The sequence below is a fragment of the Hippichthys cyanospilos genome, chromosome 6 (assembly GCF_059441005.1).
Source record: "Hippichthys cyanospilos isolate Australia breed blue-spotted pipefish chromosome 6, RoL_Hcya_1.0, whole genome shotgun sequence".
NCBI lineage: Eukaryota > Metazoa > Chordata > Actinopteri > Syngnathiformes > Syngnathidae > Hippichthys > Hippichthys cyanospilos.
Window position 1 is genome coordinate 25,037,124 of NC_142374.1, and position 70,825 is coordinate 25,107,948.

Consider the following 70,825-nt stretch of genomic DNA (forward strand, 5'->3'; position numbering starts at 1 on the left):
CCCACTTCCAACGTCATCACCCCCCATCCCACCCCCCCATCCCCACCCCCACTCCTTTTTTTTTTGAGCAATGGGGAATGGCTATGCCGGCAAACATTTGCGTCTGGGAGTCAACCAGGAGAGGATGCATCGGCACTGGAGTGACCTGATTCCTGCAACCCCCCCCCCCCCCCCCGCCCCCCCCCGTCCCCCCCCCCCCCCTTTTTTAAAATTTGATATTTACTCACCCCTCCAAAACCCCTTCACAGTTTTAAGTGTATGTGCTTCCATGCAGTCCAGAAAGTTTGCGTCGATCTTTTTTTTTTTTTTCCCATTGTACCCCCCCCCCCCCTCCCCCTCCCCTCCCCCCTCCCCTCCTCCATTTTCCATCCGGGCATTTTCAGGACAAACTTGACGTGGTTGCCGAGTGGATTTAGGTGAACGTGTCGATCCATCCTGGCGGAGAGGGTTTGGGGGAAGGGGGGGGGGGGGGTGATAAGGGATCTTTGCGTGATTTTGCAGACGACTCCACAAGAGAGAGCGGACGCGTGAGGCTGCAGCGATGCGTAGGAGTGCCTTTGACATGCCGGGGGATCCTCCGCCGCGCTGCAACAACAAGCAAGAAACACACAGAGCAGGTTAGCAAATAATAATAATAATAATAATAATAATGATTATGATACATTAGGTTGGGGCATCGTTTGTCCGTTTTGCCCAACTTTGTGCTTCGCTTGGGAAAAATGCACTAGCCTCGCCTTCAAAATCAATCAATGGATCGAGCCTAGCAAAAAGTCAGCAGGCAAGTGAGAAAGTCAGCAGCAGGTAGCCGGGGAACATTGAGTACCGCGTGGGCCTGCCTGCCTGCCTGCCTGCCTGCACCACCCATCTCGCTTCCTCCACGTCATTGTTTCGGAAGTTCGCCCAGTAAGTCGCCTTATTATCCAGAAGGTAGAACAAATTACTTTGGATTCACCTGGACGCGATGTCCACCCCACAAAAGCAAGTAACACTTACTTACTTACTTACTTATATATATATATATATATATATATATATATATATATATATATATATATATATATATATATATATATATATATATATATATATATATATATATATATATATATTAGTATTTTTTTATTCTTTCTTGAATTGGTAAGTCATTATTGAAACATTGATATTCTATTTAAAAAAATATTTTAGTGAAATGTTTCTTCCAATATTTTTACTTTCTCTACTTATTTTAAAAAAGTCTCTTCCTTTGTATTGCTACCCTACACAAAGGCTGAAGGAAGTAATTAAAGACAACAAAAGTAATTTTAGAAATCTTCTCTATTTTTCCTATTTTATGATTTAAATGAAATGTTTATTTGTTTTATCTGTATTTTAGTGAAAGTCTGTAGATGTTATTGTCACCCCCAAATCCGTAATGCGATTCTTATATCTAAGTAATTTGTTTTTGGACAGTTTTGTGATTCTGCCCATTACCTTTAAGTATAGTATTATGAATTTTTTAACTGTACTGTCTCACTATTGCAATAATAATTTTGTAAATCTTATTTGGAACAACAATATTGATATTATTCTATAGGTTCCCCCCTTGTTTTTAAATCTATGGATAGGTTTAAAAAAGAAAAAGAAAAGTTTCCATTTCTGTCAATTGGTGGCTTGATCTCTGACTCGAGTTTGTCGACATCATGCGGTCAAAACCGGCACTGCGCCTTTGCCCTCTGGGCTGCAAGTCCCATTGAGAAGCGTGTTCCCTTTTTGATTGAGGGCAATTTTTTTCCCCCTCCCTCAAAGTGTCACGCGTGTGTCCACGGTGACGTCACACACACTTACCCCATTGGCTCTTGTATTCCTGTGTGTGGTGTGTGTGTGTGTGTGGGGGGGGGGGGTAAACCAAAGGAAAGCAAGTCTAAGACTGACGTGTATTTTTCATGATGTGCGCGTGCGCGTGTACAGTTGGCCCACAGGCAGAGCTAAAAATAGCAGCAAGCGATGCGACGGGCGCAGCCCTTTTGCTACCCTCCTTTCACTTGCATTTTTCTCGGAACCACCTTTTGTGGGGTCACCCCCCTCCTCCCCCCACACACACACACACAAACACACACAAGGATACAGTCATGCGCTTCCACGCGTTGTGTTTTGATATTTATACACAAATTCTAATCGCTATTTTATTTTGAAAAATATATAAAGCGAGCTAACTATCACAATCCACATATTTTTTTTTTCACACACGCAGGAGGGCAGCAGCAGCAAAGCAGAATCTTTCCAAGCAGGCTCGACGGGGCGGAGGGAGAAAAAAAAAGTGAGAGAATCTGAACGTGACGTCAATGCCTAGTAACTGACGCAGCCCTTCACCCCCCCCCCCCCCAGCCCCCCTCAAAAAAAGAAAAACTGTTTTTTATTTATTTCTTTTTTTGCAGAGGGCTTACTTCGAGTCTCGTCAGCAACGCAGCTTTCCGTTATGTGCTCGAATATGCGCGAGAGCTTTTTGTTTATGTCGAAACATTTATAATAAAAAAAAAACGAGGGACTGTTGCACTTGTGGATGAGCGTCGTGCCAGGTAGAACGTGTCTTCATCATCGTCATCGTCATCATCGTCATGTTTGGAGTTGCTTTTTGGAGAGTGGACATTTGAAGAAAAGAATAACAACAGAAAAAAACATGGCGGTTTGGGGGGGCTCATTTGCATGGGGCTTCACGTAACATGCATGTCTTCTGCTAAAAATAGATCGTAGTTGTGCATGCTCCACAAATAGCGATGTAAAAAAAAAAAGGGCGGGGGGGTGAGGTGATCCCAGGGAAAACTTGCAGATGTTTTCTTCAAGGTTTTAGAAACGAAAAAAAAATGATGACCAAATGTTTGTTTTTTTTAGGAGGTGGCCAGAAAAGCTTGCAGGTGAGTGAAATCGACGTGCATGCTCTTTGGTTTCCCCTCCTTTCAGTCTGTCGACTGCACTTCCTGCAAGCTTGGAATCCCCCCTCGCTCTTTTCTGTTTTTATTCAATGTTTGTGTGTGTGTGTGTGAGTGTGAGATAGAAGGGGTGTAAAAGGGTGGGGGTTCCCCGGTTTCTTCTTTTTAAAGAGGAGGTGCACATGCACGGAGATGGGGAAGGAAAAGGAGCCGCAGAGGGAGGGAGGGAGGGAGGGAGGGAGGGAGGGGGAGCTGTCCATCGTGAGTGGTGCTGATCGCACGCCGAGTGGCGCTAGTGAGCTTGTTTTCAAACATGGATGCGTGTGCCAGAGCCACGTCCACTATTCAAGTTGACGTCAAAAGTTTAAAGTCTTATTCGTTCGTAGTGCGTTAAATTATTAAGGATGGGAGCGAGGGGAGTGGGTGTCCTTTATTTTTCCGAATCACCCGCGCCGAACTCTCCATCTCGAGCTCGGCAAGCTGCCCTCGCTGTGACTCTTCCCGCATGTGACCGGCAGGGGGTGCAAAAGAGAGGGTCTGTCGTGTTTTGCTATTTTCGCTAAGCGACTTCATTGTGAATGAGCGCGCCAAGTCAATTGAATGGTTGGAGAAAGCGGCTGAGGGACACCCGACACTCTACCCCGTCTCTTGTTTGGTTTATTGTGCATCGAGCAAAAGCGCGCGGAAGCTAAGTGGACGGGAGCAGAAATAATTAAAAAAATGAGGGGTGGGGGGTGCAGATCCCATCCCGCCTGGTCGTGACGTGGGTAGCGTGCGCGCTGGCTGGCTGGCTGCGTCAGGAGAGGCAGTCACTGTGCAGCCTAGACGGCAGGGGGAGAATCGTGACTGAGTGCCTTGCAAATTCAAAGACCCCCCCCCCCCCAACACAGAAATCCAAAACGAACCCCAAACTAACTTCGACTTAAATACTTTCCTTAGTAAGTTTATTAACTTCCTCCTCTCCACACGAATTGTTTGGATGCTGCGTGGACACTTTGCATCGCAGCCTTTTGATTGGTTTAGCTGCCCCCCCCCTCACTTTGCTCCTAATTTAATTTGCATGTGTAAAAAAAAAAAAAAAAAACTCAAGGAAATAGCCCGATGCCTCTATCATTGCTATTGATCACAAATCCCCCCTCCCTCCCCTCCAGCCGTCATTTTATTATTATTTTTTTTTTTTCAAAAAGGGGGGTCCCTATGCGAGCCGGGCTGCGATTGGCTGATGACGATCTCGCCCGCGCACCAATCGCACGCCTCCTCCGCTCTCTATTTATTGCCAGCAGTCTACAGCTTGGCTCCCTCCTCGCACGGAGCTGCAGCAGCAGCAGCAGCAGCAGCAGCAGCAGCCTCCCCCCCAAAAAGAAGAAAAAATAGCAGCAGCATCTTCTATACAGAGGGAAGACAGGAGGAAAGAAAAAAAGGGGGTGCATGCATGCAAACATCTTCCAGGAGATGAAAAAAAAAGAACCACGGACAGCTCTCACATTGCGGAGATTCCCCTTGCCTCATTCCCGCTCTTTCCGAGTGTGTGTGCGAGTGTGTGTGATGCCGACGATACACTCGAGTGGGGTGCACGAGAGCGACAAGTCACGGAGGAGACTCCCCGACAAATAAAAAGGAAAGAAATTGCCCTTGGCGAATCTTTTTGCGGTCTGGGCTTGCTGTTCTGAGCTAATCATCTGGGAAGCCCTTACCCCAAAAAGCATTCGAGGGGGGCGCGCTCGCCGCCGACAACATCGACGATGGACGATGGATTTCATCGCAAGACACTCGTGGAATTTCCCCTCATGTGCTCTCTTTCTTTTTCTCATTCCGTCTTTTTTTTTTTTTTGCTCCGTTTTTTTTTCATTCCGCATGTTTTCGTCTTCGTTTGCTCGTCTTGTTTGCACGGAAGTGGAATCCCTGCAACTTGTGCTTATTTTATTGTGAATGACACCCCCTGTCACACACTTTGTTTTCAAAATTCCTCTTGGCTTGTTTTTCAACTCGTGCATGATTTTTTTTTTTGTTTTATTTTAGTTTGATCAAAAAAAACACATCAACTTCTCTCCAAAGTCACTTTTTCGGAGCTCTCGTTAATTTGTAAAGTTTAGAAATCTTCTTCAATGCCTGTTATTCTTTTACCTTGCATTTATTTTTCAAAAATGACACTTTTCACACGACTTCCGTTTCTGTAACATCATAACCAGAGGTTAAAAAAAGGTGTGTAATAATAAGACCACCCCACTCTCAACCATCTTTTATGAATAGAAGTGAACGCCCCTCAAGCACCCCCCCACACACACACACATTGAAGTACACGTGTGCCCCCCACGACCACCACCTGACCCATTCAAAAAAAAAAACCAAGTGCACCGTTTAAAGTGCACAATAATAGTCAAAGATTGCCCTTTTAACGACGTGCACGCAAACGCACCCCACCCCCGACCGATCATGCAGACAAACAAAAAAGTCAGAACAGCGGTGTGATTGGACGGTCGCTGACGTCATCTGTCCCGTCAACGCGTCATTATCACCATTGGTGATCACGTGATTAAGGTGTTCAACAGAAAGGTAAATAAAAAGAAGTAAACCAAAGCTTCACGTTGAACATTCAGAACTTTTGCGATATTTTGACGTGGGCAGACGTTTCTTTGCCAAAATAGTTTTTGGCAAAAAAAAGAACATACACAAAGTTTCATGATGATGCGAAATGATGAGAGAAAAAAAGCTTTACCCTGCAGTACATGATGAAAACGCAGAAATGTCATTATTATGTTTACTAACCTAAAATGAAAACAAAGACGTCGAAGAAGACACGTAAAAAGTGTATAGAAACGTCATCTCCAAGTGAAGTATTTACCTGGAAAATAGCTCGTACACCCCCCCCTCCCAAATATCTTAAACCGCAGTGCATGATAAAAATGCAGAAATATAATTACGAGGAGGGCTAAACTCCCATGTACAAACAAGCGCAGCCGCAAATTGGACGTATGAAAAGAAAAACAGTTCAAAGCAACACGTTGAAGAAGACACGTGACACCCTATAGAAAAAATTGTGTACGTATATGTTGACGTCATCCACCACCGAGGTAAATAACTGGATTGTACCCCCCTCCAAAGCTCAATAAGGAAAATAATATAGCACGTAGGTCACTTCAAATAAGACAAAAGTGCAGTACACGATATAAATGCAGAAATAAAATTATAATCAACACTATTGGATACTAAACATATGAAAATAAAGACGCTTACGTTGCAGAGGACACGTGACAACGTATAAAAAACTTTGTGAAAATATATGCTCACGTCATCTACCACTAAGGTCATTAACTGGATTGTACCCCCGCACACAAATGCTCAATAAGGAAAAACAAAAAGCCAAAACTGCAGTACGTGATAAAAATGCCGAAATTTAATTAGGAGAGCTATTAGATACTATATGAAAACTAAGACAGTTCAAACTGGACACGTGACAACGTGTAGAAAACTTTGTGAAACTATACGTAGACGTCAACGTTCACTGAGGTAATTCACTGGATTGTACACCCCCAAAAAGCTCAATAGGGAAAATAAGAGCAGACGGTCGCCCCCAAAAGCTGAAATTGCAGTACTTGATAAAAATGCAAAAATATAATTATGAGGAGAGCTATTAGATACGAAACACATCCAAACTCAAGTAGTTACGTTGCAGACCATGTACAGAAAACTTTGTGAAAATATTTGTTGACGTCATCGACTGCTGAGTTATTCAACTGCATTGTACCCCCCAAAAAATCTCAACGAGGAAAATAAGGCGTGCGTCATCACTTCAAGTACATTGAGAATAAACGTCTCGTGACAAAAACGCGAGAAAATTTGGCAGGATGTTTCTCTTAGTTCCGATTAAAAAAGGGTACAAAAAACGAAGCTTATTTTGTCCCGCGAGTGACCTCTTGCAATACTTTGCCATCAAAACAAAACAAAAACATATTCGCCCGTGCGTCCGCCGCTGCCTTCTCTCCATGTGACGTCACAGGCAAAGCGGGCGTGCAACAACTTCTCACCGGGCGTTTTGTGTCTCGCAGGTGAGGAGGAAACGCGAAGCCCCAAGATGACGAGCAAGGGGCCCCGCAGGTGAGCCCCACCGTGCCACGCGTCCTTCTCTCTCCCCGAATGACGTCATCGCTTCGCCAAATTGCCTTGACGTCATCACGTCCTCAGATCCATTTCAATCGACACGTGTAGTTCGACGAACATCCCCGAAGTCGTCTCCGCACACTTTTATCATTACAAAAAAGGAAAGTCAAAAAATACTAACAGAAACGAGGAGCGCTGTGGCCTTGTCACGTGACTAACGTAACGCTCAAAAGACACGCAAGGAATTTTGACACGTGCCGGGATTGGTTTAGAAAACAAACAGGCAATTGTGCTCGAGGGGAATCTCGAAATTACTTTTCTCTATACTCTAAATGCATCATCACTATATGTATTGTTTAATTGATGGATTTGATGAAAAAAACGTGCTGAAAATGTTCGTTAAAATTGAACAAAACGTGAAAGAAAATCGGGAAAATACTAACAATTCAGTCCTAAACATGTTGTCAATGATTGTGCTTCAGTTTATATCTGCAACGAAAATGTCATTTCTATTAAAATGAAGAAAAAAAAGCGACCTTGGAATAACTTTCATCTCACTTCCGTACTTTTAATTTGGGTTTTCGGGATTTAGGGTGGAAAATGATCGTTAGACCTGTTAAAAAAAAGTCCATCCAACATTCAGAAGGACAAACCAATGATCAATGAACATGCGCTGTAAAAGACGGTTGGGGAAAGCAGAACAAAACAAAACAATTCTTAGCTGAAAAAAAAAACTGAGCTGCCACCCAACATTTGTAGAAAATGAGGATTTTATTGTAGAAAATGAGGATTTTATGTGGTTGTTTTGCAAAACATCCCAGAAAGTTGGGTCGAATGGACTCAAATATTGGATGTCTCCCTTTTGGACCCACAATTGGGTTATTTGTCACAAATATTTTTCAAACGTGAACTTGTGGGTTCATTTGAGCCAACTTTCTGTGTCACAACCCAATTTTGAGGCTGTCTTCAACAACCTAACAACTTTTTGGGATTCTTTTTTTTGCAAAACAACCCAGAAAGTGGAGTCGGATTTATCCAACATGTTTTTGAGCCAGTACTGGGTTATTTTTGAGCCAGGTGTTTTCCGAGTGTAAAGGCATGGGTGGATTTGACCCAACTTTCGGAGTTGAAACCATTTGTTACATGCAAAACAAGCCCATTGTGAGGATGACTTGAACAAAGTAACTCGTTTTTGGGGTTCTTTTTTTTTTTTTTTGCAAAATAACTCAGAAAGTTGGGTCGGATTGGTCCAAAAAGTTTTTGATCCATAATTGGGTTATCATTACCCCAAGTGTTTTCAGAGTGTGAACATTTGGGTGAATTTGACTCAACTTTCTGATTTGAAACTCGTTTTTGGTGTTGTTTTTGTTTTTTGCAAAACAGCCTGGAAAGTTAGCTCGGATTGATCAAAATAGTTTTGACCCATAGCTGGGTTATTTATTGTAAGTAGTCAATTTAACCCAACACTCTGAGTTGAAAACTCATGTTGTTGTTGTTTTTTTTTTCCAAAACAACCCAGTAAATTTGGTCATATTGATCAAAAACTTTTTTGAACCGTATTTGGGTTATTTTCAACCCAGGTGTGCTTAGGGTGTGAAGTTTTGGGTCAATTTGACTTAACCTTCTAAATCATAACCCAATTTTTTTTTTTTTATAGTGCAAAGCCATACACTTTGGGGGTTCTTTTTTGCAAAACAACTTGGAAAATTGGTTCAGCTTGATCCAAAACGTTTTTGACCCATAATTGGGTTATTTTCCACCCAAATGTGAAGTTTGTGGTAAATTTTAACCCAACTTTTTAAATCGCAACTCAATTTTTGAAGTTGCCTTGTACAAAGCTGCACCTTTTTGTGTGTTTTTTTTTTTTTTTTGGAACACGACCCAGGGGGATGGGTCAAATTGATCCAAAACGTTTTTGACTCACAACTGGGTTATTTTTAAGCAAATTGTTTTCAAAGTGTGAACGTTTGGGTTGATTTGACCCATTCTCTTGTGTTGTTTCCCAGTTTTGGCCTTCTTTTATCCAAAACAACCCAGTAAGTGTGGTGATCATTTTTGAGGTTGTCTATTACAAAGCCGCACATTTTTTTGATTCTTTTTTGCAAAATAACCCCGAAAAGTTGGGTCAGAATCATCCAAAACGTTTTGGACCCGCAATTAAATTATTTTGAACCCAAGTGTTTTCAGCGTGTGAAGGTTTTTTTTTTTTTTTTTGCAACACAACCCAGTAAGTTTTTTTTGACACCTAATGATTTGCTTTTTGACTTTGGAATTTGAAGGTTTGGATGAATTGAACCCGTTCTCAGGTGTAACCCAATTTTTGAGGTAACACATTTTTTGTGGTTCTTTTTTTTTTCTCAAAACAAACAAGAAGGATTGGTCGGATTGATCCAAAATGTTTTAGATTCATAATTGATCCACGCAAGATGTAGCCCATCTTGTCATTACCAAAATATTCCAAAACAATAAAACAGTAAAATGCTCTTTGCTTGTGTGCACTACACGCCGATTCAAATTTGATTCTTGATCATATCTTGTGTATTTAATATTCATTGTCATCAGGATTTTGATGGAAATCATACAAAATGTTTCACACCGTCTTTTACACAACATGGTCATCACTGTTTTGTTTTTTCCTGCTTGTGTTGAGCTGTACATCCAAATTTAATTATGACTTATAATTTAAGATTGAAATGTTAGTACGTAACTGCATTCATTTTGGCCATCTTGATAATAATGTGAATGTGAATTCACATATTGTAATGGATTTCATATATATAATGATATTCTCTACAGTATATGATATTTTATATATATATACTGTATATGTTTATATATATATATATATATATATATATATATATATATATATATATATATATATATATATATATATATATATATATATATATATATATATATATACACACACATATATGTAATAACATTATTACATAATATATGTTATAATAATTATTACACACGTTTGACATTTGATTGCATGCTATGTACAAGCCATTCAAAAATATTATATGATGATTTATAAAAAAACCTGTGTCTGTAGACCATGTTCATAAAAAAAATAGTTATAACCCTGTAAAATTTGCTACTTAACTAACATTCATGAATAGAAAGGTGTGCGTGTGTGCGTGTGTGTGTGTGCGTGTGTGTGTGTGTGCGTGTGTGCATGCATGATTTACTTGCTATAACATGTAATAGAAAACTATTTCAAATGTTTTGTCGACCGTATGAGCTCCACATGAAACATCATTCCTCCGCATGGAAAAAAAAAAAAACCTAACAAGTGGCGTCACATCACGCTGCGATGCAAAAGCAAATAACGACGATGCAAAGCAATATTAGCATGCAGTTATTAATCTATTATTGTATTATTATGTATCATTGTAAATATGAATTAGGAGCAACGTTTTTATGTGTTCACACCATTGCTGTAAGCAGGCAATTCAAAAGTTTAATAACAAAATGTATAAAACATCCGTTTTACCGTCTTGCGTCGTGCGTAAATATCTAATGTTATCTAAGATTTTGATGTTGCTCATTTGTACTTTTGTCTTTATTATTTTTTGATGCCCAAAATGCTCCCAGAGGATAGAACATACGAGAAAACATCATCTCATCATTAACGCGCCACAACATTAATACTTCTATCATATCTGTTTTTTTTTAATTTACAAACGAGCCACATAAAACATTTGGCAGCATGACAAATTATTATTATTATAATTTTTTTTTTTTTGCAGGATAGGATATGTTGACAAAAAATATGGGGCTTTTTTTTTTTAACTGACAGAATAATAATTTGGAGTAACGATTGCTCAACACTTTTATTTGATTTTCATCCAAATTAAAACAAATCTTGAGTGCATGAATACGTTTGATGTTCTTTGTTTTCTTTTCTCTTGTTTTCTTTTTTATGTGTGTGTGTGTGTGTGTGTGTGTGTGTGTGTGTGTGTGTGTGTGAGAGAGAGTGTGTGTAGGATTTAAACCTCTCTGGTTGTCCTGTAAAGACACAGTAGGTGACACCAAATTTGCAAATCATCACATGCAGCGTTTACGCATTTGCTTATGGACTTTATTTGAATTTCTTGCATCAAAGAAATGAGTTTGGAATCATACGCGGAGTTTAGTCGTGTGACTTTGCTATTTTACACTCATGGAAGTCTCAGTTGATTGATCTTTTTTTGGTTGATTTTTGTGCGCTGTTTGACCAATCAGAATATGACTGATGGTGACAGTAATGCGTTTTGACAAGAATTTAGCTGGGAAACAAACAAACAAAAAATTGACAGGGCGCTTTACTTTGCAATATGTCCTTTGTTGTATTATATTCATGTCAGAGTACTTTGTACAGGCCAGATATTCAAACGGGGTTTCTGCAGCTATCAGCTCGTTTCATTTCATGTCGTGACAGGAGAAGTTGTTTGCTTTTCAAATTAAGAGCTAATGAACTGGAACATGAAGCACGTTTTTGCTAAATTGTGTTAAAGCGACTCCTTTGCAAAAAGCGGCGTGCCTCCGTTTTGTTCAGTTTCACACAAATGCACATTATGTATTTGTGATGCAATTTTTCGGCAAATGAGACAAAAATATCACTGATGATATTTTGCTCAGTTTGTTTTCTGGTTTTGCTGAATTAAAATAATACAATACCTTTCTTGAAGGCATTTTAGTGGATAGGTGAGATTTTTCCGCAGCTATCCGCAAATTTAATTGCATGGCGTGACTGGAAGAGTATATTTTTTCAATCAAGAGCAAATCAATTGGAACATGAAGCAATTTTTTTGCTAAGTTGTGTTAAAGTGATTCCTTTGCAAAAACAGATGTGCTTTTTTTAAACAAGCTTCATAAGTACGCGCAATGTGCATTTGTGATAATTTTTGGGGGGGGGGGCAGACGTGTCAAAAATATAAGAGATGATGTTGCATAGTCTATTTTCTGGTGTTGCTGAATAAAATACATTCAATACATTTTGTGAAAGTATTTTAAGGGATATGTGAGATTTGAACAGGGTTTCTGCCGCTATCGGCACATTTCATGGCGTGACAGGAAGCATACAGTTTTTCTTTTCAAATTAAGACTAAATGAATTGGAACGTGAAGCAACTTTTTGCCTCAATTATGTCTAAGTAATTCCTTTGCAAAACGTGGTATGCCTTTATTTTGCTAAGGTTTATATGGATACACATTGTGCATTAGTGATGCAATTTTTCAACTGACGGGTCAAAACTCTAACAGATGATGTTGCAGAATTTATTTTCTGTGGCGCGCGGTGCTCTCGTTGGCCAATTTTTAAATTCGGTGCAATGTTTGCTTTTCTTTGCATCGGACTGCTCTTGTTTGACACTTGGCTGACGCTTAAGGATGACGATATGCGATGTATAAAAAGTTTGGCAGGATTGTGACTTTTATCGCAGAATAGCTAGCTAGAAAGTCATTGTATCTATCTTATTTTGCTTTTCTTTTCTCGATAGCGAGTTAAAAAACTAGCTACAAAGCTATCTTATCTAGATGACATATTTTATCTTGCTCAATTGGATATCTCGCTATAAAGCTATCTTATGGTGCTGATCTTATCTGGATAGTGAGTTAGATGGCTAGCTAGAAAACCATTTTAAAAGCCGCTCTATCTTTTCGAGATAGCTAGTTAGCGATCTAGCTAGGAAGCTATTTTACCTAGCTTATCTACATTATCGAGATAGCAAGTTAGTAATCTAGCGAGGAAGCTATTCTTCCTAGCTGACCTAGCTTATCGACATAGCTAGTTAGTAATCTAGCTAGGAAGCGATTTTACCCAGCTGATCCAGGGATAGCTAGTTAGATATCTAGCTAGAATGTTATCTGATCTGATTTAGCTTATCTTCTCTAGATAGTGCGTTAGACGACTAGATACAAAGATGCAAGCTTATCTAGCTTCTATAGCTTATCTTACTCAGTTAGACAGCTAGCTAAAAACAAGCCATCTAGCTAGTTATCTCGAATCCAGTTGTTCTATTTAGTTTGTTCTCGTCTTTTGTCCGCGTTAGCGCCAACCAGAGGGAAACGGTTTGAAACTTGATGAGCAGGACGATCTGTGTCTCAGTCAACGTGACAGACAGCTAGCCGGAAAGCTAGCTTATTCGACTCATCCTTTCTACAGTAGAGAGCTGGTTTATCGAGCTAGCTAACTTGCCACGGTATTATCCCTCCGTCTATTCATCTGCCCGTCAAACGTTATCTATGTGTAATTACGTATAAAAATGTATAATTTGCTTGTGTCGGATGTATGCTGGGCTGCAGTAATAGCGCAAGGACTATCGCACTTCAAAAAATGACCATATTGTTGTGGGTCCGCGCCTGGCAAAGACGTTTATGGTACGTCGCAGTTATTCACGGCGCCGCCCGAGTACAAAAGTCTTTTCTTGGAAGCGATCGGCGCTTCCTTGCAAGCGGGTCAGCGCTAAATGATGACTGAGCTTCAACAACAAGGTTAATGGACGTCGTCCAATGGCCGGCACAATCGCGCGCTTATTCAATTGTACGCCGGTAAGTGCAGTTACAGGTGGGGGGGGGGGGGGGGGGGGGGGGGGGGTTTGGCCGCCAAAATTGCCGGGAGTGTGCCAAGGACAGCCCCCCCGCACAAGATCTAAAATGGCTGCTTCAACTCAAAATGGCTGACCTCGTTGTCAGTTTTCATTTTTTTAGAGACCTTTCTCTGGGCGCGTTTCATGATCGTCACGGTATCATGTTCTCCTTTTTTTCCGGTCATCTAGCCCTTGTGAAATATCGATTTTAGCCAAGTAAGTCCCCGGGCAGTGCCAAATCATTTTAGGTGGAAAGAAACCGCAAAGGATTTGTTATGATGCAACTTAGCAGCAAGTTGCTTTACGTTCCAATCAATTTGCTCTCAATTTGAAAAGAGAAACACACCGTTCCTGTGAGGGTAGTAAAAAAAAAAGCTTGGGATTGGCCGATACCCTCGGTATCGCCTCGAGCGCCATCACAATCAAAGACGCAATCGCAAAAACGATACCTCAAAAAATAGGTTGCGTTTATTGGAGGATTTTCCCCAAGCATATTCAAAGAAAAAATTGAAATTGCACAAGCGTGCGTGTGCGTGTGTGTGTGTGTGTGGTGTTTCCTTATGTACTGACGATGCTGCAGGTCGGCCATCTTGTGTGAGGTGCCTTGAAAAACTTTTAGCAAATTTTTTGATGTGTCGGTTGTGAAACTTTTGAAAAATTTGGTCCAAATGGCAATACTGTATATATATCTATATACAGTATATTTATTTTAGATAGACTGGTAGTGACAACTAAGCAGAACAAAAAAAACGTGAGCAAACATTTGGAAGGAAAACTAATTGAGATGATTTCCGTTTTCTTAAATGTACCTTTCGCTCCTAATAAATATCCAAATTTTAGTGAGAAAATGATCAATTTCCCTGTCGGGTTTGTATTGGTTTTGTTCAAAAAATATTATTTTAAAAAAGGGATTTTCAATGGATTTTCCACAAATCACAAATTTAAAAAATGATTCTGGCATGTGTGTTTTACAAAGAAATTGAATTACAATGATTTTTTTCATCAGTTAAAGTACATATAACATTGAAGAATGAGCTGAATTCAGTACATGTTGCTATTGTGAGCTTTAGCGTAAACTTGATGGAACATTAAAAAAAATTCTAGTCTAGGAATAGCGTTAGTTAAAAATAAAGTTCAAAATACTCTTTTGAACAGAAATCACTAAGAATAGACGTTTGAGTCTGCCAACATGAATTTGGTTTAAAAAAAAATAGAAAAAGTGACTCTCAGGGTTAGCTAGCATTTTTCACAAATGTCTTCCTTGAAGCACAAATTGGAAAAAATAAAGAATCTTGCTTGTGCTGTTCTAATGCAATTGAATAACAAGGATTTTGAATAGATTCAATTACGTATAAAATGGGAACATTAATTGATGACACTACAAGGGCTTGTGGCTTACATTTGATGGAATTTAAAGAAAATAAAAGCCAACGTTTGACACAAAAATAATCGGAACCAACAATGGAGTTGAAATGTGTTTAATTTTGTTCGAATGACGACAAAAAAAGAGACTTTCAGGCTTTGCCACAAGTCGCCGGCGTTTTGGGGCTGTCTTTCTTCAAACGTCTTCTTTCTGAACAAATCAAACGGAACTTGAAAGATGAATTGAACACACGTTGCGGGTTTCAATTTGACGGAGATTAAAATAAGACCGAAAGCAAATTGAACATAATCCACCGACAATAGAATTGATGCACGTGTGTGTTCTCATTAGAAATGGATGTGGAATCGAGTGTGGCATTTGAGGAATTGGAATCAATTTAACACGCACAAAATGAATGAAAGGACTGATTTTGTTTTTCTTCTGTTTATCCTCAAAGGGAAAACGGCCATGTTGGAAGGGCGTGAGACCCATTCCCCCCAAGCGGCGCGCCCCACACACTTTTGTTCTCAGCACGGCAAGGTCAACTCTTTATTTCTTTCTTACTCTTGATTTCTAAACCTTCAGATTTATACGATACAAAATGTGAGGTTGAATCGACCCAAATGATTGGGTATTGGCATCTTCCTATTGCACCGGAGCGGACTGTGATTTTGACTTGCCGCTGAATTTTTCTAGTGCCAAAGATGATACGCTTGTCTTGAAGTTCAGCGATCGTTTGTTTGTGTCAAAATAATATATTGGATTCTTCCTCCACAGTAGTCAGAAGTCTTTGACTCTCAGTACAACGTTGTATCGGTAGCAAAGAAATACTTTCTTAAAATTCTTCATAATGCAAAATATGTCATTAATATATCATATACACAGTTTGGGACCAAGCACAGAGCCTTGAGGGATCCCTTTTTTCATTTGATCGAGATTGGGGATGTTTCCGTGAAATTGTGAAATTGTGTGGTTTAACTTACAAATTGAAGCCCGTTTTTCATGTTTTTCCACCTGTGTGTGTGCGCGTGTGTTTGTGAGTGTGTGTGTCTCTTATGTGAAAAAAACACATTTAGATGATCCTATACAACATTCTAAAATCTGAAATGAAATAAAAACTTTGTTTGGGTGACAAAAAGCAGCATCTGTCTGCAGCATACAATACATTTAGAATTTCATCATTTCATTTCTTATGATTTCATGTACTTGTATTTGAAGGCAAAACGTTTTTTAAAAAATGTATTTTATTCATTTTCCTTTTTTCTTGATTAGTTTAACTGAGTCTGCTTTGTCTTGAGTCAAACAATTAGTGTGAGAATCTTTCAACTTCTCAGAGTTGGTGTGTGCTTTGCAACGGAATGATGTGATTGTTTCTCTGTGCTTGTCTGCCATTTTGATATATTTATATCTACGTTGGGTCTATGTTTTTACACGTCTTACATGATAAATCTTAATGAAGCGAACACTGTTTTTTGTTGCAGGGAGAACATGAGTGCAGCTGAAAACACACACACACACACGCACACACAAGGTGAGTGCTTGGCTTTTCGTCTATATCACCACTGGTTAATATGAACGGTAATAATAGTGAATTTTTGCATCAAATAACCATTTTTAAATGGCTGTTTCGATTTAAATGAGTTCATATATCCAAAAATTGCAACACACACACACAAACACACAGAGAGAGTACAAATTATTCCAGAGAAGAGGAAAAAAAAATCCCAACTACAAAATTGGGAACTACATATTTCATAATGTGTCAATAATATGGATAAATATAGAATGACGTCATTCGTCTTTTAGAAAAAACAGTAAATTACCGTTTTATACTTTTCATCTTCGGCGCGTGTGTGCGTGGGTGTGTTTATACGTGCAGGTGTCCACTATAAAGCCACAAATGGTATGTTACGATGCATTATTAATATTGTCATTAAATGGAAAGGAAAAAGTGCTATTGTGATATTCTACTCAGTGTGTGTGCGCGCTTCGTCTTTGTCGTCACTTTGCACACTTCTGTCGTACTCCTTGTCGAGATTATTACAAGAGTGAGGTCGTCGGGTTAAAAAAAATCATCATAATGATGATAACGTTGAGGAAGCTCGGTCCCCATTTGCTCCTATATGTGCGAATGCGTGTGTGTAAGAGTAAGTGGCGCTGTCCACTCCGATGGTGCTGAAATCACAACTCGAGCGTGTTTCAAACAAAATTGAAAAAAAAAAAACATGAAGATTGTGTTGAAATGGGTCGAAAAAGTACGATAGCGATGTCATTCGTGAATTCACTTAAAAAGTGTTCGAACAATACATCTTTTAAGTTGGTGTGTATACGATACACTCACAGATAATACGTGTCACATACTTCATAAATATGGAACATGTGTGTGCATATGTGTGTATGTAAGTAGAAAAACTAGTCTGGGAGAGATTTTGTGTGTTATATTTTTATACGCTTGTGTCGGTACAGCTCCATATTGTATGAAAAGTATGAATATAAAAAAATGTGCTCAAACTCACAATAGCAATAAAGTCATATTGCAAAAATGAATTGAACTCAAATGGGTGACATGAAAAAATTGCGATTGAAGGAGTGTGTGTGTGTGTGTGTGTTTGCTTGAGGGAGTAAAATGTTAAATGAAGCAAACAAATCCTGATGTTGGAATATAAAACGTTTTAGAATGAGCAAATGTTTTGTAAGTCTTCCAATCGCACTTTTACATCTTTCAGGATGAACCACGTGTCAAGTGGGACTTTTCATTGATCTTTTTTTTTAAACCAAAATTACAGTATACTTCTTTTGTCTGTTATTTTTGTGTTATACTTCTATTTCATTGTACAATGTGTAAAAGTTGCAAATGTTGTAATGATGACGTCACTTGTCAAATTTATCATGACGTGACATAACTTGTTTCGGTGTGTGTGTGTGTGCGCGTGTGTGGTTCTGAGCTGGGGAAGAGTCGCGCGCACGCGCATTGGCCAGCACTTGTGTCGCGGATTGTGAGCCGAAGCGCGCGCACGCCGGCCGTGCACGCACATTTTTGTAGTCTCGCAAGCTTGCAGACTACGCGGCAGGTTTCACGTGACGTCTTCACGGCTCATATCGTGCGCATTTGACGTCTGGTTTGTGCGCGTGCGTGTGAGTATATGCGCGCGGGAAGCGAGAGTATGGCGACTGCGTCTGTGTGTGTGTGTGTGTGTGTGTGTGTGTGTGTGAGACGGTGAAGAAATTGTACAGAAGAGGTGAAAACGTGCTTGTATGTCAAGTCAAATATTGTAAAAATAAAGCGATGTATATGTGCAAGCGTCTTGTCACTGTCTTGTTTATGTAACATCGCATTCCCCTTCTCGAAACTTGACTCGTTCATGATGACAATGAGTACAATCTCGCGAGAGTGAGAGCAGACGGGAGTTGTAGTTTTTACAGTGAGTAACCGAAAGGCAGCCTGTTCTGCAACTGCTGGGTGGATTGCAGTAGCTAGCTGGCTTGCTAGCTAGTTGGATGTGGGATGGGTGGATGGATGGATGGATGGATGGATGGATAGATAGATAGATAGATAGATAGATAGATAGATAGATAGATAGATAGATAGATAGATAGATAGATAGATAGATAGATGTATTGCGTCCTATACAGGATCCGAGCAGGTGTGCTCTGGTTTCCATGCAGACCCCCAGCAGATACCTGAAATAGCCGACTGAGTGACTCATGTCCGAAGAGTCACGCCATGACGTCACGGAGCGACGTGGCCGCGCGGCTAATCGGCGCTCTCGGACGCCGAGGTGGGGCGGAGGCGGGACCGCGCGCTTCCGACCAATAGTACGCGCCTTTCATTCATAAAGCGGCGTGGGCACTCCGGCGGGGGTTTCGTAACGCACCCCGAAACCGACAAACCTGTCCGTCCCGCCAGCCAATGGCGGGGCTCCCCGGTCTCCTTGTGTCGCGGCGTGAGCCAATGGTAGGCGGGGTTGCGCTTGAGCGGCGGCGCGCTTAGCCAATTCGAGGCGAGGTAGGCGGGGCGCGGTCAAATCTGGCTCGGCGAGTGTTCAGGGGGGGAGGAAGCGAAGGAGCGTGATGCTACAAGCTCCCTTATAAAGCCACTCTCTCACCGTGCAAATTTGAGCCTTCAAATTCACTCGGCAACTCGCGAACACGCTTTTGGACCGAACACTCCCGCCGCCATGACGTGGACCGACGTTGAGGACATGCTTCGGGGGGCCGAGACGCCTCTCTTCTGGGTCGGCGCCTTGGCGGTGGCCTCGCTGCTAGTGTGGATCTTCTACCGTCTCTTGACCGGCTTCAGGGTGTGGGTTCTGGGCAACGGGCGGCTCATCTCCCCCCGGCTGGGCAAGTGGGCAGGTGAGTACCCCCCCCCCCCCCCCCCCCCCCACTTACTCCTTACACACACGCACACACACGCGCCGCTTCAAGTGAAGCCAGGTGAGCGCAAACTTCACTTTTTTTTTTTTTTTTTAATTTCTTTATCTTGTAAGCAGCTGATTGCTAGGCCAAATGACGTCCGTCAAGCGAGGTTCATTTGCCGGGTTTTCACCTACATTTTGGCTGCCCCGCTTTTTTCTTGTCTTTTTCTTTTTTTGTGCGGCTATGGCGCACTTTTGAGCCCCATTAACTCCTCACAAGTCAAATGCTCCCATTTTTGAATGGCTTGACCTACATTCATAAATGTCCCACGCGTTTATTTGGAAGGCGTGACTTGAACGTTAGGAGTGTTTTGTGATTTTTGGTGTGATTTTTTTTGCAAGGACGGTCTCGCTGGGATCTCCCCTGCCAGGGTTTGACCCACTTCTGCATGGATGAAAAAACTGCGCAGTGTGCCAGTAACACCCCACCTCCCTTTGCAGTACCCCCCCCCCCTTTTTTTTCTGCCAAGAAATCCTAATGTAATATGCTAAAAATGAGGGTGCTAAGGACGAATTGTGCCTTCAGGGATGACTAATGCCCCCCCCCCCCCCGCCCCCATGTTACTGATGTTGCGCACATACCGGTGCACATCGATGAGTCATGCACTCGTTCAGCGCTTAGTCATCCGTTGACCATATAGGAATAGTGATCACACCCCTTTGCATCTGTACCTTTTCCGCGCATTGAGAAATCCAGTGGTGCTTGAATGCATCACCTTCATTGACAATGATGACATCATACCTTTTACTAATTAGATTATTACCCCATGATGCGCCGTTTTTAAACAATGAAGCGGATTCATTGGTGAACACCTTTAAATAGTTGTGGCGTCGATGAATGTAAAATGTGACAAAGCAATTCAAAGTGCTGAGTCAGCAGTGTCACATAATCGCTCCGGAATTTGGTCTCAATTTGCGCATCCAGTGTGAACGCAGCCGGTGATTCACTTTGGTTTGCTTTGTGTTGTGTCAAATAATCGAAACGGAATGGAGCCAGAGCTGCATCCCTAAATTTGCAAAAACTAGCCCCCCTTTTTTGCGTCAATGAATCGATCTAGTTTAAAGTGAAGCAATACAAAACTGGACTCGCTTCGGTTTACACTGACATTCAAACCTGCACCTGGGTCTTCTTCCCATCCAGTTTTGATTGACTTTGTATTCTCATTGCGCATTCTTAGTGATATTGATTTGGTTTTGCTTCAGAAGTGCCAACCATATTTGCTTGGACTGGAACATGTTTCAAATCTTCTTGCAATGCGGACCCCAAAATTGAACTCATTTGATTTTGCTTCAAAAGTAATGCCCGGATTCTATTGGACTTGGACTGACATTGTCAAATGGGGACAATAATCGGAACAGCATATCATTTCAAAGCAACACAATAAGGGATTCATTTCATTTGGCATTCCCGTTGTCATTTAAATCTGGATCCAGGTGTCCTACTGATCCAGGTTGGTGATGTGTCCTCGTTTTCACATCGCTCATCCTTTAGATCGGCAGAGTTTGGCTTCGGAATGTCAATCACACTCACATGGCCTTTTATTAACATCGGAGAAGAACCGTATTCTTCTTTTAAATGAGATTGCAATATGAACTCAAAAACAACTAAGGCAATTATTCTTATGCTGGATTCACTGTCTCTTTTTTTGATTGATGCTGGATGTGGTCTGATTGCTTTTGTTTGACTTGACCTTGCAGTCAAATGAGGAAAGTAGACCAGAACTGGATTTGTTTTTCATATCAGTTCTGAATGTGAATGCAAAATGTCTCTTTTTTTTTATTATACTTTGTGGCCATTTTCAAAAACAATTTGAGCTTGTTTACAGTGAACCAAGAGTAAAAATGAATTTGATTCAATTTGATTTTGCTTTGGGAGCCCATTTAAAAGCTTAGAATCAGATCTCTTTCTGTTCACATTGCACATCATTAAGCCCGAGGTTATCTGCATTTTGTTTCACCCAGGTGTCATCTATATCGTGTTGCATTCAGTATAATGAGGAAAGTGAACCTGAAGTGGCTCATGCTCATAATCAGTGTGCAGTGTGAATGCCAAAAGTCCTTTTTCCTTCGCACCTTGCGCTCACATTGGCATTTAAACCTGCACCCTGGTCTCTTTCTGATCCCGTTTATATTCGCATTGCACATCATTAAGCCAGAGGTGATTTGCATTTGGTTTCACCCAGGCGTCATTTCTGGTATTGGTGTTTAATGAGGAAAGTGAAGTGGAAGTGGATGGTGTTTGTAACCAATATGCAGTGTAAACGCTAGAGGTCCTTTTTCCTGATTGATTTTGCGTTGACATTGTCGTTGAAACGGGCACCGGGGCTCTTTCCACTCCGCTTCAGTTGCGTACTGCCACTTTGTGTTCACGTTTCATCACACCGCCACTGGGAAAACCCAATAAAGGCTCCGGTGGTGGTCGTTACCCTTCCCCCTCTCTCTTTTTCTTTCTTTCTTTTTCTTATGTAAATATTTTTTTGTCAAAGATGTGGACTCCGTATTGAGAGCTCTCCCCGAAACGGGTTGGGCGTCGCGCGGCAGGCGGTTGAGACCTGGACGGGGAAGTGAGTTTCACAAAGACTTAGCTGCAGCGAGCAGCGCTCTCGCCCGGGCTGGTCGGACCAGATCCGCCGGTCCGTCTTGTTGACTGGCTGGATGGCGTGATTTTTCGTTGTCGTCTTCCACCTATAGGCCTCCTTCCTTATCTTCTTCTTCAAATCCTATAGTTGAGACTTTTGTGTTTTTTGCAAGGTGGGGCTAGCCGGTCATCTGAATGCACTTGTTCCAAGTCAAAGTTTGAACGACGCCTCCAATAAAGCAGCGGTCCTTACAAACTACTTCCGAACACATCTTGAAAAATTCAGCTTACGAAACGCCCGGGCGGAAAAATATCGTTTCCGGTAACGAGAGTAAATTCAAGATACGAAAGGCGACATCGCTGACGCTCGCACCAACAGGACCGGAATCGAATACCTTATCACAACCGGTGATGTCTACCGTATTCGTTACATTTTGTGATGCGTTTTTCTCATTTATTATAAAGCCGGATTGCTCTCAAACGAGACAACAGTTTTTATTTTAGCCAAACGTAACTGGCCTCGAAGTAAAATATCTCTTTGTCTTAAAGAAGGATTTAAACTACTTCTATTTTTATGAATATGTTCTACTTTGCAGCAAATGCACCTAAAAGCTCAAATTAAGAATAAACAACTAAAAATTGACCTTCAACTAAATCCCAATACAGCTTTTTTTTTTTTAAGGTCATCCAATGCCAAGGACGCATTTTCAAGTTTTTTTTAGGGTTAGGGTAGAGTCCTGACATGTATTGATTGAATACTTAAGTATTTGGAAATTAATGTACTTAAGTATCTGGGATTTAGTGTCCAGACTCTTAAAAACTGGAAAATACTTCCCTGGCATTGAAAGAGTTGATATTTTTCACTAAATTGTAATACTCTACACCAATGTTCTCAATCTTTTTTCATTGATGTACCCCAATAATTCAGAGTACTCTGAGAAAACTCACATGGGCATGGGGAGAACATGCAAGCTCCTCACAGGAAGCCTCAGAACTGTGAGATGGCGGTGGTAACCACTCTTCCTCCACCACCAGCACAAAGCATTTTGGGGTTAAAAAAAACAACAACAAAAAGTGTTGTGCCATCTGATTGGCTAAACTTTCAAACTTCTTTCATAGCCGTATCTCCGGGCAACTTTCGAAGATGGGCCATCTATTTTAGTTCTGGTTGGCCTGCCCAAAAATTCCGTCACGAATGATGATTCGTATGCAACAAATCAAAAACACTGTAAGACTATTTAGTAATAAGCTGCTTCATGTCTCAGTTCATTTGCTCTTAATTTGAAAAGAAAATCATGTTAAACTCGCACGTACCCCTAAGTGCTTTCTCCTACCTCCTAGGTTTCTTTACTGCATATTGAGAACCGCTGCTCTAAAACAGGTAGTACTTAACCCCCCCCTCGCCCCCCCCAAAAAAAATTCCTTAGAAAAAAAAGAAAGGCTCGCACACAGACAACACGGTATGGCGTGATGTCACCCCAAAGTCGGCGGGGCTGCGAAACCGCATTCTCACCTGCGGCCCGAGGCGTTCACCTTGAGCTCTCGCCGTGTCATTTGCTCCCAAGCAATGTTCCGAGCTGCATTCCGCATGTGTCTTCTCTAAATTTATACAAATGTGATGTCAGCCATGCCGACGTGTGCGTGCGTGCGTGCGTGCGTGCGCGCTTCTTGTTGTCTCACCACAGCGACGACGGGCGGCGTGCCGGTCCAGCCGGTTTGCCAGCACGTGCTCACTCTTAGGCTACAGTCCACTAGGCCAGGATTTTTCTTCAAGGGAACTTCCATCACGTGTTTTCTGAGTTACAAGTCAAAATTTTTAAGTAGTGATGACCTTAATTCCTCAAATACAAGACGCTTCTGTGTGGGGTGTTTTCTATGTTACTGTGTAAAAGACGCACCTACAGTTTGACTTTTTTTTTTTTTCTGGTCCGTCATTCGTCAGGCACTGGTCTACCTCTGTCCGCACTCATTAATTCTTTTTCGGCTTTTATTATTTACACTTAAAGTCAACACCGTGTCCGTGGTTCTACAGTTACAGTGCAATTGAAACACAATCCATCACGGTTCAGCTTCTGAACACCACAATACCAAACATGTGAGCCAGGTCGGAATTTTCAGGTGACAATCCCCTATTTTTTTCTTCCTTTTTTTTCCCTTTAGTGAGAAATCTGACTTTAAAGTGAGAATTTGATCTTTTTTTTTCTTTATTGACCCTAATGCTCTTCCACAAATACATATTATATATTTGTAATGTCTTTGGCAGAATTGATCATAATAATTTGAATTCATTTGTATGGAAAAAAAAAAATCACTTTGTTGGATTTTTACTTGCATAATGACGGATTCGTATGTTTTGGATTATTGTGCCTTTTCCCATCCAAAACAGCACAATCAGAGTTCTGTTCTCTTCAAAAAATGATTCGGGCAAGAAAAAAAAAAGTCAATGCATTTCAAGGAAATGCATTTTTTTTTTACTTTTTATTGGGAATCCACTCAGCAGCTGTGCTTCGAGCAGCAGGGATTTTCCCTGGTCTTCCCTTGCTTCCTCTCGGTGTAGAGCAGGCGCCTCCTAGCGGCAAGATTGCGTTAGTGCATGCAGTGTGAGTCAAGGAAAAGCGGCTTCCCCCATTCACTTTCTGGATGCATGCACAAACTCTTTCTATAGGAGTGTTTAGTTTTTTAAAAATGCAAATATTACTCCCCATAATGCTTGCGTGTAGTGCAGCATGCGCGTGTGCAAAACTCTGTTCCAGTCTAGGCAGCGTCCCTCTTGGAACTTGATTGAGAAAATGCTCGGATTATATAAGAAGCATGTCTCCATTCATGTCCTCCAAAGCGTGTGTGCATATATGTCAATGATGGGTGTGTGTGTGTGTTATCAGAATCCTTAATCCTTGTGAATGTGCTCACCCCCCCAACTGCTGTGAGTGCGCGTGCACACTTTTGAGTAGCTGCGCGCGTGTGTGGGCGGAGAGCGAGAACACCGCTGTTCATGTGCTGAACACGCTCAGCGACACGTGCCGCAGACGGGGATGCTGGGTAAAAAAAAAAAAAAAAAAAAAAAACTTCTGCTGAAGCTTCCCTTTCAAGCTCCTCGGCAACACGCGCACGCGCACATGCGCAGAGCGGGATGGGGGTAGCTTCTCATTCATTTTTCCTCGCTCTTCCGCATTGTTTTATTCCTCGTTTCTTGCCAATTTTTCGGACTATAAGACCCATTTGTATATAAACTGCAGCGGCAATAATTGATTAAAAAAATGTTGCCACAGATATAAGCTGCAGGTCATAACAGATATTTACGCAGAAAGGTAGTATATGCGTTTATGTTTTTAAAAAAAATTGAAACTCTTTTTTTGTTGCCTGCTCACAGCTAAATCTGGTATTCAACAGTAATCCCTCGTTTTCACCATTAATGGGGATTTGTTTTTAATGTGGAAAGTATTTATACTTTACATATTTAAGACAAATATTTCTGCAGTACACATAATTACTTACATTATTTAACCTTATACAGTAACTGTACTGTTATCCCTTCCCAGCCCTTTGGCTTTAGTCTCACGGAGAGCCGTGGTGCGTGGAAGTCTAATCTGAGTGAAGCCTGCAACTGACCAAATATGATAACAATCAACAATCAAATGTCTATTTTTTTGCCCCTTTTTAAAACAAGCAGTGTATAAACAAGGCTTCAAGCTTTAGCATATCGGCGTCTTAGTGACACCGTGACGCCGGCCAATAGCAGATCAGCATTTTAGTGTCGTACGCAGTGACACATGTAGTGAAGTATGAGCGTGCTTCGACTCGCAGAGTCATAAATTTGAATTTTGTAAGTGTTGTCGATGGCGTAAAGCGAAAAAATGCCGTAAAGTGGGGACGAAAAAACTTGGTATTCCACTTTGTGACGTGAAAAAAACGTAAGCCAGGGACGCCGTAACACGGGGCTCAAATGTATTACGGTGAGAAAAGCAGAGGCTTTTGTCATGCAAACATGTGGGAAACATCGCCCCCTGGCGGTAGGATGACAACGTGCTCGATTCGACAGGCTTTTTAAACGTTAACATCGCCCAGGATCAGCTTCATTAATCGTGGCAGCCGATATCGTGATCGCGATCAAAATTCGATTAATTGTGCAGCCCGAATATGATGTGATCTTCATTTTGTAAGTAGAGGTACCACTGTATGTGGTGGTAAAAATAATATCAACTAGTTGAAAGAAATGATTTACTTTTGCTGTTTTTTTGTTTTGGTGTTTTTTTTTTTTTCTTTTCTTTTCTTTTCTTTCAAGCTATTTTTTGCAGCAGATCCAAATATAGATGCGGGATCTATCTTGGTTGGTTGGCTCTGAAGTACAAGTCCTCAAGCCCCCCCTTCCCCATCAAGCTTTATTTTTGTCGACTTTTGTATTACCCATGTGACTTTCTCCCTCGCTATTTAAAGAAATATCCACGTTTGTGTGTGTTTGTGCAGGCAGCCCCCCCCCCCCCCCCCCCGCCCCCCTCCCTTCCTGTGTGTAACGTAGGAGGCCTCTGCCGCTTGATAGGAGAGTTTGGGGTGCGACAGATTACATAACAAGAGCAGGGCATACAAGGATCGCAGTCTCTCCTTCCCGAGAATCTTAATTGAGGATTTGCCGGACGCTCGCTTTTACTACTGCGTCTTTAAGACGCTGAAGGCAGCCTTTTTATTTCAAACTTTTAATTTACATTCTCGAATATGCTATGTTTTTTTTTTCCCCTTTTAAAACTCTGTTTGCTAGTTTTGCCAGTCTTTATGGCCCGTGATGCGTTCACTGAGCCTTACATTCGGTTGGCAGGGACAGATGAAACGTTCACAGAAATACGTCAATTCTGAAATGATTTTTGACAAATAATGCCATTATACAAATGCTTTATTTATTTACTCACTTCATTCTGGAAGATTACAATTAGAAAACTTGATGTATTAAAATAAAATCCTTTGCAAAATTAATCGATTAATCACAAACTCATGGTGAATCAAATCAATTGATTCTTTTTGCTGATTAATTCTTCAGAAGGCTAAATTAGTCCGATCCTCAGAATTTCAGAATTTGTCAAAGTAGACTGAATATCATTTCGTTAAATCCAAATACGCCACTTAAAAAAGGTTTGCTTTTACCCTGAAAAGCTGTGAGATATTTTCGCTCATTTTGTGGCATGATACTGACCAAACCAGTGAGCAAATCTGAAAAAAAAATACACATCTTTTTACCCCCCAAATTAACAGTTCAGAAAATTCAGTAAGTTCTTTTTCAATGAAGAAATAAAAACAAAATTCTATCTAAAATCCGATTTGTCAATTTTAATCTGATTTAACGAATGAATAAATAAGAAATGCTTAGTTGCGGCCCTAGTTCCGATGCCAACGTATAGATTTTAAACTTTTTTTTTTTTTTTAAACAAACAGTTGTCCACTTGCTTCAATGCCACTGTCAAGTATTTGGTAAATACACAACCTATTTATTTGATTTTCTCCTCTTCCCCATGATGATTCCAAGGCTGTGTGTGTTCGGTGTTTCCCAGCATGCAGTGTGGATGCTGCAGCCCCGGTTGTCGTGGCGATGATGCTGACGGTGACGCTGGTGAAGTTGTTTGGTATTCAGGTGCATGCGGCAGGCAAGCATGCAAGGCGGGAGGCGATGGATGGGGATGTGGGGGGCGGGGGGGGGTTCAGCTCCCAGACGAGGCAGTCGCTGCTATTTTTACTCCTCCTGCTGCTTTTTTTAGAGGCACGCCGTAGCGAGAAAGCAGCGGCCGCTCTTCAGCCCAGGGAGGGAGGATGGAGGGAGGGGGGGGGGGGGGGGGGGGGGACAAAAGGCTGAGGGATGTCAGTAGCTGGAGGTGACGAGCAGCGTCGGTGGTGCCAAAGCGCCCTCATCAGGCGGCGTCAGGAACTGGAGGACTTGGCCACATCTGCAAAATCCAATGAGATGTGTTTGGAGACGTTCATTCTTTTTGACACGTTTCAACTCAATTCCAATTCATCCGATTCACGCCGTTCCAATTTCAGCATGTTTCAAATTTTCATGTGGGGGGCGCTTGTACTTTTGGTGTTCCAAATATTTACCCTTTTCCTACAATTCCCCATTTTGCACCCCAAAAAGTACCATTCGTTTCAAATGGGAGATTTGGCATCTCACGAGTTTTTGAAATCACATCATTCACCTCATTCGTCTTGACTCATTCCCATTTCCCTTCATTCCCAAATTTTCCCTCAAATATTCCCCATTTATTCCCAACGGACATTTAACATTTTATATGTAAAGCTTTCCCTTTTTAACAATCATAACATTTATCTCATTCATTTCGCATAAGGGATCATCCCCAACATCCCAACGTAGCATTCACATATGTCAGTGGTCGTTTGCAATCGCAATGTTATTTTCACAAAATGGACGCCCCCTGACATGAATAAAAATAGGAAGATTTTGTTACTAATGTAATTCACCCAATTTAAGACTTTTTTTTTTCTCTCCAACAACGAAGGTCAAAAGTACAGGTGCATCCCATAAACGATAATTTAAAAAGTACAACTGCTTGGAGCGCATTCAAAGTTACACTGGGGAGGCATTTACTGACCGCTCACAATGTGGAAAATCTGAAACATTTAACGTGCAAAAAATATTTCTTACGGATGTGAAAACAAAGAAAATATAAAGAGTTTGCAAAGTTTTTACGTTGTTGCCAACATGTTAGTGAGTCTTATACACGGTAATATCGAAAATACCAGAATTTGGCCCCATAATTATGGGCGCGTCTTAAACATGGGTGCATCCAATATTTAGGGAATTATGGTATATAATTTACAGATGTAAACACAAAAAAATAGTTTACAGAAGATGAGATTTATTCTCTTTTGCTATGGTTTTGACATTGTTGCCAAGATGTTGGTGCATCTTATACAGCGAAACCTAGAACATATCATTAAAAATTAAGGGTGCGTCCTATACACGGGTGCGTATTTGTGGAATTATATTTCATATTCTGCGACATTATCTCTTGTGCGGGATTTTGTCCAATCCTTTTGAACTTTACATCACAGGCATTTCATTTCAAAGGGAAAGCATTGAAAGAAGACACTAGGGAGCTGAAATTTCACCCGGATGATAACATGTCAAAGTTGGAAATGGTACGACCCCTCAGTTATCAAACTGTGGCATCCCTTGGCTAAAATACTGCCAGAATGTGGAAGAAAAAGAGCCCCAAATGCCGCACAAGGGTTTCTCAAGAATACCATGTTTCGACAAGTGGGGTTGCATGGAACGTGCGACTCCACTTGGAACGTCAAAATATTAGGAACTACGCCCTGCGCTATTGAACAGTTTTTTTGTCTTTTTCTCTAATAATTTGGTTGCATCCCGGCGCCCGGGCCTCATGACTGCAACTTCTTCCGTTGGCTGTGATCAGATTGCGCGTCCGTCAGGATGAATATCATAGATCGTGATTGAAAACAATGAGAAATGTCTTCACAGCCGAGTGAAGGAGCTTGATGTCCTCCTCCTTTTCCTCCCAGTGTACCACAGCCCACTTGCGCAAACACACACACATACACTGCAGGCAATCCACGCGTACGCACACATGCAAGGGTTATTGAGAGAATGGCGCCATTATATAATAGGTGGGCGGAGTGTTGTCATTCATAAGTACAGCACGAGGATATGGAGATGTTGCGGGGGAGGGGCCGGCTTTGCCGGCGGCGGCTAGAGCGTCTCCCGGAATACTTGAACATCTTTTTTCTTTTTCTTTTTTTCTGCGGCGATTGGCAAGAAAGCGAGCGCTTCTCGTGACCCGTCTCGGAAATTTGAAAGTTGCCATAAGTGACATGGGGTCCGTTGGCCCCGCCTCTCGGACACCTGACACACCTGGCTTGCACTCGTGCGCGTGCTGCGGCGTCAGGATCGCCAACGTGTACGTTGCGCCGCTTGCTTTAAAGCGGCTGAAACTACTCAATTTTTATATTTATGTTTTTTTTTGAGGGGGGGTAATTGTTGTTGTTTTTTTAAAATGTTTTCATGTGTTTTCTCTTTTTAAATTTTAAGAATTTGCATTTTTTGTATCAGGTGTTATTGGGCTTGCAAGGAGTTTTTTTTTTGGGGGGGGGGGGGGGGGGGGCATACATGCATGCAAATGTCCAGCCAAACCAAAACTAATATTTTGTGTTGGATGAAAGAAGGTGATAACCTGAGGCATATAATTAAGCTTTCCTTTAGTAACATATCCTATGATGCAATGTAAGCGTGATGCATGATGGGATTCCATCATCAAGGATGTTCATTTTGTGAGAAAAAAAATGTTAACAGCTATTCAATGCTGCAGATTTCACACAAATAAATGAATATGCACATATAATGTTAGGTGCTCCATGAAATAAAACGCTTCCCGACAGCAAGCGCCACTCAGGTGTTTTGGGGTGTCAACATAAAAAATTCTTGTTGGCAAGTTGCCATTGAAAGGATTCAAGTAAAAATCGGGAGAAATGTATGCTAAAACATTGGATTTTCTATATGTCCAAAATGGACAATATTTTCCATTTTGAATGGCAGTAAATGAGCCCAACATGGGCTACATTTGACACCCGTCGGGTTTACCTATCAACCTCCTGTTTGCAAACATTTAGAAGGAATGGCATATTAAAAGTCGACATGTTTTGGCAATCTATGCAATATTTTAGACTCCTTTGGTATTTTGCATGCTTTTCTTTTGATGTCGCCCATCAAAAAGCCTGAGTTGGGTCAACGTTTACCCCAGGGTTTTAAATAGTTGTAGACTATTATGATCACTTATTGCTCATCCTCTTGTTTATGCACATTGGTACGATCCGGTCCCATTGAGGCGTTTGTGTCAGAGTGTTTCATTCTTAACATCTTTTTTTTGGGGGGGGGGGGGGGTGCGATTTAAAAATAAATTCTGCTCGCCTTTTTCACTTTTTGACTTTGTGCTACTCTCGCTCGCCTTCCTCTCCTCCCTCCATCTCTGGATTGCGTTTCTCCTTCACACGCTTGGCTCCACTTCTATTTTTAGACGCCCCCAGGATCCCTCCACATCCCGCCAGCCCCTCCCCCTCCTTCGTTTGTCATCGCTCCCTCCCTCTCGTCTCCTCTCCTCTTCTCGCCCGTTGCCAGAGAATGTCCTCTATGCCGCCATTAATCTTTCATTAAGCCATCATAGACGCCTTGAGCGCGTCGTCGTGGCCATCGGCTTTATTTTTCAGCGTTTGTTTCATGCCGTCCGTTTGCTGAAGCCAAACTGTGGAACCCGGGCCACTGGTGGGACACCAACAAAATCCCAAGCGGTCCGATTTCCTGCAGTGTTTCCATGACTTAAGTCAGTCCTTCTCAACAGAGACAAATTAGACCAATGGGAACAGGCTTTGTTTATGCCACGTGACGTGTAATTGGCTGTGAGCAGAGAGTGACAGGCTCTGGCTCCTGTGATTGGTCGTTAGCAATTGCGATGTCATTTCCGCCGACAGAAAGCAACGGTGGAGTATTTTTTCTATATTATGTAAAACTGAAACGATACAAAAATACATGGTAGAATTATAACACGTCGTTATTCAGAAAACTAACTAAACATCTATACAACATGAAATGTAACAAACACGCATGTCACATAGAAGAAAATCAAAATGACTCGCAAGCGATGCTTTGGCAGGCACAAACGGCAAGCGGAAGTTACGATAACATGAGCGGTAAACACGGAAACTGGTGTTTTGTTGAGTGGACGTCGTCACTGCCCGTGAGCCTTAAGGGTAATACGGCTTGGAATTAACTGAGATGAGGTCAATAAGTCAAAAATGCCTGAAGAGGGAGGCAAAACAACACAAACACTGGCCAACTCTTACGGGCCATGGCAAGTTCATTATTTCGGGTGTGGCCCTTGTCGCCCAGTACCAACCGGTCAGCAACGGCGGCCGGCCGGTTGGGGACCTCTGATTTAATTGATGAAGGTTCCATTACAGGTTTTATAGAAAGTTTCTGCGATATATAATACAGTATATAATCCAATATGTGCTGTACTTGACACATGGTTTCCACAGGTTTCGTTGACTTAACTCATCCTCAGACTTTCCCCCTTTCGCTTTGTCCGCAATGATCCCGCTAAGCTTTGATAAGCACCTGCGATGACAACTTGAGTTTTCTGTCCAAACATCGGCATTGTGCCACGGCAAATCTCCGTCACATAGGAGCTTTGCCAGCTTCAACCTCAAGTCGGGTGCGGCCATAAATGGGCTTCGTCTTATTTGGTCTGTGTTGCAGTGAAGCAGCACCAGCGGCCATTTTGCCGGCACGGTGGCATACCGCGGGGTTAGGCAGAGTTCAGTCATTTTGGACGAACATGTAGTTAAAGCCCTGCCTGACCTTTAACCTACCTTTTTTTTTTTTCTCTCCGTAGTTGTGACGGGAGCCACCGATGGAATCGGGAAATCCTATGCAGAGGAGGTGCGTCAGCTGGAAGCATTTTTTGTCGTCTTTTCTTTAAAAAAACAAAACAACAAATACTTTTAGATGAAGAGTCTGTGACTCATGCGTTCAGCGCAGGGTTCACGCAAAGGCCACAGCTATTTGACGCACACACCAACATGTATAGAGGGAAAAAGATACACACGTATTTTGAAATATATCTTTATGCTTGAAATGCATATTTTTGCTTTTGAGAACACTGGGAGCTGCCAGAAACTAGTGTGTTGTTTGGTTGACGTCACTCGCCGTGAGCTGGAGGTGTCGTGATTAAATCATACACCTTGGAATGAACTGATATTACTCAAAAATGCATGAAGAGGGAGGCAAAAGAACACAAACACTAGCCAACTCTTATTGGCCATGACAAGTTCATTATTCCGGATGCGGCTCGGTATCAGTTGATCCACCGACTGGTACCTGACCAGATTGGGAACCTCTGCTCTATTGTGATAGGTAAAATTTGTTACATTATGGTAGAAAAGGGTTTCCCAAACCTCCTGAATACGGTGATTGCTTTTTTTACGATTGTATCTGTAAACACGATTATCTGAAGGATCTTCAACCTGTAATCTCGTGACTCTGACTCGAGGTTTGTAATCACGTTGTTAAAGGCTCACTGAAATGAACTAGTCCAATTATTTCTGTTATAAACTACGGAACTTGTAGGTATACAGTTTTTGTAGTATTTGTGAGTCGAAAGCTGACGTGTTTTGTTTTCCTCGCAGCTTGCTCGTCGAGGGTTCGCCATGGTGTTGATCAGCCGCTCCCAGCACAAACTGGATGACGTGGCCAGGTCACTAGGTAAGACCTCGCGCCATCACCATCGTTATCTGGATAGGAAATAATCTGGCCAAACGAACGTTTTCATTCAGGTTTTTCCTCTAATTAATGCTTTACTTCCATCAACTTGCTCTTTCCAGCCCTTCTGTCTGCTTTGTTGGGCTGCTGCGCCCTCTGCTGTTTAATTTTGAAACTGCATGAGGATTCCCAGAAGGATCCTGATTCTATTAGTGTCTGGAAGTGCTGCTAGGCTATTTTCCACTCACAAAATTTTGTTAAAAAAAAAGTACATGTTGCTTATTTTGTTCCGCAGAGGACCAGTTTGGAGTGGAGACAAAGACCATTGCGGTGGACTTCGGCAAGACCAACATTTACCCGTCCATCGAGGCGGGATTGTCGGGCCTGGAGATCGGTGTCCTTGGTAATAAACGAAAAGAAATCCTGACTTTGTATTGTCCAACTTACTTATTTTTTCTGTGCCAGCAAGAATTTAAAGAACTTAAAACTTCAGCCCACACATGTGTACGATTATTGGAAAATTCTTGAAATATTTTTTTGACTATGGCCCTCCAGACCAAAAAAAAAAAAAAAATCTGGCTCAGCAAGTTTTAATTATTAATTTCTGCACCAAATTTTTAACCCCTTTGTGTCACCACTTTGTCAGAATTTTTAGTACTTTATTTAAAGAATGTAAAAGAAGTAAAAGCATATATAATAAACAACAAAAAGAACGACAGCTGAATTTACAATAAAATAATGTTTGTGTAAGAGAGTAAAAAGAAAATAAGAAGGTCCCCCAATTAATCTATTTTTAAGTTCTGTATATATTTTTTGAACTCCCAGCCTAGGTGCTGAACACAAATGTGCGAGACATTGAATAACACAAAGTATGCATGCATTCTTTTCCTTCAAATCAATTCATCATAGTCAAGTTGGCATGTACTTAGTGTGACCGGAACATTTTCAAGACCTCTTTGTCCTTGTTTGAAATCCGGTTGCTCGACTGGTTATAAGGTGTGGCTGACCGAATAGTTTCTCTCTTTGGCTTGCACTGCCCCCTCCTGGATGGTTTTAGCACGACATTCACTTGTGGCGCTTCTTTTTTTGAAACGTTGTCTTTTTTTTTGTGTTTAACAGTCAATAACGTTGGTGTGTCATATCCTTACCCCGAGTACTACCTCCACATTCCGGATCTGGACAATGTATGTATGACTCTTTCTTTCTTTTTTGGGACTTTTCAAGCACATTTTGTAATGTTACGCGCCTAATGTGTTTCAGTTCATCACCAACATGATCAACGTCAACATGACTTCAGTGTGCCAGGTGAATATCCCGCTCCTTCTTCTTCTTTGGTGGAGGCTGCAGTGTGCGGCTGATTGTCAAAGCAACGGCGGCGGCGGGCGGGCGCGTGCACCCGCCCACGCAGCTCTCCCCCCTTTCCCGTTCCTCCTTTTCTCGTTCTTCCAACCTGTGGTGTGTCTTCTCACTTTTTACACGCTCGATTGTGTCTGTGGTCCAACAGATGACCCGCCTGGTGCTGCCCAGAATGGCTGAAAGGTGAGCCAATGTTTTGTTTGTTGTTGTTTTGAATCCTAATACCAGCAAACCAAGGCGCTCTTCGATATGAAGGGCGAGCGAGTCTTCCTTCCTCTCCGTCCTTTTGTTCACAAACGCTGACAAGCTTTCAATTCGCACAAAGTGCCCTCCCTGCTCCGATTGGTCCGCCGCGCCGTCACGTGGCCGGTGCTGGCCAATGGCGTCGCAGGCACATTTTGGAGCCGTGTGAGGCCTCGCCGTCTCTCTCTCTCTCTTTTCAACTACATCACTGCAGCAACAGGTTGCCATGGCAACGCACACTGCCGCTTGCTGTGTGTGTGTGTGTTTGAGAGGGCAGACCAAGGGTTCCCTGGGAAATTGTCGATGCGATTTGATCTAAAAATAGATGCACAGAACAGGTTTACAATTTTGAAGCAGCTTCCTGCGAATATATTTTCTTAAAATTAAAAAAAAAATCTTATCTCAATTACTGAAATCTGTGATGTAGAAATTGAATGCGCATTGCTATACACACACACACACATATATATATATATATATATATATTCATTCTTTTTTTTTTTTTTAATTCATTACCATTCATGACTTATTTTTTTGCCTGGTCCGACTTGCTAACACGACTTCCCGTCTTTTGAGTTTGGGTCAGTAGCGCCTGAATGAGTTTTCTCGTGTGTTTCAATGCGGTTTCAGATCCAAAGGCGTGATCCTCAACATCTCCTCGGCCAGCGGCATGTACCCCGTCCCGCTACTCACAATCTACTCTGCCACAAAGGTTGGTCTGCCATCCATATTCCTCTCATGACCGTTTCCCATCCAAGTCATAACTCTGTCAATTCCAAAGACGTATTTTTATGTTTTATTTATTTATTTTAAGAGTCCATACGTCCGATCACAGAAACCTATTTCTAATTGGTTACTCTAAGTAAACACGTGCCTAAGTAATCACCCATTTTGGGTAATAACGTACTAAAGCAAATACTCAAGTAAATAATTACATTAGGTGCTAAAATTAGTAAGCATTAATGTAAAGTGTTTTTTGGTACTAAAGTTTCTAAGCAATGACTTGAGGTCCTAAAGTGCTAAAGTAATTGATTACTTTAGTACTTAATATACTAAAGAACTAACCTAATAAACGATTGCCTCAATTAAATCAATCAATTCCTTGAGGTACTAAAGTGACTTATTACTTTCGTAAATGTGGTACTAAAGTGATTGATTGTACCTGAGATACCAAAGGACTTTTTGTTACTAAAGAAATTGATTACTTAAGGTACTAAGGTAATGAATTATGAATTAGTATACTAAAGTACTTTAGTATATTAAAGTACTTTAGTATACTAAAGTACTTAAGTATTGTTTTACGTTTGTACTTGATACTTGAGATTGTAAAGTATAAAAATATTTCATTATTATAGTACTTTCTAAAATAAAGTATTCAATACTTTAGTCATTGGTTCATATAGTACCAGTCATTTTAGACCCTCCTTTAGCCAAACACGTGGAAATAAATGAATAAAGTACATGGGGGTGTTTTCGGACTGGATTTTCACAACCTATTTTTTTCAATGTCCAACAGGCCTTTGTGGATTTCTTCTCCCGTGGCCTCCAAGAGGAATACAGGCGTCAGGGCATCATCATCCAGGTGAGGCGGCTTCCTCTCTCGCAAAAATTCTTGGCGTAAAATAGTCTGGCTCTGTTATTGTATTCACCGGCTGTGCAATATTTGCCGATACCATACTGATATATATATACAGTGTATAACAAATATTTCGTGGACCCTCTGCAGTCAGGATTGTAAAATGAAGCAAACTAAAAGCAAAAAAATTAAAAATAATCAATAAAGTAAAAAGAACTAAAAGATTTTAAGGAGTGTGTGTTTAAATGTAATTATTTTTATTCTATATTATTTAATCTGTTTGCATGTATTTAATATGCATCAATCAAAGCAGTGCTCCCGATATTGTTGCCCTGTATAGCTGCTGTATTATAATTATTGTTATTATTATTATTATGGCTGTTCTGTTCTAGCTTATAAAATAAGACGGGCAGTAAAAAAAACAAAACAACCCTCTAACAGTACAATGCGGTGAAATTTCAGCAAGTACAATGAAATAGAGCAAGTCAAAGTAAGGCTGTTGAATGAATCAAAGCAAGGTGGAAAAATGAAGTAAAATGGAACAAAGTAACATGTAAAATGAGACGTTAAGTAAAGTAAGAGCAATGAAGTAAAATAAAATGATAACAATCTGCAAGTATTGCACCTGTTCTTGTCACTCTTGTGACATCTGCCGGTCATCAACAGTACTGCGCTGATAGAGGCCGCTTTCATACGGAATTTAGCTTATTGCAAAGTCCGAATCCTGTCAAAACTTTTCACCGTATCAAAGTGAGAAAATCATGAGAGCATCCGCCGTCTTCTCGCAGAGCGTGCTGCCTTTCTTCGTGGCCACCAAGATGACCCGCATTCGGAAGCCCACCCTGGACAAGCCCACCCCGGAGCGCTACGTGGCCGCCGAGCTCAACACTGTGGGTCTGCAGAGTCAGACCAACGGATACTTCCCCCACGCCGTCATGGTACCCAAAAGCCTTCAATTTCACTTGGAATTTTCAGCTCCCCGGTGTCTATTTTCACTACAACTAAGTGGCTGTGGCATGTTGAACTTTGTAATGTTGTCTCCCACATCTGGGTGAAATTTCAGCTCCTTTTTGTCTATTTTGACCATTTTGGGAGCAAATTCTTCCACATCTTTGTGGCGGTATTTTAGCCAAGAGATGGCACACTCCTGCTAGTGTAATAACTAAGTGGCGGTGCCAAGTTGTCCTCTATATCTGGTTGAAATTTCAGCTCCCTTGTGTAGTCGATCGATTTTTTTTTTTCCTATTTTTTATTTCATTTTTTTTTTTTGCATCTCCGTCAGGGTTGGGTGACAACAAAGTTGGTACCCATCGGCATCGTCATCTTCTTTGGGGCGCGCATGAACCGCCTCCAGCGCACGGGCTACTTGCACAGGAGGAAGTTGCGCGCGCAGAAGAACGGAACCGGCTTCAAGACAGACTGAGACCGCCGATGTGACCCGAACGCAGTATTTCATTAAGTGTTTGTGTGTGTGTGTATGAGGATGTGTGTGAGAGGTCTCCATTTTGGGGGTCCTGTTGTAGAACTGGAGGCGTGTGAGTGTGTGTGTTCCTGAAAAGAAAAAAAGATGGAACTGATTTGTTATTTGAGATTGGAAAAAAAAAACAGTGGAAAATGGTGGTGGGATTTTTTTTTATTTATATATATGGTCTATAAATGGTATATATATATTTTGTGAAATTATTTATTTTATATTGTATAAGACTACACACGCACAACCCAATGCTTTAAGACTAGAGTTCAGCCAAATCATGTTTCTTCTGACAAGCCAACAAAATGTGCCATGACGTGTTGCGACACTTTATTTATTATGATGATGTGGTGGGGTGCTGTTTTCAACCAATGTATCACTGTGTTTTTTTTATGTATTTTTTGGGGGGGGCGGTTGTCAAGCAACACAGAAGTGCCTTTCTACGGTCATTGATGTTGGAGTTACATGGGAGCAACACACGTTGTCTTTCTTGACACGCGTCTTATTTTGGTGTGTGTTCCATGGCAACGGACAATATTTAATGATAAACTTTTCACACTGTATTTTCACAAGTATTTTTGAGCAGCGCATTGTTTTCATGAGTGCCTCTCGAGTGTGAGCGACCTTTTTAAAAACGCTGTGTTCTTTCCACTTTATATGGACTATGCACTGTTTACGTCTGATTTCTAGCTTCTTATTTTGCTATCGTTTGTTAATAAAAGTTAAAAAAAAAGACAATTTGCATTATTTTTTACCTTTTGTGGACTAAAGTCATGTGTGATTTTAGATTTCTCGTTCTTCCAGGTTTTGCTCATTCAACGAGACACTTTCAACAAAGAACTTTACCTATTTTTTTCTTTTTTCATATATACAATAAAAGAACTTTTTTTTTCTTTTTGTTTTTTCTTTTTTTCCCCCCTCAAAATTGTTCATAGCAATGAAAAGTAGGAATAGCACGTCTCTCAGACTTGTTGGTACACCCTTAGGCCACCCACTGGCATTTTTGCCCTTGTAACAGTAAACTGAGTGGGGAAAAAAGCAATGCATTCGAGTCAGGGCTTTGCGAGTGGCAACTTAAGATGGCCGCCAGTAGCTTCTTTTCTTCCGAACGTGAGTAAGCAGCGTTGTTGGTCCATCATGTTTACGCCCGTAATTGCAATCAGTTTCCGGTACTGTTTCGAACCGCAGTAAGAAACGATAAGAAATCTTTTTTTTAATTCAAAAACACCAATGATGATAAACAAAACCAATATGTTATATGTTAAATTGTGACAAAAGGTTGAGTTGGAACAACGCCAAGAATGTTAAAGGCAACGGAAAAGTAGAACTTTGTTCCTGGTAGTGTTTATTATGGTGTAGCACACCATCATGGCTGTCTTTCCTCACGTTTTGTAGCCAAATGAAGTTCTTGTCGCCATATTGTGTTTTATTGTCCCCGTAGGTAAGTCATTTCTCGATTTAAATAGATGTAAAGATGACACTTTTATAATTTGACAATATAGTCATGTTTCCGACGTAGTAGTGTAATTAGCTACTGTTCCGTATTGCCTTTAAAACTTCATTCTCATTCAAGTGAAAAAAGAGGCAGACGTCGTTTCGAGTCTTTAAAAATAGAACACGAATGACGGAATTTTAGAAAACACCAGCATATTTTGGACAGTGTGTACACTTTTATGTGTAAACTCAACTTACATTTGAATAGATTAGCACGCTTAAATTATCGCAGTAGTTTAAATCTCAAATTTGTATTTTGTAAGGACTTAGTAAAACATGTCATAGTTTGAATTGGGGCAGGCCATTAAATTGAAGTAATTCAATGAATTCACCTTTAAAAAAAACCTATTTTCTCACAGGAGAAAACTTGAAGTTTTCCAGCCCAAGCGCCATGTCAGATAAACGCCAGCGTGCAAGGGTGCAGGGCTCGTGGGCCAAAGCGACCCCCAAACAACCAAAACCAGCAGGTACTTGAAAGTTCCTTACTTACATGCAAACCCATTTTAAAGATCGTAATTCCCCTAATATGAGACACACTTTTTTTCCCCAAAAAATGAAGGCCAAAACTATGGGTGCGTCCTATAAACAGCAACTTAAAAGTTAGATTTATTTGTTTATTTACTCGTCAACATTTGAGGAAGAGTGACCTTTCAGCCACATAAGCCTAGTTTTTTTTCGCACAGACGTGCATTTTATATCGACCGTATTCTTACTTACAATAATTACCGTAATGGGACAAGCTAGAGGGCAGATGTCAGTTGGCGGTTAGCATCAACTGTCCGTTGCAGCTAACAGCAGCTCAAGTTAGCTGAGATTGTTACGGCAACATTTTCAATAAAAGAAGCGAGCAGACTCAACCAACGTCCGAGTCCCTCCTTGTTCACACGGAGGAATATTACGAAAACCGAGAGAATCATGTAAAGTTAGGATGTCTCTAGCTGATTCAATTAAGAGTGCACCGGTTAGAGAACACGGAAAAATATTCTTTTTGACTCATTTATTAAATGTCTTTTGCTGTATCCACACAACCACAAACTTGGTGGAACACGGCTGCGACTCGACTTTGACTATTTATGGTAAAATGATCTCAAGCTGCAAGGTGTTCACTGAGCACTTAACCAACAACAAATATTTAACCTGGATATGAACACACGGAAATATGAAGGTTTAGGAAGATGAGATTTATTGTGTTTTGCTATAGTTTTGACATTGTCACCAAAGCGTCGGTGCGTCTTATGCACGGTAACATAGAAAAGAGCAGAATTTTGAGCCCATAATTAAGGGTGCGTTTTCTACGCAAGAGTGTTAAATTTGGGGGGGTTACATTAAGTGTTATTTGATGTGTTGTGTTTTTCTTGGGCGCGTAGTCCCCCCGAGTCAAAGTGGAAACTTACAAGCTGCGACTTGGGGAATACATCGGCAGGCGCCACCTGGAAATTTTGAGTTCCACCAGCCCAATAAGGTTATTATCCACATTCAAAAACAAACAAAAAAACCAACAAAAAAAAACAAACATAACTGATCATGATATGAATAGGTGCTTACAGTATTGGAGTTACTTAAAAAAAAAAATCATTGTCTTCTTTTCAGCCAGTAAGAGAAGTTCCGCCGGAAAAAAACATTGAGTAAGTGTCAAATTTCATTATTTCATCAATACTTTTGTGCACTGTTCATATTTGTATTTTGCTTTCCGCAGCAAGGCAGGTGATTACGAAATCAGCCACGGACCGTCAGGAGTGTCGAGGTCGGCAATCAAATGGATTCAAGTACCAATAGCCTGTTCCAAACAAATTCCAGTACTCTATAGTATAGTTTTTCTTTGGGTTGGATGATATGGCTCAAAAGATGTATCGATTTTTAGATTTTTTTTTTTCTTCGCCCATTTGTTTATGATTTTTGTTGATTATGCAAAGCAAAACTTTATTTATTTTATCCGTCCGTATGGCGTTTTTGTTCACTGCAAGATTAAAATATTTGACTATTTATGTATTTCTCCCATTTATTTATGATTTGCAGTGATTGTTAACTGTTTTGACGCGTTCAGGCTGCGGCTGGTGCCAGGCTTTCTTCCAGCGCCGGAGGCCGACTGGATGTTCAGTAAGCTGCTGGCAGAGCTTCCGTGGTCACAGAAGACCAACTTTAGACAAGGTAGCTAGGAGATAGGGCGGTCTTTCAAAAAAATATGGAATTTGTCAGAACCCCTTTGGACCTAAGCAGCACGCTAGGGGAAATGACAATTTGCTTGATGTCGCCCTCTTTTGGGAGATTTGACACATTTCACATTGCACACATTTCCTCATATACCAAATATTCAGTATTTTATATACAACAATTTAATAGTGTTCAATAGAAAAATAAAAATAGAGCTGTAATTTTAGTATGGTAACACCGTAATATTTTTGCTCACGGTTATCATACTGTCGGAATATAATAGCTGTGACTGGAATCCATTTTCATAGTCCAATATTGATTCACAAAAAAATCCAAATTGCTCAGTAATCACCATGAAATGCATCAACCTGTGTATGTCATGCCTGCCCCCCCACCTCCCCCCCAGGCGCTGCCTACGAAGAGCCAAGGTTAACCTGCTGGTTCGGAGAGTTACCTTACACGTACGCTCGTTCCACCATGGCCGCCAACGCTGAGGTAGAGCACCGGAAAAATATCGCTCACTGTAATTACCTTTACTTGCCACAAGATGGTGGCAAAGCGTGACTTCTCGCACTGAGTCGGAGCTGTCCTACGCTACTAGTGGCATCCGCTGCTGCTGAAGCTTCGGCGAGCGGTCGGGGAGGCCAGCGGCGACGGCGGCGGCGACGGCGAGCGCTTCAACTCGCTGCTGTGCAACCTCTACCGCGACGGGCACGACAGCATCGGCTGGCACAGTGACGACGAGGCCTCGCTGGGGCGGCGCCCCGTCATCGCGTCGCTTAGCTTGGGCGACTGCAGAGTTTTCAGCCTGCGCAAGAAGCCGACTCCGGTCAGACACACACACACGCACTTGTCTTAGTGGGGACATCCCTTTGACATACATTGACATGCATTTCTATGCCCCTAAACTTAACCATTACAATTGATTGCCTAACCTCAACCTGGACAAAAATCCAATTCAAACCTTAACTCTAAAACCAAATCCATCCGTCTACCCACTTTCTTAAGCGCTTGTCCTCACAAGACAGTAGGCAGGGTTCCTGTGGGGTTCAGGCAACCTAGAACATTTGATAAACAACACACAAGGAAGGAAGACAAGAGACTTTTGATTGTTTTTGCTCTCGAGAACAGGCAGAGATTTGTAGTTACAACCCTCTGACTGCACATCCTGTTGAGTTCTCTTTTATTCATTAAAATTGCCCTAGTTATAAAAAAGTGCTGTTTCATAATGAAGGGAAGAATGTAAAACATGTTTTTAATCCCAAAATAGTTGATAATAAACACAATCATGATTTGCAGCCAATTCATTTTTACTTTAGACAAGCAAATCATATTTTTTGCAGTAAATTGGGGAAAAATTCTGAGATCACTAACATGGTTGTTCTTTATTTTTTAATAGGAAAAACAGCGTTGTGTTTAAGACGCATGCTCTGGTTTGTTGTACTGTAGGAAGAAAATGGTGACTACACCTACGCGGAGCGTATCAAGATTCCCCTGGGTCACGGCACTCTGCTTTTGATGGAAGGAGCCACGCAGGATGATTGGCAGGTAGGCCAAAGCAAGGGCGCCATGATTGTCTTTTATTGGGATTCAAGCAAGACTTTTGCACACTCTTTTCAATGCGTTGTTTGCGGCGGTCAGCACCAGGTGGCCAAGGAGTACCACGATCGCGGACCCCGCATCAACTTGACCTTCCGGACCATCTTCCCCGAGCCGCAGGGCCACCGGCCCGGCACCAAACTACGCTTTACCCACCAGCGGACTTGAAGGCCACAACCAAAAAGAACTAGTGCACTGGGTGAGATTTTCATTTGTCTGTTTTTGCATGAGGAGCTCTCAACGCAATTTTGGTTTCGTTTTTTGGTTTTGGTTTCGTGTTTGCGGGGAATTGTGCACTTAAGTAATCAATTAGGTCCTAAAAAAGGCATTACAAGTGTTTCATGAAGCTTCATTTATCTTTTACCGTGTTTCAGGTTATACACCACACCTTTTATGTCAAATAAGCAACTTATTTATTTTAAAAGGACTCATCAGTCAGTGACAAGATTTACCGAACAGTTTGAAAATCATTAAAAAAAAAAAAGTCACATTGCCATTTCCATGTTCAAGGCTAAATTGCTCAAATATATTGAAAACTCCCTGAAGTGTCCAAAAAAGGTGCACGTTTCACCATGTGAAGATTTAAGGCATCCTGTGTTAGCAGGCCACACGTTCCAAAGTTCCATCACTCCTTATTGCAATGCACTGTGCTTTCTGTGACATGTTTGGCACGCCGTTCAGGTCCAACGAGGCCGGATTCACACACACGCCTCAAGTCAGGCAATTGAGAAAACATACATTATTCCTCACCTAGATTCATGAACGCAGCCATACAGTATGTTGGACTCAAATATTCATGGAAGTAGATTTTAAAAAATATCTCTATATAGATGTAGGCATTGAAATAAGAGTTTGGTGCCTGTGCTTAGTGTGAATCCAGCCTAATAAGTGACCAACGCAAAATGAATAATGCATAAATTAACTTTCAACATCCCAGAGACTCTAATGTAAGCATCCACATATCTGAGGTTCACGATTCACCAATTCTTTCTACATCCCGAGTAAAGGGGTCACCAACCGTTTTCAAAGCGAGAGCTACTTCTTTGGTACGGAGTAATATGAAGGGCTACCAGTTTACCCGAAGACACCGATCATGTTCATGATTTCTCACGGTTTCTCACCATTTATCACTTGTAAGCTATTGCCAAACAGGCCTGCGGGCTACTCACGCGATCCTTGGGGGCTACATGGTGCCCGTGGGCACCACCTTGGTGACGCTAGTCCTTGTAAATGACAACATTCCATCACCGGTGAGCTATTGCGCCGCGGGTGGCACCAAGGCACTACTTTTGATTCCAGAAGATGCAACAGAAATTTGTGAATGGCGAACTGCAAATATGGGAGGGGCACTATAGCTGAAGTTTTAAGTTAGCTACAATAATTTAATGTGTCAAAGGTCGAAAACACAAATGTCCATAAATCGCACACAAAACAGTAACAATTACGGAGAAAATATTTTTTAAACTAAATTGAATTGGCATGTGTTAACCCGTTCACAGCCAGCACAGTCAAAATGGATCTTTGACGTCTATAGCCGTCGATGGCAGTGAATAAGTTAGTGGGTGAGACAAGGCAGCTATTGCACGTGATGTTCAAGGTATCGAACTTTGACGGACTCCATCGGGCGCGTTTTATCCCGGCTCGTGCCCGTCGGTACCGAAAGTGCCGTTCCCGGTTCTGTTAGATGTGAGGGGCGGGGACGTGGCGGCGGCCGCGCCGCCGTGTTGCGTTTTGAAGTAGATGACGTAAAAGAGGGGCAGGACGATGCCGATGAGCAGCATGGCCACCACCGCGTTCCACCACTGAATTCCCCAGTCCGCCCCCTGGCCCTTGTGTCCCTTGGAGCCGGACCTTTTGGGTCCGTCGTCCAACAGATCCGCGTCCAAGTCGTCCGCGTTGGATATGAGCTTCTCCGTGTCGTTGTCCACCTCGATGAGGAAGTCCCAAACTTGCCGTCTGTCGGCCTTGGGCGGCGCCGCCTCCGGGCGCCGGCTGGGCTCGGCGCGCCATTCCGTTAAGAAGCTGTGCTTGGGAACGGGAATTTTGATGGTTTTCAGCGCGTATAAATCCTGCTCCATCAGAAGCTTGTTGACGCGCTTGATGTCGGCCACCTGTGCAAAGACAAAAGGGGATGAGTTACAAGCGCGCCCAATTTGACCATCCAAACTGTCACGTGTTACAACAATGATTCTTTATTTAATACTTGTCCAAAATAGTGTTAGTTTTGCTTGATTAAAAAGATAATGAAGCGCATTTCCAGCTACCGTATTTTCTGCACAAAAGGCGCACCTTCAACGAATGGCCTAAAAAATGGCCTTAAAAGTGTTTTCAAATACAAGGTGCACCACATTATAAGGCACATAGAATAGAAGCTAGAGTTGTGAGTGGGGTTGCGTTATGCATCCACTAGATGGAGATGCGCTTAAGGGAATATCAACAAAACAATCAGATGTCAGTCAAAATTAATGTCAGTCAGAAATTAAGAAAAAAAAAAGATGATTTGAGGAAAGTACTATCTGAACAATGAGGGAAAAATACCTCTTGATTACATTAAAAGACTGTTTGGATCAATGCCAAGAGGAATCAAGATTTTAAAAGAATGTTTCAATTTTATTTTTTCGTCCTCCAAAAATAAAACCTGGAGGTTTAAGGCGTTGTATAAGGCGCACTGAATTATAAAATATATATAAAATTGAAGGCTTTTAGGTGCGCTTTATAGGGCAGAAAATAAAGTTGTGTCGTTTGCTTCAACCGTCTGTCAGTTTGGTTCGACTATTTTGCAAATACCTCGTTTTATATAGAATAGCACTTTTGTTTAGCACAGCGTTTAACTGGCTAAATTGACGAGCTAATGGGCAGGATACTTTTATTTCCTAAGATATTGCCCGGCCGCGGCCCTACCTTGCATCCGTACTGCAAAGCCAGCTTGTTGAGATTGTCGCCGTCCAGCACGTCCCGCTCCAGCAGCTGGAACCCCCCCAGCCTGTCCTGCTCCGACTCTTGGAAGGCCCGCGGCGACATTTCCATCAGGCCCGCCTCCTCGTCGTCTTCGTCCTCGTCCGACGAGGCGGCCGCGCCGTTGACTTTCCTCTTGAACATGTAGACCTGGCCGTCGGCGCTGGCGTGGACGTCCACCGGCGCCTGGAACGCGTGCGGCGCCTGCTCCCCTCGACGCATCTTTCCACAACCCTCTGGTAGAAAAACAATCCCGATCTCAACACAGGCCGGTATGACGCTACACTCAGCTCAGTGCGCAATCGTGTGGTTCTTAAATGTTCTTTTTTTTTTTCTCAGCTCACACGCTAGGGTGTACATTAGATTGTTTCACTTGCACTTATGTTTCTGCCCTCCTGATGATGATAAAGCCTGAAGGTTTCTTTACTGTCGTTACACTCGCACAAGTACGAGGCAACGCAACTTCCCTTGATGGGCTCGAACATTCAAAGACAATGACCGATAGAGGAAGACGGGATGGAAACGCCTGTTGACGCTCTCTAAGATGTTCTCAGAGGTCTCAGACGAGAAAAGAAAAACATAAAGGGTGGGGAAGAAAGGAAAATAAGACTGACCATGTCCCCAGCGGGGGCCACAGTATAAGCCTGGGAAAAAATAACTTGCGCATGCAATATAGACATACTACAAATCTCGAGACATACATGGAAGAGACTAGTAACACAAGGAAGCTGTCAAGTAGCCACTCCCTTTCACGGATGTTTTACTGTTTGAGCTACTTTTACACTTGTTAAGAGTTAAAAGTGCCCAAAAGTGCTGTGATTTAAAACATTGCGTTTACAGTTACTAAACTAATTCATGATGGCAAAACTAACCTGAAACTGAAATTATTTATATTGTTACAAGATTTCCTATTTTACTGTGAATGCCGTACAGTGCATTTTAAGGCGGGCCAATGAGTCGAAATAATTTGAATGTCAGTTTAAAAAAATCCAAGACTTTAAAATGAAATCAATGTTTTGCAAAAGTGGCACAGTGCTGGACGAGCCTTTTACAAGACGTGTTTTCAGTTGTTACCACCTACGTAAATCATTTAGCAACAGAGACCCTCCTATACACTATCACTTGAAAATGAATTAATAAAAAAACAAATGCAGAGTTTTGAATGCCTCGATTCATGAAAGATAAGTATAAATGCATATTTGCTATTGAATAATATGTGACACTTAAGCAAGTTATGCTCAAGCGATGGAGGTTTAGATAAAAACATTGAAAATCAATATACATGGTCGTTGTCTGGATATTTCCCCCAAAATGTATTTGTTTAGTAAATCAAACAATTAAATGCATGTATAATTGGATGTATTCCTTCATTTCAAAAGATTTGTTATCGTCCACAGGGTCTGGTGAAAATCGAGGTTTAATCTTTTGGCCATATCGCCCAGCCCTAGAATGATTTCTTAAGCGTTGATATTTTTGACCGACATTTGCTGTCACGATGGGCTGTTACCATGGTAACCAATTTGCCTCGCATTGGACGTGGCTTCTAACTGCCTGTTGCCAGACAAATAAAAACAATAGGATAGGACGAGTCAGCAACGTAACGAGTAGAATTCACTATTTTGTATTAACGTGCTCAGTTAGGCCTGAAAGACTGGGAAAAAGTGTCACTTTTGTTCAGGCACCTGGGTGACAGCCATCAGCTACGCGTTAGCCTAGTTAGCACATTTAGCTTAGTTAGCCGTGTTAGCGTACTCTGGGAACGAGTTCGCTGAACGCGGCGCGTAGCCAACGTGACGTGCGTCACTTCGGCTACGGTTGTCTTCGGCAAGCCCCTTTTCCTACACACACGGCTCGAAACTAGTCCACACTGTAGAGGCCTCAGTGTAGTTACCTTAAAGGGGGAAGCCAGAAAACGCACCACGCTTGTAATGCTCTTCAGCTCCTCCGCCAGCTACTTTGGGCTAACTAACTTCAAGTTGGCGTGAGTGACGTCAGCGAGTCCTCTTACGACGGTTGTCCAAAAGCGCACGCGCGAGACTGGATACTCGCTACCGCCGCTCTACGTTCAATAACATAAACTGCAGCCTGTTTCGAGCCTTTGTTCCACCGTGACGCTAAGCGTAGCTTTTTGTAATATCCATATACACATATATATATTTACAAATACCATACGTCATATTTTGTATCGTGAATACGTTGCACGTACTTCTGGGTGGCAAAAACAAAACGAGTCGACGTCACCGAATCGCCTTCTTTTATGGTTGTTTAACAACGGGTACACCTGGCTGGACACTCACTAGCGCTACGGCGTTCAATAGTAGAACTGCTACCACTTTAAAAGCTGTTGCTCCAAAATGACCTCACACGTATTTTTAAACACATTTTTTGCCCATCTTTGTAAAATTAGGAAATAGCTTATACTGTACCGTATTTAATACGTTACAAGTACTTCTGGATGTCAAAACACAGGTAACGTCACGGCCGCGTCAAATTCATCATATTGATCATTTAACCTCCCCCAAATTTCTCCTCTTTAAATTCGACATTTCTCTATGAGAAACTCAATGGACACGTTTTCAGTTATTTTTGGAATCATCTTTATTTAATCCGTCTAAAAATATGAAATGTCATTTTGTACCATATTGAAGACGTGCAGCGACGTCACGTAACGCTTCAAATTAAACATTTCTCAACCTATTCATTTGGTTAGCTTCAAACTTTTTTTTTTTTATCTTCTAGAAAGTGTCTACTTTTTAAAGATTTGTTTTCTTCGGCGGGCCGGTTCCGAACAGGTTTAGTCCGGCCCGCGAAATGATTTCGTAATTTAATTTAATTTTTGAAGTACATACAGTAAACGAAAAACTTCGTTCCTCTCAACGTTCTTCAGCCACGAGATGGTGCTGTTGGAAAACACTTTGCGCATTGAATAATAAAATGTTCCAAGTACTTGTACTCTGTCGAAACTATATGATATAGTGTAACATTCAGATCATATCAGAGGATAGTTTTATAACATGATGCATTTTTTCATGCGGATGCTACCAGAATATTTTGACAGAAAGCTCCAGCGCTTGCAAGCAATCCAAACCCCCGAAAACGTTTCCTGCCAAGTCTGACGCCAACGACGTGCCGGTTTTGCCACCTTCGCAGTACAAGCCTCCGCCTTCTGCTGCTGCAACACTTTACATCTGTTGCGCCCAGCAGAAGATGCTGGCACAAGCCTGCTTGGGCTTCTTCAAGCGGTAAACGCAAAAATATTTGGCCGGGAGCCCTCAACAGACGCTGCGATCGCACGTGTCTTACAAAGCAAGCGTGGAGGGATGGGGGAGGGGTGTTTTGGGAAATTTGTTGTACTGTATTTGGTCATTTAATTAGGCCTGGGTTGGTCTCGGGCACTTTTTTTGTTGTTGTTGCTCTTTTAGCATCCTCTGTTGGCGAAAAGTCGACACTGCAGTAAGGGGTCTCCATGTTTGGGGCACGTCTCGCGGAGTGTCCCCACACAATTGATTACTAATTACAGGTATGTGTTTGTTTGGCAAAATGTTCACCTCGAAAGCACCTCTTGATGCATCCCGCTCATTTCAACATCGGCACTGGCTTGGAATTCGCGTCTAACATCCGATGTTGATGTCAGCGTTCGTGGCTGGGATTTCAACCTTCGTCTCAGGTGTGAAATGAAGCATTTCTCAGCATTGCTGATTGCAAGCTATCTTGGAACCAAGTTAGCCTTGCAGCAAACGCCTACGTGAAGCTTAGAGACTTAATATGGAGAATATGTAATTGTACTGGTGTACCACGAAATTGGCAATTAGAAGAGGAAGGTCACTGCCGTTTTGTAGCCCATACAGGTAGACTAGCAAAACATTTAACAACAATACAACCGAACGCATCGAATACAACTGTGACACTCCTCATGGTTTGATGGACCCATATTCGACAAAAATACGATTTAAATTGTTATTAAGAAGTGTTTAATGGCAGAAACGTATTCAATAAATAAATAAATAAACCAAAAACAAACAAACAAAAAAAGTTGGACTTGTAATTTTAAGGGCAAAATGACACCATTTCAATGCGGTTTGTAGCCCTGCTACTTGAGCGGATGCACGTTAATATGCAACATTTGTGCGTGTGAGGAAAAAAAAATCTGTGTGGCTCCCACCCCAAATCGTGGTCAAGAAAACGGAGGCCACAATCTATTGTACATTCGCAGTTCAGCACTAGATGAGCGGTTGCACTCATGACATGATGTTGCAGCTTGTGACCACGTGAGGACGCAGCAGGATAACGAAAACATTTGCTCTTGTGCTCGAGCCATTACAAACCAACCACAGTGGGCCCCCAAAGATCACGTTATATACACACGGAAGCAAAATGTAAACTTTGTAAACACCTCATCAAAGTCTCATTTTTTTCCCTCGCTGAACACAATTTGCATTGTAAGGCATTTTATCGTCGTGCAAACTGTTTTTGTGCTCTTTGCAGGTGCACGCCACAGGGAAAGCATTGCAGTATGGACAGAAACCTAATATTCCGGCACAATTCCCCCAGTCTGAAGAGAAACGCCCAATGACGTCACAATCCCTCATCTGTAATACGGTAGGCCAAATTAATGCGTACAAGTCCTAGTAAAATTCATTGGATCTCTTTGAGATTTGCATGTTGTGACATATTATCCCAACGAAAATATTGTTCCTTGGATTTAACAGACATTTAATCCATCCACATATTAAAACAACTTCCCAATAACGTACAGTATAGAGGATTTCAATGGTGGGATTCATTGTGCTTGTCTTTGCCCAAGCACATTTGTCCACAATATAGCCACGCACACACACACATCTGATAGTCTAAGTTATTTCACTTGATTTTCCAAATATTAGGATTTTAACCTTGGAAATGCACAAAATCCCTCTCCAAATAGTACACCTTGAATGATGAAAAAAATCCAATTGTATTGTAATAGATTTGAATTTCTTCTCCTGCAAGTGTTGCTAGCGAGCTAAAGTGGGAGTCGTGCACATTGTAGCGTTGTTAGCCTTGCATATGTGCATGGGCGCTCAGCTGGAAAGCGGCCGTGACCTCCAGTTGACTCGGCGCTGCACGCTTCACTGTCAGCTCATCGCGTCTCGTGTCCAAAATGCTCCGTTTCATTTACAAAGCCGCATCCTGCCATTATTGCTCCGCGCTTTCATCAAATCGCAATTTTCATCTTGATATTAGCTTCTATTTAAAAAAAAAAAAGACTTTGGAATTAGGCCGGCAGGTTGAAAAAAAGAGCACCTGCCAAATTGGAGCCGTGCACGGAAGGCAGGCGCTAAACGTGCTAAAGCTAACGTCGCCTTGGAGGGGCGGATCATCATATCGTTTACACGGCGTTCCGACGCGGCGCGCAACGGGAATGACGGGCAACAAAGCGGCATAATGTGCTAGATTTCAGGGCCACTGCGCAGCACGTAGAGAGGATAGAGAGAGAAGTCAGGTGGGGGGGCTCTGGTGGTGGCAGGGTTGGGGGGCCTGCCCTGCAAAACAACAAGAGCGGGCCCTTTTCTGTAAATGATTCAAAGGAAACACTCAAATATTTATGGAGGTGAAAGATTCATGCTTGCCACATCTATGAACTTATTGCTGTGCGGCTGCATTATAGTTGACCCCCCCCCCCCCCACACACACACATGCTCACACAAACGCTCACACGCGACTCTCACAGTAGCTTGATTCGCTGTTTTGTGAAATCAAAACTGTTGCTCGACTCTGTTCTTTGGATTTAACAGACATTTGATGTCGTTTACATGTGAAAACAACAGAACTATCCATGACTACTAGAGTGGAATACTCCTTCTGGTGTCGGTCTGGGAGGACAAAAAAATGGAATCAAACATGCTGGTTTTTTATGTTTAGGGTTAGCGCTTAAGGAAAATGATAACTAAGTAAAGAAGCTAAATATTTCCATCTATCCATCTGTTTGTCTCGTCAACCGTCGGCCCATCCATGAAACATTTTATCCATCCATCCATCCATCCATCCATCCATCCATCCATCCATCCATCCATCCATCCATCCATCCATCCATCTATCCATCAAACATTTTATCCATCAAACATTTTATCGTCCATTCATCCATCAAACATTTTATCATCCATCCATCCATCCATCCATCCATCCATCCATCCATCCATCCATCCATCCATCCATCCATCCATCCATCCATCCATCCATCCATCCATCCATCCATCCATCCATCTATCAAACATTTTATCGTCCATCCATCCATCCATCCATCTATCCATCAAACATTTTATCATCCATCCATCCATCCATCCATCCATCCATCCATCCATCCATGATTTTATCACCATCCATCCATCCATGCACGCGTGCAGTTTTTGTGCGCATTGGCCAAACATCATTCAATTGCCACGGATTGTCAGCGTCGTCACCGAGGCGCGCTTCCTTCCGCAGGGAATTGTTTTCACCTAGCCGAAGATGAATTTGAAGATGTCCCCGCCCCATTTTTCTAATGGAGTGTTGACACAGGGCCGGCTTTCCCCTTGTCGCCGTTGCCCCTCAGATAAGTTTGATTATTTGCCTTGCAAAAACTAGAGCGTGATGAATGTCGACATCAGCAGCGGGCGATTGGGAGCGTTGTCTCGGAAAATCCGCGGGGGTTCCGCGGGACTCGTTGTAATGAAATTCTTATGGCTTAAGGTCACGGCAACAGTTCAGACGTTTATTGATTAAATGTCGAGCCGGCAGGTGAACGTGATTCACATCTCGGGCCCGACCCGCGCAACCATCCGTCCGTCATCTTTCAGGAAACATCTAATGGTACGCAGCTAAACATCCGTGTCGCGTGTCCGTACGTGACTTCCGACATTTTCTTTTTGGAGCGGGAAGGACAACTCTTTGATTATCACAGCGCTCGAATTATTCATGTCCTCGGTCGAAATAGTAAAAACGTCGTCGTAAAAATAACTGGACATCCTCAGAAAGCGGCTTTTCGTCTTTTTAGATGTTGTCGGTTCGTCGCTGACGGATGCCCGTTTTACCTACAAATGACGGAGCAGCCAAAATGAGTGAAAAGGCATTCGCCGTTAGACCGGCGTTGCCTTCACCGACCGCTCACAATGTGGGAAATCGGCTACACGCGTAACCGGCACCAAATATATAACCAAGTCGAAGATGAGCTTTATTCTGTTTCGCTATAGTTTGTACTCTGTCGCCAAAGTGTTGGTGCGCCTTCACGTAAAATGACCAAAATACCGCACGAGGGTCAAACATGCTTGCCATTAGTCTTTTCATTTCCCGCGCGAAGGCAGCAAACACACACGCAGTACGTGTGGAGGACCGCGCCCTCCGCTGGAAGGTCTTCCGTTTGCTGATAGGCGCAGTAGTGTTGTAAATGAATTTGGATCTGCGACTCCCCCCTTCCCCCGCCCAGGGGTGACCCCGCACCCCCTGCCTACTCACATGAGACAGAACCCTGGCAGCGGCGGTCTTCATGCGGGCCCGGAGCGCAGAGTGACACATAACCTTGCCCTGTCACCACCCTCACCAGTGTGTCAGCTAACATTACGCTGATTGACGTTGAGCCCACGCCGCGGCGCTATCACATCTCGGGCTCTGGATAACCTCGCCCTAGCTTCAGCCGGGGCTAGGACATTTGGGGGCATGGTGCCGGATCGCGAGGCCGTTAGTGCGTGTGACCCACGCCGAACGCAAGGGCCGTTCAAGAATCAAATGTTCATCAAATATAATGGGAGCTTTGGCGTTTGAGCCGTTATAGGCTACTATGTGAAACGCAGGGCTTTGATTAGCATATTGGATCGCCATCCAAACAATTCTTGTTGTCAAGTAACATACAAGCGATGTGCGGTCAGTTAGCTTATTTTGTCTAGCCTGTTTTGTCTGGGTTTGGCCAAAATGCTAACAGTGGGTAAAAAAAAAATAATATCCAGAGTACAGAAAGCTCAAAGGCATTTTTGATAATTGATGTGTTTTGTGCTTTGTTGACATTGTAAAGGAAAGTCAGAGCGATAAAAAAGAATCGTTTACATACTTGTATGCTAACTGTTTTGTTAACATTTAGCAAAATAGCAACTTGAGTAATTGCTGCAGCAAATATATTTTACATTGTGCTGTTTTCAGCTACTTTTTGGAAAGAATGCAAATGCTGGCATTTCTATGAGTAGAAAACTGGGGCAAATTGATATGGACTTTGTGTTCCTTTGATGTTTTAAAGAGAAGAAAAATAAGAAAAATAATGTTCAAATTCTCATTTGCTAACATTTAGCAAGGTAGCAACTTGGTTTGAGAAAACACTGTAGCACAGTGTGCTGGTTTCATTGACATTTTTCAATGAGAAGAATGCTAACATGCTAACCGTTGGCATAAACAAAATAAGTCAAATAAAATAAATATAAGGCAAAGGAAGAAAGGTAGTTTGATGGAGGGAGTTTAACTTTCAGCTTTTTTTCCCCCAAAGTTCTAAAGAGAAGCAAGAGAAAAAGGAGGGTTTGAATCCTCCTATGCTAATAGTTTTGCTAACGTTTAGCATGATAGCAACTTGATAGGAGAAAGCGCTGCAGCACATGGATTTGACATTGTCCTGTTTTCAGCTACTTTTTGGAAGGAGATGATCGCAAAAGCTAACACGCAGAGTTGGTATGCGAATGATGGCAGCCTAACTTGAGAGCGCTAAAGTAAAGAGTGCTAAAGATTTTACATTGTGTCCCATTTCAGGTCTTTTTTTATTTGGGAAAGCATGATTTGCCGCCTCACAAAAGTCTGCAAGCTATCATTTAGCTGATTCGGCCTTCGACTGCCCACCGTATTTACAAGAAATATCCGCAGACGCTTTGTTCATGGAGCTCTCCTAATTAAAAGGCAGCTTTCACCGTTCTCCAAGGCCGCCGGCATCTTTGCCAGTTCTTTTACCCACGAGCGATAATACGTAAACGGGTGATCATGCAAGATGAAGTCAAACGCGCTCGGATGCTAGCGTGACTCCGTCCGTGAGCTTTCTGACCCGCGGTTTAACAAGCGGTGTTGACAAGAAGGTTTAATGATGGAGCAAGTCCTCGCTCGCCGCACGCTTCAGTGAGCTTGGCGCTTCACTTTTGGGCTTTCCTTTTGAAAGCCTTCATTATGTAACTCCTTTGGACACCACGAGGCCTGGTCGGAGCGCCGTTTGATCTGCGGCGCCTCTTTAGGTCATTTGCTAATGCGTGCGCTTGGCACGGGGCTGACGCGTTTCATGTCCCGCCCTTCTGAGGGACGCGTCGCTCGTAAAGCCGCGCGCGGTTGAAGCGCTGTGGTGCGCCCGCTCGGCTCGGCTCGGCGCCGCCGAACGGAACGCGAGCTCGCTTGTGACCTTGGGATTTGAATAATGCATTCAAGTTGTTTCCGCGCCGCCCGAGTGACGCCTTGACCTCATCTATGTTGCCGTTCCTTACTGTGTTGACGACGGCGATGTTTCCCCGCAAATTCTTTATGTGCCGCATTTGTGACGCATCCGCAGTCATGTACAGTATGTTGGAAGTTTGCAAAAACCGATAGAGGCGGCAATTTACATGGTTCGGTAGGGATAAGGCGAGATCTGCCGTAGTTCCCCAAATATAGGGCGCACCTGTCTTCGGGACCCACCCTTAATTTTAGGCTTAAATTCTGTTACTTTCAAATTCAATATTACCGTGTATAGCGCGCAACAACAATTTGTCCAGGAGGTAAACACTATAGCAAAACAGAATAACCTTTTGCAAATTCTTCATATTTTCTTGTGTTCATATCCGCAAGTTATATATTTGTTGTGCTTTAGGTTAAGTGTGTTTCAGATTTCCTACAGCGTGAGCAGTCGGTGAATGCAGCGCCAATGTAACGTTGAATATGCTCGAAGGAGTTGTTTTTTCTTTCCTCGCGACGCAGCTCCAGTTCATTTTGACGAAAATACCGAAAGTTTTCACCAAGTTTATGCCCAAGAACTCGGACTTTTTTTTCAGCTTCTTTTCAGCTTTTTTTCAAGATGCTGCCACCACTGTGGCTTCTATTCTGTGCGCCGTATAACGCGCTGCGCTCTACATATAAAAATAGTTGTAAAAAAGGCCGTTCATTGAAGGTGAGCCTTATAATCTGGTGCGCCTTATAGCGAGGAAAATAATGTACTCGCTAAAACTAATCAAGGGATGAGAGTGAATGGTGCACCTTCCTTAGTTTGCAGAAAGTTTCAAGTTGTTTTTAAGTAGAGGCCTCTATCGGGAGACTCGCAAACAAAGCGTCTATAATAAAAGCCATCTTACTCTTATGAGTTCATTTCATACAATACAATAATAGAGTTGTACTGTATTAACCCAATGTGAAAAATGTCACGACCCGCCTTTGAACCCCATCTTCCGTCCGTATGTGAAAATCCTCCGAGGGAAACGTTTATAATTAGAGCCAAAAAAGAGAAAATGATCAACAAGAGAAAACAATGGTTGTCTTTCCATTTTCCACATTCCGGAGGAAAATAAAAGAAGATGGGCAAAAAGTGAGAGTCAAAGCAAAGGTTAATTGGAGCCAGGAAAATGTCAAGCAATTTTACCCGTCGGCCACCAGGGGAACGGTGCCCTTGGTGGAAAAAGATGGGCAAGTATCTTGGCTTCTCATCCGTAATGGCCACCTGAAGACAACGCGATGACGCCGTCCTTTTTCACAATCGGAGGTGTGCGTCGCACCGGCGCGCCTGTGAACAAAAAAGTATGCGTGCGCCCAAACGCAAAATGGCTCCGGGGAACCCGCAGGTGTTGGCGGCAGCTTTTCGCGCCTCCGTTGAATGGAGCGTTCGCTGCTCCTTGTTAAAAAAGTCCATTGAAAATAGTTGGTTTAATCGATAGCGCTCGCATCGTTGGAGCTCTTGGAACAGCTTTGCTATCATGGGGTAGAAATGGCAAATAAGAAGACTGGAAAATTGCCGTTTATGTCATGAAATTTTAAGGGAAAAAAAACGACTGCATTTCTTTAAAATCCAGGCATTGTTTGGTTTGGAAAATTTTGTGTATCGTTCATGAGTGGTATCAGTTCTTGGTATCTGTATCTGGTACTGGTATCGGTCTGAACAGAAGTGGTCTTGAACGTGGAATCCATATCTCTGAGTTGAATACTTTAACTGCTATTTAAAAAACAAACTATATCAAACATGGTATCATTGGCTACATGAGTACTGGTATCGGTCTGAAAAAAAAATGATCTCCAACATCCCTTCTATTGGTGTGGCGAGGTGGGCGCGGATGAGGCTTTGTTTTCGTCATGTGAAATGTAATTGCAATAAGATAAGAATTTTCACCTTTTTTTTTATTTGTTTCAGGCACTCTGATGCACTTGTTTTTTTTTCAGCTTTAGGCTGAGCCGTAACTCGTATGAACGCTATAAACGCTTTCCTTATGGTGGGCTTGGCAAAATCTAATTGAGAAGCACTGCATTCAAGTCATCAATAACGTTAGGCCCGGTGCGTCCAACTTACGGCCCGCGGGTCGCTTCTGGCCCGCAACCCAGTTTAATCCAGCCCAGAAGATGATTTTGTAAAGTATAAAATGAGCTGAAATTTTTTAAATATATAAAAACTTGAAATATTTTTAGATGAATAGTCATGTTTATGTTTTATGGCTATTGTTATGATAGTACTACTTTGGACGGTATTAAAAAAGAATAACATTTAAAGTTGATGTTTTAAAGTTATATAAATACATACCATGATTTTCTTCGTCATTTTTGAATGCGTTTTTTTTTTTTTTTTGCAAAGTAGCCTTCTTTTGTGAATAATGGCCCTCACGCTTTGAAATTGAAATATCCAGGCAAACTTTGATGCGTTGCTGCAAGCGAAGTGCGCTGAGGGCGCAGGCAGGCTAATTTGAGTCCAAATGTCCTGTGCCTCAGCACTTTCATGTAAAACTGGCCTGACCTTAAAACGGTTTGAGTTTTTTATTTTTTTGAACAGGTTTACTCGCTATCAACCTGAATGATGAACGTTTAATTTCATAAAATTGCTCCTCGGGTCTGCTTAGCAATGCAAGCAAGGAAAATGCGAGCGGCGCCGACATTTCCCGTCGCGAAGATGCTTAAACGCGATTTTGTGGCGCGCGAGCTTCATACGTCGGCCCGGCCTTGATCTTCCCGGCGGGACCACTGTGACTAAGTCCAAGCAAAAAGGATTAGCGTGAAAATAAGAGAAGGTGCTGCAGCGGGGCTCCTAATTGGCGAGCGGCGGTCTTGATCCGGTCTCGGGGCCGCCGCTCGCTCCAGCGCTCAATTAATCTTCCCTTCCTTCTAACGAGGCGGGGGATTTCCCGGGGCTCGCGCCAAAAAGACGCAATGAAAGGATCTTCTGCCCCTGCGCAAAGCGACCTGACAATTAAAACCAGAAAAAAAAAAGTAGACCCCTTCACCGGCTGATAGCCATCGCGCGGAATCCTCTGCGAAACGCCGTCGCGGCAGTCCGACTTCCTTTTGAGGTTAATGCAAAGCGACTGGTTGGATCCTCCCCGCTGCGGACGACAAATGCGCTCGGGGCTAATATTAATTTAAAGATAGATGACAGTGGAAAAGGTTAAATATGTAGGGTTAACCGTCTTTGACCTTGAATTGTTGCCGGCTTCAAATCCGCCGGCTGAGAAAGAGGATCATAAAGGAGGAGCCGGTGGCAATCAAAGGCCCGATCTTCAAAACAAGCGTGACGTTTGCCCTTGACACGCATTTGCGTCTTGCCGATGAACGCCGGCCGTCTGTCTTCTTCTGTTTGCAAAAATCCGATATGTTTCTTTTCCTTGTGTCCCAAAATGAAGTACTGATGTAATCGCTTACTTGAGGTAATCAAGTGCTAAAGTAACGTATTTTCCGCACTATAAGGCGCAAACTCAATTAATGACATAGTTCAAAACTTTTTCCATATACAAGGCGCACCGCATTATAAGGCGCGGCAGTAGAAGCAGTCCAACTTTATGAGTAGATTACCAAGCAGCTTTCTGACAACTCCATTCACTCCCAAAATGAATGAACAACTGCCTTATGTTTTATTTTATTCGTATTTCCATGACAGTTTATCTTTTAACAAGGTAGTGCAACATTTATATGAGGGAACCTTTCCTCCAGTGCAATCACAATATGGTAATACTCAAAGTAATAACAATAATAATTCAAATAATAACTTTAAACACTCTAACTCAATATGAGCAACCTTGTTCAACTGTAAACAAACAAAAGAAAAAAACTTTATCACTTCATTCACCATCCACGAATCCCAATCGCAATATTGATCCATATATAAGGCGCACCGGACTATAAGGCGCGTCATCAGCTTTTTAAAAAAATGAATTCTTTTAGGTGCGCCTTATAGTGCGGAAAATACAGTGATAGTGGTGGCAATCTTTGGCCGTCTCGCGATTTGAATAGCTTTTCGATTCCCGATGATTTTCAACTCAAAACGATTCGATTCAATTCGATAATAATAATTTCCGCTACAATCTATAGAAGTGCAAAGAATCATCACACCGTGGGTCGTCTTTGCGAGTCAGAATAACAAAGGGAAATTGTCTATATTTTTTTCATTTTGATTTGTACACAAATTTTGATTTTTACACTTTTATTGTATAAAGTAAGATGAAAAAAGGGTATAAGAAGATACATTGTCATTTCACAGCCCCAAAATATGTGAAAAATATGAGAGTTCTCAGTATATTTATGACAAGATATGAAAATGAACTGGGCAAAGGAATGAGGAAAACGTGCATCAGTTGCTTCATCTTTCAGCATATGGGCTGCGTTAGCACTCACAATTGTTTGTAACGTATTTAGTACAATGGGCAAAAAACAAATGGCCCCCGGGCCATCGTTTGGACACCCCAGTGTCCGGCCCATTCCTAATAACCGGAACATATTCATTCTGTCAGGTTTTCCAATTTTTGTGTCCCGCTTTAGTATTCCTCGCGCAGCCTTTGACGGACGTACATTCCGCTTTTCGGATCCGGTCCGGAATGTAGTGGCAGAACCAGCGCGCTTCTGACATTTTGGGATGTCGTAGAAGACGGACAGAAAAAGTGCACCTTGAGTCGGGGTCAAATGGCGAGTCAAGTCTTTTTGGCCGGGCCTGGTGGAGCGCGGACCGCAGCGAGAGTCATTATTTCTGGAGCTTTCGGGACCCCGGGGGCCGACGCGCTGGGCGGGCGGGAGGGGCGCAGGCCGCGCTTGATGCTCACTCAATCTGAAAGGTCATGTCATGTTTTCTGCCAATTGACTCCATTGCTTTGGACTGGGCAACATAAGGCCGGCGTGTGTGTGCGCGACCTTGGGCTTTGCCGCACGGTGGGGACCGAATCCTGCGTCGTACTCTTTTTTTTGTGGAGAGTTTGCACTTGTGGGGACCCCACTCTTTTTGAGGGTCAACACTTGCTTCTGGAGTCTAGCTTTGAGATGAATTTCGGTTGAGGTTAGAGTTAGTCAATCTGTTGTGATGGTTAGGGGCTAGGAATTGCTTCGACAATGGGATGTCCCCACAATGATTTAAAAAAAAAAAAAACACTTGTGTGTTGCTGCGCATGTGTTTCTGCCTATTTGCCGGCAAATGTGCCCCTGGCTTGCTTTTTGCGTTGACCTTATTACCCCGCGTAGAGAACTTTACTTTGAAAGTAGCCAGTAAATCCTATCTCTGCGTGTTTTAGCAGTAAAAAATCAGAACAAAAAACCTCCCGAAAACGAACAAACACTTTTTTAAAAATTGTAAATGCTAAGCTCACTGAGTGTATTCACCAGTCTGATCATTATTGTCATTATTGTCTTACTAGTATACTAGCTATCTAGGATAATAGCTAGCAAGCTAACTCTCTGTCTCTCTCTCTCTCTCTCTCTCTTTCTCTCTCACTTTCATCACTCTCATACACACACCAAAGTTTGTCTTATAATACTCACTAGGTAGAATTTTAGCCAGCTAACCAGCATACTCACTCTTGCTAGCCACTGGCTATTAGCGCGTTACAATTTTAGCTTGCTAATGTTACCAGCTAGTCACAATCTTGAAGTCATCATTAGCATTTTGAGCGCCACATTAAATGACGCGGCGGGCTGGCCTCGCTCCCCCGGGGCCTTGAGTTTTACATCTGGGATCTAAACAGCCTTTTAATTTAATCAAGAGGTTTTTTTTTTTCACCATTCTTCTGATAGTACTTTGCACAAATCATCTTTATTCCTAATTTCTGATTGTCTATTAATACAGTTTGAGTGACTTATCTGATTATTTGGTTGCCATTCCCTTTAGCGCAGCTCCATCCAGCCACTAGTGTAGCTTCTATTCTATGCGCCTTATTATGCGGTGGGCCCTGTATATATCAAAACAGTTTTAAAATAGGCCATTCGTTGAAGGTGTGCCTTTTAATCCGATGCGTTTCATAGTGCGGAATATGTGCTACTTTTAACAATAACATATTTTTAAAAAGAACATTCAATCTTTGGGATCGAACGAGTTGACGACTGACAAAAAAACGACGCTAGCGCGTGTTTCCGAACTTTTATTCGGTTTTGCAATACCTTGAGAAATAAAGCCCGATAAAAGGCAACGGGAATCACGAGCGGGCCTCCGGAGGAAATTTGGAGTTATTATTTATAGAGGAAGGCAGCTTAGAGGGGCCGGCGTTTCCTCCGGGCAACACGGCGTTTTCTCAGCCAATCCTCGGGCGGGCAAGTGCCCACGCGCTCGACTTCCGCACTCCAGCAGATCGGTGGCAGAGGTCCACGAACACTTAGACGGTTTCACCCGGGGCGCGGAGGAGCCACTGACCCCGCGCCGGTCTAGGCGGGCCTTTACGCCTCGCCGGCCTCCCTGGTGTGACATTTCTCCTGGATTGGCCCCCCGCCCCCCCTCCGCCGAGGCGGCGCGTGGACGGGGGGCGGCGGGGAAGACGATTGTCTGCGGAGATATCAATCAAATGCGCAGCATCTGGGGTCGCTCCGCTGTCAAAGCTCCTCGTTCGGCGACGAGCCTCTCATGCAAAGTGACGCCGCGGCATCCGCCTGGCCCGCGCTAGCGCGCTAACGCCAGGCGACGGAAAGATATCATACCTGTCTCGCTCCCGCCGTCGGAAGGCCCCGCCCCCCGCCGGGGGTCATACATCAGTCATGACATTATTAAGGGTTCAATTGTGCCTCTCCTCAATGAGGGAGTGCCGCACAACAGATGGGGCTTACGCGCAGCCGCTTTAACCTCTATTTTAAGTGCGCCGCAGACAATGATCTAATGAGACGTTTACATTTTGTTGGGGGCGGGGGGGTTAAGAACGCTCGCGCTGGCTCGTCGCAAGAAGATCCACGCTCTTCGCGCCCCTTCGCGTTCCCAGAGATAGCCGCCGTAATCCAAATCTGCAAAATAGCCATTGATCTTTTATCAATGAGTATCAAGAAGTAAGAGTTTCAATAAAGTTAGGGTCATAAATTAAAACAAGTTTTTTTATTTTATTTTTTTGTCTGGTCCAGTTTGTTCTTTTAAAACAACACAAATTGTGTTATTTTAATATTTTTTTTTAGCTTGCTACGACTAAGGTTAGGGTTTTCAATAAAAAAATCATAAAAAAAGTGTGATTTTTTTTTTTTTTGCCTTCCATTTTTTTTTTTAAGTGTAAATACATAAAATCTTTTTTTTAATTTTTTTTTTTTAATGTGGTCAGATTTAGGAGAAGGAAAAATAACAGGAAAATAGGGAGGTAATCTTCCAATAAAGTTAGGGTCATAAATGAAATTCCATAACAAAAAATTGTTGTTTTTTCTTTTCTTCCCATTTTAATTTGTTTATTTAAAAAAATGTATCGGAATAATAATATCAAGAAACCTGCAACAAAGTTGTAGTTAACAATGAACCCCCACCCCCCAAACAATAAGATTTTTAATTGGTTTTACCTTTTTCTTGCTTTTGTTCTCATTTTATCAGTTTGTTTCTTCTTCTTCTTCCAAAAAAAAAAAAAAAAAGGTTTTGTTTTTTGCCTTGTCTGATTTAGGAGGGAAATTAACAGGAAAAATTGTGAGGTAAACCCGCAATAAAGTTTGTGGCATAAAAGAAAATGACTAAAACATATTTTCATTTTTGCTTTTGCTTCCATTTTCACCTTGAAATAGAATAGCAAAATAAAAAGGGAGGTCAAACCTAGAATAGAAAAAGGTGGGTGCCTGCCCGCCCCTGAGCAGACTTGAGATTCTCCCACGTTCTCCCCATCCGTAAGCGGCTGTCACTGGAGTTGGGGGACGGGCGTTCGGGAAGGTAAAAGCGCGGACGCGGCGTGGCGCCGGGTTCAACGCGCGTCTACCAAAGCCCGAAGGTTCCGCCGCAATCTGTTCCGCTTGCTTCGCGCCGCTGCGGTGACCTCCATTCCCCGGCGCCGTTCAAGCCCCCTTGCACCTTGTATTTCGCCCTTTCTTTTTGCTGAGGCGCAAGTGGGCTTCGCTCGCCCTTTCTCAGCTGAGAGGACTCGCTCGAACGGCAAACGAGGAGCCGCGCGCGAAGACCGCACGGGACACTTTCCGCCGGGGTCAATCGGACTCCGCCGGCCTTCCCCGCCGAGGGCTAATCGCAGATTAGCCGCACGCGGAATTCGGCTTGCGGCTCGGCTAACGGAATATTTGGGCGACGCTAGGGGTCAGTGGCAGTCCGTCCGAGTCGCGACGCCGCTTCCCGCCAAGGATAACCGCTCAAACTTGCTCCCCAAAGACCAGAGAAAAATGGCTTCCTTTTACCCTCGGCTGTAAAAACAAGGAACCAAATGAACGCGCGCTTCATAAACGCATTTGAAATGCTGCCGAAAAGATGATAAAAATAAAATGTTTAGAAATTGAATCGGCGGGTCTCCTTTCCCACTGACAGGCGTTACAGGAAGTAAAGGTACATAAAACATTTCAAATTAAAACCAGGATATATTACGCAACAGTACACGGAGGTGCCATCTGCTTTCTTTTACAAAAACGGTTTTGCGCCTTGTCCGCATATAAATTGCTTCAAAATGTGAGCACATAGATAGCAAATCAATTTCAAATGGGGTGTTTTAAATTGTAATTGTTTAAAAAAAAATGACTGAAATGCAGAAGTAAAAATGGAAGAACTCGCTTGCCGATTAAGTGAAAAAAGGAAAAATCGCGCTTTGTGCGCTCTATAGGATGCACCGGATAATAAGGCTCACTGTCAGTTTTTGAAAAAAATTGATGGCTTTTAGGCGTGGAAAATCCAGTACATTTTCATCTCTTTGTTAGCGCGTAGGATACATTTTGGTTGATTGCGCCACGCCTCTACAAATTTTTGCCTGCAAATTTGGCGACGTGAATTTAACGAACCAAATCAAATCCTTTGGCCTTTGCACTTTTGTACTTGGTGGAGGTAATTATTCTCAGATCAAAATATTGGCCCTGGACTCAGAATGGATTCCCTAAGTGGGACCGGGCATGTCCGTCTCCGAGACAAAGCGGAACATCTCCACGGGCCCGCTGGTAATTATCTAATTGTTCAAGACGTGTCTTTGTTTTGATTTATGGTCTCGTATCGGTGGCCGACCTGATTTATATTGCCCCCCCCCCCCACATCCCTACACTTGTGAAAATATGAACCTGAATTATGTGGCAGCGGTCCAATTATTTTTTTGGTTGGGCCCAAGCGCCCGGTATCATTGACAGCACGCGCCGGCAAACGGCTGCGCCGAAGCTTCGGCCTAATAATCATGTGATCAATCATCTTTGGACGCCCCGGCCACGCCCCTCACCATGTCAAGATGTCACCTTCTCTTACATTTTTATTTCACGTGAAACTCATACCATCCATGTCCAATTTTAATATGGTGTATTTGTGGCCCGCCAGCCATTTCCTAGCGGACCGTGCTATGTAGGGAGAAACAACTCCTCGGCTTCTGATTGGCTGAAATTGGGGATCGAGCCCGATTTCCAATTATGAGGATCTTTACGTTCCTTATTTGCAGGATTTGGGATTTAGGAATAAACAAACGGGAGCAAATTTCCTTTTTTAGGATTTGCCGTTGGCCGCTTAAAAATGGATCGGGGGTGGCAAATGGCCCCCGTGCCGCGGTTTGCACATCCCCATACAGCAGCAGATAGTAGATCGGCTGTTTCCGAATCCTGCTGTATTTTTCATGGAGATGACCTGAACGGTCCCTTCCATTAATCCAGGCGCTCCCCCCTATTACCAAGTTCAGGGCGCAAAGTCAACAAAGGGGTGCAGGTAGCGCAGGCACAAGGACGGAGCCGCCCCCCTCCCCTCCCCGCCGCCGCGCCCCACGCGGACAGCGGGAGGCTGGGACTGTACGGCTTGAAGAATAGCACATCCACAATACGGATGAGCCCCCCCCCCCCAAATTAGCGCGCGGCGCCGGCGTGATGAAAAGATGCACGGCTGCCACTGTTTGTGGCGCCGAGGCATTCATCAAATTAATTACTGGCGGATCCCGGCACCTCTCTGATACCTCTTTATTTTGAGTCCGGTAAATGGGGCCTCAGACTTGAGCTGACAGGAGAGGCCTAATACACCCACGGTCGCCCCCCCCCCCCCGCTCACATAATTAATCGAAATCTTCACCCGCTTGACAAATTGGAATGATGAATCTATCTTCTATGAATAGCTTAAGAGAAAGCGCGTAATCAGTCAAAGCTATACAGTTTGAAGCCACGTCTGACGTCTCGGCCGCCGTCGGCTGTGATCTATTAGGCCGCCGAGCCGACGCGCTTTGCCCAAACTCCATTGATAACTTGGGCCCGCTACTCTAATAGAGCGGTCAAGGTGGAGAGTTCTTTTCGTATAGTTCAAAAGAATCGCAGAGGATATAAATCAAAGGCCCGTGTTCTTTAGATGCGTGCCCATGTTAACATGACAAATGCTAACGGGAGAAATGTGCCCGGCCCTTATTTTTTACGGCGAATACTGCTGATATTACACGTCAACGTAACGCGCTTCAACCGGCGTTGGGGAAGCTGCTTGGGATGGCCGTGTCGTGCTACTAAAGCTGTCCTTCTCTATTGTTGTATTTTGCAAAGCGCGCACACGCACGCGTTCGCACGCACTCGCTGCAACTGTAGCTAATATTGTGTTCTTGTTCACGTCAACAAAAAGAAAATAGCATTAGCGATCATCTGAAAAAGCTTATGCTGTAATTCCCCGAATGTAAGACTCACTTTTTTTCCCCAAAATTAAAGGTCAAGATGATGGGTGCGTCCTATAAACGGTGAATTAAAATTTGATGGGTTTTTTTTTCTGATCTGTGAGCCACATAAGCTGAGTTTCGATGCACAGATGTGCATTTTTATGTCTGCCGTGTTCTCACTTACCAAAGTAAGTTGCCTGTTGCAGCTAACAGCTGCTTGTGTTAGCCGAGCTTGTCACAGCATTATTTTCAGTTCAAGAAGTGAGCAGACTGAACCAACGTTCGAGTCTATCCTTGTTCACTTGCAGAAATATTACGAAGACGGAGAGGAAAACTTGATGCGTCCGATAAACGGTATCATAGAAAATACCAGGATTTAAGCCTAAAATTAAGGGTGCGTTCTATACACAGGTGTGTTCTATATTTGGGTAAGTCCCACCCAGACGTTGACAGCGCTACTGCACCACCTGGTCCCGTGGATGTGCAATTCCACGTCATGTCGAAAGCATAGCCTGTTCTCCGGGGTCCTACTTTTCAGAGATGGGTTCAGTCCATCCTCATTGTAGACCCAGGTATCAAACGCATGCTCCACGATGCCCTTTCCCACTTTTGTGCTGCCTTTCTCAGGTGGCATCACCAAAAAAAAAACCCAAAACAGACTTGCAGAGTCTCACCTTTTTTCAGCTGAGACTTTCCCCAAACTCACATCTGCAACATTGTGTAGAAGAATAGTCTTTTGTTTAAAGGTGACATCATAGCTAGCCTGCCAGTCATTAAGTTGTGCTCCCTTCCGCACACTTTTTAAGATCGCGGCGACAACGCCGTCACACGTGCGCCTCCGTGAAAAATCACTCAAAGGCGATATTGTGCGTGCGTCTGTGCGGGTGAATGTGAAGGTTGTTGCTTTGAAGGACATACGCTATGTGCTCTATGGTAAGTAGTCATCCCTAATAGCTTTGCTTTGGATGTGAAATATCGTCTTGCCTCGTGCGGATGTGACATTATTGCGTTCTCCGGGGAAAAGTGCAGACAGCGAGCAGAGGAACAAGAAAGAGGGCTAAATAAAGGCTCTCGGCTTCGGGGGGAACTCCATCAATCCTTTCGCTTTTGATATTTCAGACTGTCTATGCTGCACCTTGAGTATTCCCATCTTCCTGGAGATTAAATGTAACAAACTTGAAAACAAGGGAGCTAGCTTTCATTCTCGTTACGCCCGCAGTACAAGGCGATGAAATTTTGACTTGGCGAGCTCAATCCGTTCAAGAAAGAAATATTCCATACGATTTACTGACAGGGGAAGACATGACGGCAAGGCCCGGCGATATTCACCGCGAGGAGCGCTCAGCTAATATCGTGAAACGTGGAAAAATGGGGGAGATATTTCCACCGTGCCCCAAACGAAGGGCATGTCTAAAGTCCGGAAAAAAAAAATCTGCACACGCGCCAACAGAAAAAGACACTACAACATATCTCACGCAAACATGTGGATGGGGCAGGGGCGGTGGGGGTAGGAGGGGCCACGACACAGCCGGCTGGTAGCAGCGAGTAGTAGCCCCAGGGCTTTCACAGCGTGGTGGAGATTAGGACCAGCGGCGATGTTGAAAGTAGGTGTATGTACTGTATGTACTGAAGGGTGTGAAGTTATGTGTATGGAAGGGTGTCCTTGAGCTGCCAGTCCAGTCCAAGCAACAGTCTTAAGGCCACCTTACAGGAGGAGGAGGAAAGATTGCCGTATCTCGACAACTCCTTGTCCTCCTGGGGAAGAGGTTGTTTTGGAAGCGGGCCGATAAAGTGTGATCCGCCTCGAGTCTGTAGCGTGAGGCTCCGAAAGGGCTTCCACGAGCCAAATTAGTAATAAATCCTTCAACCCGAGCCTCCAACTTCTCCGCGATGACAACGGTTGTGCTGGAGGATTCACGGTCAAGTTTGCAGTTCAGGTCACTCGTAACTTGAGTCTGAGCGTTGGTCACTCGCGCAAGGCCTTCAGAATTCAATACAAGCGTTTCTAGTTGAATTGCGTGCTACAAAACGTGTACTGTAAATATTTCTCTTTTGGCAGTGCCTGTGTAACTTTTTGTAAAAAAAATAAATAAAAAAATCCTGTCATCGGCCCAATCATGTGATCAGGCCCGATTTTCCATCCTGTGTTAAGGATCGAGCCATCCCTAGACATCAAAATGTTTTACACTAAACGATGTCCGCGGAGGCCATAATTACAGATACAGGCGCTCCATCTAGCGCGGAATCTCTACGCTAGCTAGCGTAGCTTAGGTCAGAACTCCCATCAAACTCCGAGTATCTGTGCCGAGCAAAGCTTTTCGGGACCATCTCGATGAATTGATTCTGCGATTTTCCTCAAGGATTTTTCGGACAAGTCTGTAGCCGTACTCAAGCGTAAGGTTCCGTATACGCGCGCGTGTAATCCAGTTGTCCAGGGTGACTCTCGGGCATCCCGCCCATCGGAATCATCAGCTTAACCTTGGAGATGAGTCTGGAGCACTTCCTGTTTGAGTGGCTGGGATTCATTTTTAATTGAAAGGAATGTCCAATTCCCCCCCTCCGTTTCTTTGCGGTAAGAAAGAGCGGCAAGGGAGCTCATTTACTCCGTTTGTCTCTCGGGGCTTCGGCGCTAGCAAGCTAAGCCGCATTCTGAGAAGTCCTTAGTCTTATTGCAAAGCTTGTGAATATTGGATAAACCGATTTTCCGCCCCAAGCCTTTATCTAAAAGTCCCCCGGTCTTCCGGGTGCCATTTCCGACAAGGAGATAAAATTGCGCCTGGCTTTCGATTTCCAGTCAGGTAAATGTCACGGCAAAGTGCATTTTTGTTCCCGGCCTCGCACCTCAAACTCCGAGCGCGGCGCTTTACTTTTTTTATTTGTGTTTTTTTCAGCGCAAGTTTCCGCATTTGAGGGCCGGTGGCTCGGAGCGCCGCGTAACAGAGAGGTTGCCGAGTTCATAAATGAGTAAGACTCTCCAAATGAGTTTGCTGACCTCTTAAACTCCATGAAATTAATATAAGCAGACATCCTTGTTGCCGCGGGGCCGGCGCGGAGCTGGAGAAGATCACTTAAGCTCTTGGAGTTTCATCAAACTTTTATAAGCCCACTTTCAAGACACATTGTTGCCGCTGACTACGGCCGGCATTACGGAGCCAAACAAACCCGTACTAGCCCCACTTAACCCTAAATCGGGAACGCGCGGCTTGGAGGGGAGGGGCTAACATGGCCCCGGGGCTTTTGGCAAGCGGCGTTTCTGATTTGTTTTTACGAGCTCGCCGCTCGGCTCCAGGTAGTGCCGACCTTTCGTTTGCGACTGACGTTAAGTAGCCGGGGATTGAATTGGTTTGCTACGGCTGATTTGCGCCGGAAAGCGGTCACGCCGCGCTAACGTCTTTCGACTTTATTATTCCGAGCGTAACCATTCATTGCGCCGCAACGTTTTTTTTAATTACAGTCAAGCCCCGTTGATCGCAGGGGATATATTCCAGGCCCGCTTGCGATAGCTGAAAATCTCCGATTAAGGCAATATGAAAGATTTTAAAAAGAAAGTATATCAAGAAAAAATGAAGAGTTTACAAAGATGAGCTTTATCCAGTTTTGCTATAGTTTGGACGTTGTCGCCAAACTGTTGCCGCATCTTACACCAGATATTGACGTACTGCACGTAGTACATGATGTTCCCTGATTCGTTTATCACTGCTAGCGTACGGACTACAAATGGGAATGTATGTGATCACTAGAGAAGAAATAGTCCAGGAAAATGATGAATAATGGAAAAAAAAGCTACAAAATTGTCATCCCTGAGCTGAAACATTGATATACGTTGTTAGCATACTCCTTCATTTTTTTTCTATAGCTAATTTAACAGCGCATGGATTGGCTAAGATCTGTCGGTCAATGTTGCTTTTCTGATAAGCCGTTAGCCCCGCATTCCGCCTACGCCAACATTAGCGGGTTCTCCTTGTTGGGATGCCATGGGCTTTTGGTACCCGTGCGCTTGTACGTCTGCCAATGTGGTCACGGCATCGGAATCTCATCGGTCTCGATCTTGATCTTCGGAAATGAGCCGTGCGACATTTCAGCGCGCCTGTGGAAATGAAGCGGGACGCTTAAATATGAGAAATATTTGAGAAATACTTGAGGTGTTTTTTCGGGGGTGTTAAGATTTTTCGGGTTAAGCGTTTGGTGTCCGTTTTCACGAGAAAATGACTTGTACAAGCCTAAGGGTTTTTTTCCCCGAACCACCAAAAGATTTAGGAAAGGTTTCGTTGAAAATGACGGCATTGAGATGACATGAAATGGAATACTGTGCCCGCAGTACCTCCGCATACAAAAAATGACGGTATAGGACGTGGAAATTGCCAGGGGGTCTGCAATTCGGAGAGATTAAGCAACATGAGACTTTCATTCTTGTCTCTCTTTAATTAACCTGTTAATCCTCTGTCGGTGGATTATATTCAAAAAACACACACACTCACATACAAATGTGTGGTTCATGGCTGCGTTAATGGCTAATTGTGAGGGAAATGCAGAAATCCCCCCCACCCCCCACCCCCATTTAGTTCCCGCTGTTATAGACTTTTTTTTTTTTTGCAGAAAAAAAAAAAAAAAAATTCTG

General features: G+C 42.8%; 3 protein-coding genes and 1 long non-coding RNA gene across 7 annotated transcripts; 3 read left to right on the forward strand and 1 right to left on the reverse strand.

Moving 5' to 3' along the window:
• The first annotated feature begins 206 nt into the window (after positions 1–206).
• LOC148422990 (uncharacterized) lies at positions 207–18,247 on the forward strand. 3 transcript variants are annotated; one of them, XR_015866014.1, is made up of 7 exons: positions 207–617; positions 2,231–2,296; positions 2,869–2,891; positions 6,953–7,001; positions 15,405–15,487; positions 16,429–16,478; positions 17,674–18,247. It is a non-coding gene; the product is annotated as an uncharacterized LOC148422990 (long non-coding RNA). The 3 variants fall into 3 exon arrangements; XR_015866013.1 differs by lacking the exon at positions 2,231–2,296 and having other exon boundaries at positions 212–617; XR_015866012.1 differs by lacking the exons at positions 207–617; positions 2,231–2,296 and adding an exon at positions 2,396–2,555.
• A 736-nt stretch (positions 18,248–18,983) lies between these two features.
• hsd17b12a (hydroxysteroid (17-beta) dehydrogenase 12a) lies at positions 18,984–38,602 on the forward strand. The gene is made up of 11 exons (XM_088418132.1): positions 18,984–19,303; positions 32,353–32,399; positions 33,146–33,221; positions 33,514–33,621; positions 34,338–34,402; positions 34,479–34,523; positions 34,723–34,757; positions 35,448–35,529; positions 36,334–36,399; positions 37,182–37,331; positions 37,676–38,602. Exons 1-11 carry the CDS (start codon positions 19,126–19,128, stop codon positions 37,814–37,816), a joined length of 993 nt encoding a protein of 330 aa, XP_088274258.1. The 5' UTR covers positions 18,984–19,125; the 3' UTR covers positions 37,817–38,602.
• A 609-nt stretch (positions 38,603–39,211) lies between these two features.
• On the forward strand, positions 39,212–47,421 carry alkbh3 (alkB homolog 3, alpha-ketoglutarate dependent dioxygenase). Of its 2 annotated transcripts, XR_015865963.1 has the most exons (12): positions 39,212–39,305; positions 39,718–39,825; positions 40,726–40,820; positions 40,949–40,983; positions 41,055–41,102; positions 41,403–41,506; positions 41,916–42,004; positions 42,111–42,338; positions 42,959–43,057; positions 43,151–43,307; positions 45,987–46,335; positions 46,403–47,421. XR_015865963.1 is itself a non-coding variant. In XM_088417929.1 (11 exons), the coding sequence occupies exons 2-10, from the start codon at positions 39,750–39,752 to the stop codon at positions 43,274–43,276; spliced, it is 900 nt and encodes a 299-aa protein (XP_088274055.1). In that variant the 5' UTR covers positions 39,212–39,305; positions 39,718–39,749; the 3' UTR covers positions 43,277–43,307; positions 45,987–47,421. The 2 variants fall into 2 exon arrangements, 1 of the variants encoding a protein (XP_088274055.1); XM_088417929.1 differs by having other exon boundaries at positions 45,987–47,421.
• On the reverse strand, positions 42,895–48,122 carry lysmd4 (LysM, putative peptidoglycan-binding, domain containing 4). The gene is made up of 3 exons (XM_088417930.1): positions 47,955–48,122; positions 46,010–46,299; positions 42,895–45,219 (listed from the first exon to the last, which is right to left on the reverse strand). Exons 2-3 carry the CDS (start codon positions 46,283–46,285, stop codon positions 44,740–44,742), a joined length of 756 nt encoding a protein of 251 aa, XP_088274056.1. The 5' UTR covers positions 46,286–46,299; positions 47,955–48,122; the 3' UTR covers positions 42,895–44,739.
• Between the last annotated feature and the right edge of the window lie 22,703 nt (positions 48,123–70,825).

Excerpts from the sequence above, each read along its gene's own strand:
- lysmd4 (XM_088417930.1), bottom strand. The coding sequence starts at position 46,285 with ATGCGTCGAGGGGAGCAGGCGCCGCACGCGTTCCAGGCGCCGGTGGAC. Across the intron at positions 45,220-46,009 it reads CTTTGCAGTACGGATGCAAG|GTGGCCGACATCAAGCGCGT; the intron begins GTAGGGCCGCGG and ends GTCTTTGCACAG.
- alkbh3 (XM_088417929.1), top strand. The coding sequence starts at position 39,750 with ATGTCAGATAAACGCCAGCGTGCAAGGGTGCAGGGCTCGTGGGCCAAA. Across the intron at positions 40,821-40,948 it reads AGTTCCACCAGCCCAATAAG|CCAGTAAGAGAAGTTCCGCC; the intron begins GTTATTATCCAC and ends TCTTCTTTTCAG. Across the intron at positions 40,984-41,054 it reads CCGCCGGAAAAAAACATTGA|CAAGGCAGGTGATTACGAAA; the intron begins GTAAGTGTCAAA and ends TGCTTTCCGCAG.
- hsd17b12a (XM_088418132.1), top strand. The coding sequence starts at position 19,126 with ATGACGTGGACCGACGTTGAGGACATGCTTCGGGGGGCCGAGACGCCT. Across the intron at positions 33,222-33,513 it reads TGACGTGGCCAGGTCACTAG|AGGACCAGTTTGGAGTGGAG; the intron begins GTAAGACCTCGC and ends TTTGTTCCGCAG. Across the intron at positions 34,524-34,722 it reads ACATGACTTCAGTGTGCCAG|ATGACCCGCCTGGTGCTGCC; the intron begins GTGAATATCCCG and ends GTGGTCCAACAG.